This window comes from Amblyomma mixtum, chromosome 3, assembly GCF_055824585.1.
Source record: "Amblyomma mixtum isolate Tamu chromosome 3, ASM5582458v1, whole genome shotgun sequence".
NCBI lineage: Eukaryota > Metazoa > Arthropoda > Arachnida > Ixodida > Ixodidae > Amblyomma > Amblyomma mixtum.
Genome location: NC_143014.1, coordinates 191,763,390 through 191,835,131, shown reverse-complemented (window position 1 = coordinate 191,835,131; position 71,742 = coordinate 191,763,390). Strand labels below are relative to the sequence as shown.

The following is a 71,742-nucleotide window of genomic DNA, read 5'->3' as shown; positions in this document are numbered from 1 at the left end:
GCACCTAACTTTTTCTTCCTTTTATTTCCAGTACCGCCGCCACCTTCAAGAAGCTAACAGATGAAGCCTGGCGATTTGGGTTATTTAATTCATTAGGAATAGGCAGAACAGCGCAAAGAGCGTGGACGACAGAAAACAGTGACTGGTGCTGGCGACACATGCTACAGCTTCAAGAAGCTGCATAGCTGTATTTAGTACACTATGCCAGACATTTTTAAGCAATGACTGCTTAAAAGCAGCTTGTTAACTGATAAAACTAGCTTTCAATATTCCTCGATTAGAGATTGAAGTAGTTTTCCGCAATCTCTGGCGTATGACTAAGGCTGGTGACTTTGGTAGACAATGTGAATGAATCCGGCGCTGGTGGTAATGCTTTTTATCTTCGTCTTTTGGCAAGGATCAAACCTCAAGTGAAAATTGCGCATTAACCATTTAGAGCCAATTTGCATCCGCTATATCATTAGCGCCCTGAGGGCACAAAGTAACGCAGCGACCAATTCACCACGTAGCCGTCCTATCGAGCCATTTCATGGGGCTTTCAGTCCTGGCATGTTAAAAAGCTAGCGAACTGAACATAATAGGTGAAGGAAAGCATAAGATTCGTCAGTGATGACATTTCGAATCTGTGCGAGTTCACGACTGAATAACTACTGTATACTTTTCTTGAAGTAAATAAATGCGTTTTCACCACTCGAACGAGCTGACCCTTATTTTAACAGCTGTACGATACATTTACATCACTTAGGAGTAGAAGCATAGAAGCCCTGTCCAGGATGCTGCGGGCCATGGGCAGTTCGAAATACGTGGTCTAAATAAAAATTTCTAAGGATGCGCCTAAAGCGACTTCTGTCCACGTTCCTCTCAATGGCACCGCCATTACATTCCCTGTGCAATGAAAATTTTGTTGGCCGACGCGTTCGGAGAAGAACAAGACATCTTCACTCATGATGCAATCCAGTTACAACGGCATTGAAGGAAAGGAAGCTCTTTAATGCAGAAGAACAACTCTCAAGGTGCCTCGATGAGTGGCAGAAGGGGACCTCAGTCCTTCTTGGCCTTCTTGAAAGTGTTGCTCTGCTCCTCCGTGCCTGCCCGCCTCTTGCGATTGGGAGCTCCAGGGGTAGCACCAACGTCGGAGACCTCCATCATTTCCTGTAGTGGTACGCCAGCAGGGTACCCATGTCCCGTCGTGTAGGCGCCGTGAATGCCACTAACGCCCGTCCCAGCGCCGCTGGCCATCCCGACTATTCCGGCCGGTTGCAGACCACCAGGCACGTCCATGAAGTAGGGTTGGTTGGGTGGCGGCCCACCGTACTGGTCAATGTACTCGTACCGTATGGACGGCATGGTCATCAGGTAGTCGTCCAATTCACGTAGAAAGCCCATGTAGGTGCGTAGGCAGTAGGGGCACACGTTCTGGCTCGGCGTCGGATCCAGCTTGCCACGTAGTTCCTGACAACGTTTTCAGGTTCCTGAAGCAGCTCTGGATTTGGATTTGGATCTGTGGCCCGTTTTGGTGTGTAGCCGCTCGCGACGGCCGCTCGATAGTTTTCATCTTCTTCTCGCCCATTAGAGCTGGCAGCTTCATTCTATTTCTTTGCGCTGTGGTAGGATCGTACAGCTACTGAGCATGGCAAGCATAGATGCTTCCTGTAATACCGGGTGTATTTTTAGAAGGTCCAAAATTTAAAAAAAAGGTAAATTGCTTTAGATTTATTTTAGCACTCGGGCTATACTGGAGGCCACGGCGGGCGCCAGGCAAGAGGAAAACTGCTTTAATTAGTTCGCTGAATAACTAAATGTGTTAATTAACTTTTCTAATTTTTGTTTTAGGGGGTATGTTGTATTCGCAGAATTGGAGAACGTCCTCTAAACAGTCCAACCGAGAAAAAAAACAATTTTAATTAAAAATTTTTCCCGCACGTTACGAGGCGCGAAAAAGTCATCCTGGAAGGCATCTTCACACCGTAACTAAGCCGTGGGAGCGCCTCTGACGTAGTTCACTCCGCCCTGCGCATTGCGTCACGCGTCCCAGACTGGCGGCCAGCGCTATCGCTGCTTATCTCGCTTCGCTCCGCGGCCTCACGGAATGCCGCGTTGGAACAAAAACGCACTTCCACAAAGCGCAGGGCGGAGCGAACTACGTCACAGGCGCTCACAGACGCTGTGTGACAGTGTGAAGCTGCCTAGCAGGGTGACTTTTTCTCGCTTCGTAACGCGCGCAAAAAATTTCATGAAATTTTTTTTCTTGGCTGGACTGTTTGGAAGACAATCTCCAATCCTGCTAATACAACATATCCCCTAAAATAAAAATTATAAGAGTTAATTAACGTATTCAGTTAATCAGCGAACTAATTAAAGTAGTTTTCCTCTTACCTGGCGTCCGCCGTAGCCCTCAGTACAGCCCCAGGGTTAAAATAAACCTAAAGGAATTTACCTTTCTTTAAAAATTTTGGACCTTCTAAAGAAAACACCCGGTATAGCGAATGCTTGGAAAGAGACGTTCGCAACAATTTCTGCATCTGTGAAACGCCGTAGGTCTGCGATAATAGTAGTGATGTGCACCACATACCTGCCATATACTCTGATTGATCGCCACATGTTCCATGATTCATCAATACGACAGCGACATCACTTCACCTGCTCATCGTCGGCCCATAGAGACGCAGCCGCTCAACAGTGATGGCCCTGCCAGCAGACGCACAGTGCTTGGAAAATCATCGAGCGGGAAGGTTTCTTCTTACACATATCTACGCCTGCTACAGCCCTCTGAATGAAGACTAAGACTCGTCGCAACATCACTACACCTAATTTTAGACGAAGGATAACGCTCAGATGACGCGTTAAATTGCAGCCAAAGGACACCTTGCAATATTTGGAGACAGGCAGTCAGCACACTCGGATCAGCTGGGCCAAGCCGCCCAGCATGGATTTTTAAGAGTGCAACGCCTATAGAAAGCGTGACCTTAAAGCGTGAAGAAACATAGTCTACAGAATAAGCGTGTAATAAACCTAGAAATTCACGCTTCCTAAGCGTGACCGCTTTTAAAGTGTAACTACTAGGAAATGTGATAAGTCTAAAACCGCGATAGCACCTTTTCGCCCATGCAATTCTTTTCCTCTTGTGTTTGCACGCGTAAAGCAAAACGTAAATAGTGCATTTTCTTTTTCTCTCCACTTTCGTTCATTCCTTAATTTCATGCTTGTTTTTTTCCCTCTTACTACTCTATACCATCTACCTTTTTCCGCCGGCTGCAGATCAGGTTTTCGATAAGCCTGCTGTAGATTCCGAGGACGGCACCTAACTTTTTCTTCCTTTTATTTCCAGTACCGCCGCCACCTTCAAGAAGCTAACAGATGAAGCCTGGCGATTTGGGTTATTTAATTCATTAGGAATAGGCAGAACAGCGCAAAGAGCGTGGACGACAGAAAACAGTGACTGGTGCTGGCGACACATGCTACAGCTTCAAGAAGCTGCATAGCTGTATTTAGTACACTATGCCAGACATTTTTAAGCAATTACTGCTTAAAAGCAGCTTGTTAACTGATAAAACTAGCTTTCAATATTCCTCGATTAGAGATTGAAGTAGTTTTCCGCAATCTCTGGCGTATGACTAAGGCTGGTGACTTTGGTAGACAATGTGAATGAATCCGGCGCTGGTGGTAATGCTTTTTATCTTCGTCTTTTGGCAAGGATCAAACCTCAAGTGAAAATTGCGCATTAACCATTTAGAGCCAATTTGCATCCGCTATATCATTAGCGCCCTGAGGGCACAAAGTAACGCAGCGACCAATTCACCACGTAGCCGTCCTATCGAGCCATTTCATGGGGCTTTCAGTCCTGGCATGTTAAAAAGCTAGCGAACTGAACATAATAGGTGAAGGAAAGCATAAGATTCGTCAGTGATGACATTTCGAATCTGTGCGAGTTCACGACTGAATAACTACTGTATACTTTTCTTGAAGTAAATAAATGCGTTTTCACCACTCGAACGAGCTGACCCTTATTTTAACAGCTGTACGATACATTTACATCACTTAGGAGTAGAAGCATAGAAGCCCTGTCCAGGATGCTGCGGGCCATGGGCAGTTCGAAATACGTGGTCTAAATAAAAATTTCTAAGGATGCGCCTAAAGCGACTTCTGTCCACGTTCCTCTCAATGGCACCGCCATTACATTCCCTGTGCAATGAAAATTTTGTTGGCCGACGCGTTCGGAGAAGAACAAGACATCTTCACTCATGATGCAATCCAGTTACAACGGCATTGAAGGAAAGGAAGCTCTTTAATGCAGAAGAACAACTCTCAAGGTGCCTCGATGAGTGGCAGAAGGGGACCTCAGTCCTTCTTGGCCTTCTTGAAAGTGTTGCTCTGCTCCTCCGTGCCTGCCCGCCTCTTGCGATTGGGAGCTCCAGGGGTAGCACCAACGTCGGAGACCTCCATCATTTCCTGTAGTGGTACGCCAGCAGGGTACCCATGTCCCGTCGTGTAGGCGCCGTGAATGCCACTAACGCCCGTCCCAGCGCCGCTGGCCATCCCGACTATTCCGGCCGGTTGCAGACCACCAGGCACGTCCATGAAGTAGGGTTGGTTGGGTGGCGCCCCACCGTACTGGTCAATGTACTCGTACCGTATGGACGGCATGGTCATCAGGTAGTCGTCCAATTCACGTAGAAAGCCCATGTAGGTGCGTAGGCAGTAGGGGCACACGTTCTGGCTCGGCGTCGGATCCAGCTTGCCACGTAGTTCCTGACAACGTTTTCAGGTTCCTGAAGCAGCTCTGGATTTGGATTTGGATCTGTGGCCCGTTTTGGTGTGTAGCCGCTCGCGACGGCCGCTCGATAGTTTTCATCTTCTTCTGGCCCATTAGAGCTGGCAGCTTCATTCTATTTCTTTGCGCTGTGGTAGGATCGTACAGCTACTGAGCATGGCAAGCATAGATGCTTCCTGTAATACCGGGTGTATTTTTAGAAGGTCCAAAATTTAAAAAAAGGTAAATTGCTTTAGATTTATTTTAGCACTCGGGCTATACTGGAGGCCACGGCGGGCGCCAGGCAAGAGGAAAACTGCTTTAATTAGTTCGCTGAATAACTAAATGTGTTAATTAACTTTTCTAATTTTTGTTTTAGGGGGTATGTTGTATTCGCAGAATTGGAGAACGTCCTCTAAACAGTCCAACCGAGAAAAAAAAACAATTTTAATTAAAAATTTTTCCCGCACGTTACGAGGCGCGAAAAAGTCATCCTGGAAGGCATCTTCACACCGTAACTAAGCCGTGGGAGCGCCTCTGACGTAGTTCACTCCGCCCTGCGCATTGCGTCACGCGTCCCAGACTGGCGGCCAGCGCTATCGCTGCTTATCTCGCTTCGCTCCGCGGCCTCACGGAATGCCGCGTTGGAACAAAAACGCACTTCCACAAAGCGCAGGGCGGAGCGAACTACGTCACAGGCGCTCACAGACGCTGTGTGACAGTGTGAAGCTGCCTAGCAGGGTGACTTTTTCTCGCTTCGTAACGCGCGCAAAAAATTTCATGAAATTTTTTTTCTTGGCTGGACTGTTTGGAAGACAATCTCCAATCCTGCTAATACAACATATCCCCTAAAATAAAAATTATAAGAGTTAATTAACGTATTCAGTTAATCAGCGAACTAATTAAAGTAGTTTTCCTCTTACCTGGCGTCCGCCGTAGCCCTCAGTACAGCCCCAGGGTTAAAATAAACCTAAAGGAATTTACCTTTCTTTAAAAATTTTGGACCTTCTAAAGAAAACACCCGGTATAGCGAATGCTTGGAAAGAGACGTTCGCAACAATTTCTGCATCTGTGAAACGCCGTAGGTCTGCGATAATAGTAGTGATGTGCACCACATACCTGCCATATACTCTGATTGATCGCCACATGTTCCATGATTCATCAATACGACAGCGACATCACTTCACCTGCTCATCGTCGGCCCATAGAGACGCAGCCGCTCAACAGTGATGGCCCTGCCAGCAGACGCACAGTGCTTGGAAAATCATCGAGCGGGAAGGTTTCTTCTTACACATATCTATGCCTGCTACAGCCCTCTCAATGAAGACTAAGACTCGTCGCAACATCACTACACCTAATTTTAGACGAAGGATAACGCTCAGATGACGCGTTAAATTGCAGCCAAAGGACACCTTGCAATATTTGGAGACAGGCAGTCAGCACACTCGGATCAGCTGGGCCAAGCCGCCCAGCATGGATTTTTAAGAGTGCAACGCCTATAGAAAGCGTGACCTTAAAGCGTGAAGAAACATAGTCTACAGAATAAGCGTGTAATAAACCTAGAAATTCACGCTTCCTAAGCGTGACCGCTTTTAAAGTGTAACTACTAGGAAATGTGATAAGTCTAAAACCGCGATAGCACCTTTTCGCCCATGCAATTCTTTTCCTCTTGTGTTTGCACGCGTAAAGCAAAACGTAAATAGTGCATTTTCTTTTTCTCTCCACTTTCGTTCATTCCTTAATTTCATGCTTGTTTTTTTCCCTCTTACTACTCTATACCATCTACCTTTTTCCGCCGGCTGCAGATCAGGTTTTCGATAAGCCTGCTGTAGATTCCGAGGACGGCACCTAACTTTTTCTTCCTTTTATTTCCAGTACCGCCGCCACCTTCAAGAAGCTAACAGATGAAGCCTGGCGATTTGGGTTATTTAATTCATTAGGAATAGGCAGAACAGCGCAAAGAGCGTGGACGACAGAAAACAGTGACTGGTGCTGGCGACACATGCTACAGCTTCAAGAAGCTGCATAGCTGTATTTAGTACACTATGCCAGACATTTTTAAGCAATGACTGCTTAAAAGCAGCTTGTTAACTGATAAAACTAGCTTTCAATATTCCTCGATTAGAGATTGAAGTAGTTTTCCGCAATCTCTGGCGTATGACTAAGGCTGGTGACTTTGGTAGACAATGTGAATGAATCCGGCGCTGGTGGTAATGCTTTTTATCTTCGTCTTTTGGCAAGGATCAAACCTCAAGTGAAAATTGCGCATTAACCATTTAGAGCCAATTTGCATCCGCTATATCATTAGCGCCCTGAGGGCACAAAGTAACGCAGCGACCAATTCACCACGTAGCCGTCCTATCGAGCCATTTCATGGGGCTTTCAGTCCTGGCATGTTAAAAAGCTAGCGAACTGAACATAATAGGTGAAGGAAAGCATAAGATTCGTCAGTGATGACATTTCGAATCTGTGCGAGTTCACGACTGAATAACTACTGTATACTTTTCTTGAAGTAAATAAATGCGTTTTCACCACTCGAACGAGCTGACCCTTATTTTAACAGCTGTACGATACATTTACATCACTTAGGAGTAGAAGCATAGAAGCCCTGTCCAGGATGCTGCGGGCCATGGGCAGTTCGAAATACGTGGTCTAAATAAAAATTTCTAAGGATGCGCCTAAAGCGACTTCTGTCCACGTTCCTCTCAATGGCACCGCCATTACATTCCCTGTGCAATGAAAATTTTGTGGCCGACGCGTTCGGAGAAGAACAAGACATCTTCACTCATGATGCAATCCAGTTACAACGGCATTGAAGGAAAGGAAGCTCTTTAATGCAGAAGAACAACTCTCAAGGTGCCTCGATGAGTGGCAGAAGGGGACCTCAGTCCTTCTTGGCCTTCTTGAAAGTGTTGCTCTGCTCCTCCGTGCCTGCCCGCCTCTTGCGACTGGGAGCTCCAGGGGTAGCACCAACGTCGGAGACCTCCATCATTTCCTGTAGTGGTACGCCAGCAGGGTACCCATGTCCCGTCGTGTAGGCGCCGTGAATGCCACTAACGCCCGTCCCAGCGCCGCTGGCCATCCCGATTATTCCGGCCGGTTGCAGACCACCAGGCACGTCCATGAAGTAGGGTTGGTTGGGTGGCGCCCCACCGTACTGGTCAATGTACTCGTACCGTATGGACGGCATGGTCATCAGGTAGTCGTCCAATTCACGTAGAAAGCCCATGTAGGTGCGTAGGCAGTAGGGGCACACGTTCTGGCTCGGCGTCGGATCCAGCTTGCCACGTAGTTCCTGACAACGTTTTCAGGTTCCTGAAGCAGCTCTGGATTTGGATTTGGATCTGTGGCCCGTTTTGGTGTGTAGCCGCTCGCGACGGCCGCTCGATAGTTTTCATCTTCTTCTCGCCCATTAGAGCTGGCAGCTTCATTCTATTTCTTTGCGCTGTGGTAGGATCGTACAGCTACTGAGCATGGCAAGCATAGATGCTTCCTGTAATACCGGGTGTATTTTTAGAAGGTCCAAAATTTAAAAAAAAGGTAAATTGCTTTAGATTTATTTTAGCACTCGGGCTATACTGGAGGCCACGGCGGGCGCCAGGCAAGAGGAAAACTGCTTTAATTAGTTCGCTGAATAACTAAATGTGTTAATTAACTTTTCTAATTTTTGTTTTAGGGGGTATGTTGTATTCGCAGAATTGGAGAACGTCCTCTAAACAGTCCAACCGAGAAAAAAAACAATTTTAATTAAAAATTTTTCCCGCACGTTACGAGGCGCGAAAAAGTCATCCTGGAAGGCATCTTCACACCGTAACTAAGCCGTGGGAGCGCCTCTGACGTAGTTCACTCCGCCCTGCGCATTGCGTCACGCGTCCCAGACTGGCGGCCAGCGCTATCGCTGCTTATCTCGCTTCGCTCCGCGGCCTCACGGAATGCCGCGTTGGAACAAAAACGCACTTCCACAAAGCGCAGGGCGGAGCGAACTACGTCACAGGCGCTCACAGACGCTGTGTGACAGTGTGAAGCTGCCTAGCAGGGTGACTTTTTCTCGCTTCGTAACGCGCGCAAAAAATTTCATGAAATTTTTTTTCTTGGCTGGACTGTTTGGAAGACAATCTCCAATCCTGCTAATACAACATATCCCCTAAAATAAAAATTATAAGAGTTAATTAACGTATTCAGTTAATCAGCGAACTAATTAAAGTAGTTTTCCTCTTACCTGGCGTCCGCCGTAGCCCTCAGTACAGCCCCAGGGTTAAAATAAACCTACAGGAATTTACCTTTCTTTAAAAATTTTGGACCTTCTAAAGAAAACACCCGGTATAGCGAATGCTTCGAAAGAGACGTTCGCAACAATTTCTGCATCTGTGAAACGCCGTAGGTCTGCGATAATAGTAGTGATGTGCACCACATACCTGCCATATACTCTGATTGATCGCCACATGTTCCATGATTCATCAATACGACAGCGACATCACTTCACCTGCTCATCGTCGGCCCATAGAGACGCAGCCGCTCAACAGTGATGGCCCTGCCAGCAGACGCACAGTGCTTGGAAAATCATCGAGCGGGAAGGTTTCTTCTTACACATATCTACGCCTGCTACAGCCCTCTCAATGAAGACTAAGACTCGTCGCAACATCACTACACCTAATTTTAGACGAAGGATAACGCTCAGATGACGCGTTAAATTGCAGCCAAAGGACACCTTGCAATATTTGGAGACAGGCAGTCAGCACACTCGGATCAGCTGGGCCAAGCCGCCCAGCATGGATTTTTAAGAGTGCAACGCCTATAGAAAGCGTGACCTTAAAGCGTGAAGAAACATAGTCTACAGAATAAGCGTGTAATAAACCTAGAAATTCACGCTTCCTAAGCGTGACCGCTTTTAAAGTGTAACTACTAGGAAATGTGATAAGTCTAAAACCGCGATAGCACCTTTTCGCCCATGCAATTCTTTTCCTCTTGTGTTTGCACGCGTAAAGCAAAACGTAAATAGTGCATTTTCTTTTTCTCTCCACTTTCGTTCATTCCTTAATTTCATGCTTGTTTTTTTCCCTCTTACTACTCTATACCATCTACCTTTTTCCGCCGGCTGCAGATCAGGTTTTCGATAAGCCTGCTGTAGATTCCGAGGACGGCACCTAACTTTTTCTTCCTTTTATTTCCAGTACCGCCGCCACCTTCAAGAAGCTAACAGATGAAGCCTGGCGATTTGGGTTATTTAATTCATTAGGAATAGGCAGAACAGCGCAAAGAGCGTGGACGACAGAAAACAGTGACTGGTGCTGGCGACACATGCTACAGCTTCAAGAAGCTGCATAGCTGTATTTAGTACACTATGCCAGACATTTTTAAGCAATGACTGCTTAAAAGCAGCTTGTTAACTGATAAAACTAGCTTTCAATATTCCTCGATTAGAGATTGAAGTAGTTTTCCGCAATCTCTGGCGTATGACTAAGGCTGGCGACTTTGGTAGACAATGTGAATGAATCCGGCGCTGGTGGTAATGCTTTTTATCTTCGTCTTTTGGCAAGGATCAAACCTCAAGTGAAAATTGCGCATTAACCATTTAGAGCCAATTTGCATCCGCTATATCATTAGCGCCCTGAGGGCACAAAGTAACGCAGCGACCAATTCACCACGTAGCCGTCCTATCGAGCCATTTCATGGGGCTTTCAGTCCTGGCATGTTAAAAAGCTAGCGAACTGAACATAATAGGTGAAGGAAAGCATAAGATTCGTCAGTGATGACATTTCGAATCTGTGCGAGTTCACGACTGAATAACTACTGTATACTTTTCTTGAAGTAAATAAATGCGTTTTCACCACTCGAACGAGCTGACCCTTATTTTAACAGCTGTACGATACATTTACATCACTTAGGAGTAGAAGCATAGAAGCCCTGTCCAGGATGCTGCGGGCCATGGGCAGTTCGAAATACGTGGTCTAAATAAAAATTTCTAAGGATGCGCCTAAAGCGACTTCTGTCCACGTTCCTCTCAATGGCACCGCCATTACATTCCCTGTGCAATGAAAATTTTGTGGCCGACGCGTTCGGAGAAGAACAAGACATCTTCACTCATGATGCAATCCAGTTACAACGGCATTGAAGGAAAGGAAGCTCTTTAATGCAGAAGAACAACTCTCAAGGTGCCTCGATGAGTGGCAGAAGGGGACCTCAGTCCTTCTTGGCCTTCTTGAAAGTGTTGCTCTGCTCCTCCGTGCCTGCCCGCCTCTTGCGACTGGGAGCTCCAGGGGTAGCACCAACGTCGGAGACCTCCATCATTTCCTGTAGTGGTACGCCAGCAGGGTACCCATGTCCCGTCGTGTAGGCGCCGTGAATGCCACTAACGCCCGTCCCAGCGCCGCTGGCCATCCCGATTATTCCGGCCGGTTGCAGACCACCAGGCACGTCCATGAAGTAGGGTTGGTTGGGTGGCGCCCCACCGTACTGGTCAATGTACTCGTACCGTATGGACGGCATGGTCATCAGGTAGTCGTCCAATTCACGTAGAAAGCCCATGTAGGTGCGTAGGCAGTAGGGGCACACGTTCTGGCTCGGCGTCGGATCCAGCTTGCCACGTAGTTCCTGACAACGTTTTCAGGTTCCTGAAGCAGCTCTGGATTTGGATTTGGATCTGTGGCCCGTTTTGGTGTGTAGCCGCTCGCGACGGCCGCTCGATAGTTTTCATCTTCTTCTCGCCCATTAGAGCTGGCAGCTTCATTCTATTTCTTTGCGCTGTGGTAGGATCGTACAGCTACTGAGCATGGCAAGCATAGATGCTTCCTGTAATACCGGGTGTATTTTTAGAAGGTCCAAAATTTAAAAAAAAGGTAAATTGCTTTAGATTTATTTTAGCACTCGGGCTATACTGGAGGCCACGGCGGGCGCCAGGCAAGAGGAAAACTGCTTTAATTAGTTCGCTGAATAACTAAATGTGTTAATTAACTTTTCTAATTTTTGTTTTAGGGGGTATGTTGTATTCGCAGAATTGGAGAACGTCCTCTAAACAGTCCAACCGAGAAAAAAAACAATTTTAATTAAAAATTTTTCCCGCACGTTACGAGGCCCGAAAAAGTCATCCTGGTAGGCATCTTCACACCGTAACTAAGCGGTGGGAGCGCCTCTGACGTAGTTCACTCCGCCCTGCGCATTGCGTCACGCGTCCCAGACTGGCGGCCAGCGCTATCGCTGCTTATCTCGCTTCGCTCCGCGGCCTCACGGAATGCCGCGTTGGAACAAAAACGCACTTCCACAAAGCGCAGGGCGGAGCGAACTACGTCACAGGCGCTCACAGACGCTGTGTGACAGTGTGAAGCTGCCTAGCAGGGTGACTTTTTCTCGCTTCGTAACGCGCGCAAAAAATTTCATGAAATTTTTTTTCTTGGCTGGACTGTTTGGAAGACAATCTCCAATCCTGCTAATACAACATATCCCCTAAAATAAAAATTATAAGAGTTAATTAACGTATTCAGTTAATCAGCGAACTAATTAAAGTAGTTTTCCTCTTACCTGGCGTCCGCCGTAGCCCTCAGTACAGCCCCAGGGTTAAAATAAACCTAAAGGAATTTACCTTTCTTTAAAAATTTTGGACCTTCTAAAGAAAACACCCGGTATAGCGAATGCTTCGAAAGAGACGTTCGCAACAATTTCTGCATCTGTGAAACGCCGTAGGTCTGCGATAATAGTAGTGATGTGCACCACATACCTGCCATATACTCTGATTGATCGCCACATGTTCCATGATTCATCAATACGACAGCGACATCACTTCACCTGCTCATCGTCGGCCCATAGAGACGCAGCCGCTCAACAGTGATGGCCCTGCCAGCAGACGCACAGTGCTTGGAAAATCATCGAGCGGGAAGGTTTCTTCTTACACATATCTACGCCTCCTACAGCCCTCTCAATGAAGACTAAGACTCGTCGCAACATCACTACACCTAATTTTAGACGAAGGATAACGCTCAGATGACGCGTTAAATTGCAGCCAAAGGACACCTTGCAATATTTGGAGACAGGCAGTCAGCACACTCGGATCAGCTGGGCCAAGCCGCCCAGCATGGATTTTTAAGAGTGCAACGCCTATAGAAAGCATGACCTTAAAGCGTGAAGAAACATAGTCTACAGAATAAGCGTGTAATAAACCTAGAAATTCACGCTTCCTAAGCGTGACCGCTTTTAAAGTGTAACTACTAGGAAATGTGATAAGTCTAAAACCGCGATAGCGCCTTTTCGCCCATGCAATTCTTTTCCTCTTGTGTTTGCACGCGTAAAGCAAAACGTAAATAGTGCATTTTCTTTTTCTCTCCACTTTCGTTCATTCCTTAATTTCATGCTTGTTTTTTTCCCTCTTACTACTCAATACCATCTACCTTTTTCCGCCGGCTGCAGATCAGGTTTTCGATAAGCCTGCTGTAGATTCCGAGGACGGCACCTAACTTTTTCTTCCTTTTATTTCCAGTACCGCCGCCACCTTCAAGAAGCTAACAGATGAAGCCTGGCGATTTGGGTTATTTAATTCATTAGGAATAGGCAGAACAGCGCAAAGAGCGTGGACGACAGAAAACAGTGACTGGTGCTGGCGACACATGCTACAGCTTCAAGAAGCTGCATAGCTGTATTTAGTACACTATGCCAGACATTTTTAAGCAATGACTGCTTAAAAGCAGCTTGTTAACTGATAAAACTAGCTTTCAATATTCCTCGATTAGAGATTGAAGTAGTTTTCCGCAATCTCTGGCGTATGACTAAGGCTGGTGACTTTGGTAGACAATGTGAATGAATCCGGCGCTGGTGGTAATGCTTTTTATCTTCGTCTTTTGGCAAGGATCAAACCTCAAGTGAAAATTGCGCATTAACCATTTAGAGCCAATTTGCATCCGCTATATCATTAGCGCCCTGAGGGCACAAAGTAACGCAGCGACCAATTCACCACGTAGCCGTCCTATCGAGCCATTTCATGGGGCTTTCAGTCCTGGCATGTTAAAAAGCTAGCGAACTGAACATAATAGGTGAAGGAAAGCATAAGATTCGTCACTGATGACATTTCGAATCTGTGCGAGTTCACGACTGAATAACTACTGTATACTCTTCTTGAAGTAAATAAATGCGTTTTCACCACTCGAACGAGCTGACCCTTATTTTAACAGCTGTACGATACATTTACATCACTTAGGAGTAGAAGCATAGAAGCCCTGTCCAGGATGCTGCGGGCCATGGGCAGTTCGAAATACGTGGTCTAAATAAAAATTTCTAAGGATGCGCCTAAAGCGACTTCTGTCCACGTTCCTCTCAATGGCACCGCTATTACATTCCCTGTGCAATGAAAATTTTGTGGCCGACGCGTTCGGAGAAGAACAAGACATCTTCACTCATGATGCAATCCAGTTACAACGGCATTGAAGGAAAGGAAGCTCTTTAATGCAGAAGAACAACTCTCAAGGTGCCTCGATGAGTGGCAGAAGGGGACCTCAGTCCTTCTTGGCCTTCTTGAAAGTGTTGCTCTGCTCCTCCGTGCCTGCCCGCCTCTTGCGACTGGGAGCTCCAGGGGTAGCACCAACGTCGGAGACCTCCATCATTTCCTGTAGTGGTACGCCAGCAGGGTACCCATGTCCCGTCGTGTAGGCGCCGTGAATGCCACTAACGCCCGTCCCAGCGCCGCTGGCCATCCCGACTATTCCGGCCGGTTGCAGACCACCAGGCACGTCCATGAAGTAGGGTTGGTTGGGTGGCGCCCCACCGTACTGGTCAATGTACTCGTACCGTATGGACGGCATGGTCATCAGGTAGTCGTCCAATTCACGTAGAAAGCCCATGTAGGTGCGTAGGCAGTAGGGGCACACGTTCTGGCTCGGCGTCGGATCCAGCTTGCCACGTAGTTCCTGACAACGTTTTCAGGTTCCTGAAGCAGCTCTGGATTTGGATTTGGATCTGTGGCCCGTTTTGGTGTGTAGCCGCTCGCGACGGCCGCTCGATACTTTTCATCTTCTTCTGGCCCATTAGAGCTGGCAGCTTCATTCTATTTCTTTGCGCTGTGGTAGGATCGTACAGCTACTGAGCATGGCAAGCATAGATGCTTCCTGTAATACCGGGTGTATTTTTAGAAGGTCCAAAATTTAAAAAAAAAGGTAAATTGCTTTAGATTTATTTTAGCACTCGGGCTATACTGGAGGCCACGGCGGGCGCCAGGAAAGAGGAAAACTGCTTTAATTAGTTCGCTGAATAACTAAATGTGTTAATTAACTTTTCTAATTTTTGTTTTAGGGGGTATGTTGTATTCGCAGAATTGGAGAACGTCCTCTAAACAGTCCAACCGAGAAAAAACCAATTTTAATTAAAAATTTTTCCCGCACGTTACGAGGCGCGAAAAAGTCATCCTGGTAGGCATATTCACACCGTAACTAAGCGGTGGGAGCGCCTCTGACGTAGTTCACTCCGCCCTGCGCATTGCGTCACGCGTCCCAGACTGGCGGCCAGCGCTATCGCTGCTTATCTCGCTTCGCTCCGCGGCCTCACGGAATTCCGCGTTGGAACAAAAACGCACTTCCACAAAGCGCAGGGCGGAGCGAACTACGTCACAGGCGCTCACAGACGCTGTGTGACAGTGTGAAGCTGCCTAGCAGGGTGACTTTTTCTCGCTTCGTAACGCGCGCAAAAAATTTCATTAAATTTTTTTTCTTGGCTGGACTGTTTGGAAGACAATCTCCAATCCTGCTAATACAACATATCCCCTAAAATAAAAATTATAAGAGTTAATTAACGTATTCAGTTAATCAGCGAACTAAATAAAGTAGTTTTCCTCTTACCTGGCGTCCGCCGTAGCCCACAGTACAGCCCCAGGGTTAAAATAAACCTAAAGGAATTTACCTTTCTTCAAAAATTTTGGACCTTCTAAAAAAAACACCCGGTATAGCGAATGCTTCGAAAGAGACGTTCGCAACAATTTCTGCATCTGTGAAACGCCGTAGGTCTGCGATAATAGCAGTGATGTGCACCACATACCTGCCATATACTCTGATTGATCGCCACATGTTCCATGATTCATCAATACGACAGCGACATCACTTCACCTGCTCATCGTCGGCCCATAGAGACGCAGCCGCTCAACAGTGATGGCCCTGCCAGCAGACGCACAGTGCTTGGAAAATCATCGAGCGGGAAGGTTTCTTCTTACACATATCTACGCCTGCTACAGCCCTCTCAATGAAGACTAAGACTCGTCGCAACATCACTACACCTAATTTTAGACGAAGGATAGCGCTCAGATGACGCGTTAAATTGCAGCCAAAGGACACCTTGCAATATTTGGAGACAGGCAGTCAGCACACTCGGATCAGCTGGGCCAAGCCGCCAGCATCTCAAAAGAACGTTAATAGGAGTCTACTGTCCGATATCGAGCGCAGCAACCAGCGACGACTGACACGATTTTGGGTCCTCCAGTACAGCTCCGCAGATCACACGACTTCTGACTTCGTTCCCGTGCGCATCTGAGGCGTGTACGTAGTACGCGGACGAGCACGTTTCTGCGTGCGTGCGTGCGTGCGTGCGTGCGTGCGTGCGTGCGAGGCGGCAAGCTGCCCTACCAGCAGCAGACTTTGCAGACAGCGTAACGGCTCGAAGTGTCGAAGGAGTAGGCAGCTAAGAGAGCCGGAGAAGCCGTTCATGCAATGACAGCCCTGTCTCGGTCTTTACACTGAACTGAGCGGAGTGACTTGCACTGACGGCAGAACTACAGTGGCGTCACTTCTGCGGCGAATGCACTTGGCGACTCGTTTTCCCCAGAGCCGCTTCCTTTACAGCCCCGTGATGGCGACAACCGAGCGTTAACATTGATTAGGACGGTCCTTGCAGGACGACGTCGCGCTCCTGTATCTCTCTCCTATGTTTGCTCTCCATTCTTTCAAAGCTCGTATGGGGAGAGCACTCATCCCCTTGGAAGCGGCACAGCTTCCGAGAACACCAGACAGCGGCCACGCGATAGGGTCAGCCCACCCCACATCGTCCCTTATCGGCTCGTTTTGACGTCGCTATCGCGCTGGGACGGCTGATAAACCGATAACAGCCCAGACGGCCCGCGTCAGCATTCCGCGGCCTTCTCCGGGGGGGACCCGCGCTGACTGCTTGCCGAGGTCACGGTCGCGCAGTCCGGGACGCCGGTGCCACGCTGCTGCCTTGCGCGCAGTCCCACACTCAAGGCGAAAGTAGTGGCTGACTTATGCGCTTCCTGGACGTTGGCCGCAACGCGAAGCATGGCTTGCTATGGCCTGGAGCCTGGCGCTCGGACAGCTAAAAGCAACCGCGCTGATAAAAGCTACGCAGATTTTTGAAATGTTCACGTAATGGAGAAATGGAGAAATTGCGGCGCTAAGGTGAATGTTAATTGTGACTACTCCCCTTCGCAAGCCTATTCGCCCTTGGGCCACATTTGGACTAACAGAAGCTCGTTTGTGCAGGACGAAGCGATACGAAACAGAATACTTGATTAGTACGCAGTCAGCGGTTACTGAGTAAGAGGAGTAATTTTTTTTTTCAATTAGTTTTCCTTCCACGCATGATTCATTTCACGCACTTTCAAGAACAAAAAAATTGTTCTTTAATACTGCTAGCGACTGGTCAGGAGCCCCCGTCGTTTGCGCCGCCCTATCACCCTATCGACAAGCCTCTTGTCGGGAGCGTACAAACCCCACTCCGGACCAAATGCGCCACGGGAACGCGATGTCGGTTCCGACTGCACGCATCAGGCATTCCACAAGTGGTTTACTAGTGGGACTCTCGGCATAACCAGAAAATGCATTGTCTTACTTCCTCCAAAAGAAGCATGCCGGACGCCTACACGGAGTTTCGCGGTGCGCGGCAGCGCCAAGTTTGCGCTGGAAGCGAGTTGTATCCGCCCCAAGAGTGTCGAACCAAATATATTTTTGTGGGTTCTGTACAGCTCCGGCGAAATTTTCTGTTTCGGTTTGAGGCGGTGCGAACCAGTTCTTGCGTACCATTCGGATTCGAGAAAGAAAGCAGGAGCCGTTTGCTGGACCACTTTCTAAATTTATTTCAGTCGTTACAAAGATCATTAAGATATTACAAAACTCATTAAATTGTGATAAGGATAACACCTCCAAGCTGTTGTGGCTACGCCATTCCAATGTGCCCCATAAATCTGCCTGCGCAGGTGGTAGGTGATGGTAAAAACTATTATTGTTGCACAGAGGGGTACTCCTCTAAGCAGGACCTAATATAAACAAAGTCCTGGTACATTTTGGAACCTTCAGTGTTTTTGAAAATCTTGGCACGCAAGTAAAACTTAAATGAAACAGTTTTTCCGTTGCGTCACAATAGTTAGAACTGCGGATTGTTGTTTTTTATTTCTTGTATTCGCACTGCTTCGGTGCAAAATGACCCGTTCAATGAATTACTGCCCTTCGCGACTACCGACCTTGTCTTTCAGAAGAGAGAAGAGACGAACAGAGGACCAAAGCACTTCAGGGGCAGCCGAATTGGTCTCCAGCCCAAGGCTAAAGCCGTTTGTTAATTATTATAATTTGCAATGGCCGTAATATGTGGCTTTGTTTCAAGCTACATATTTCTTACTGTATACGTTGAGTAGCGTCCTCACGTTTTTACTTTTCGGCATAAAAAAAGCACAGCAGTTCCTTTTACTGCGTCTGTCTTGTAAGCTGTTTAGCTTTATTCAATGTTGTCTTCTGCCGCGACCGCTCAACGCCTAGCATGTTCTGCTGGTGAGCATGAGGTCCTGGAACGAACCTCGACCGGGGCGGTCGCATTTCTGTGGGGCAAGTAGGAAAACATCCGTTTTAATGCGCTTTAAAGAGCACCTGCAGGTAGTCGAAACTGACCTGGAGATCTCCAGCGCGTTTTCTTTCGTAGAAAAAATTTAAAAATTGTTTTTTTTTCTTTTAGGAAAGGAAATGGTTGCAGTATCTGTCTCATATATCTCGGTGGACACCTGAACCGCGCCGTAAGAGAAGGGAGGAAGGTGGAAGTGAAAGAAGAAAGAGAGATAGGGGGGCCGTAGTGGAGGGCTCCGGAATAATTTCGACCGCCTGGGGAACCTTAACGTATACTCTGGCAGCGCACAGCACACGGGCGCCTTTGCGTTTAGCCTCCATCGAAACGCGGCCGCCGCTGCGGGGTTCGAACCGGGGACCTACGGCTCAGTAGCCGAGCGCCCTAACCACTGAGCCACCACGGCAGATAATCTTTCGTAGCCCATTTGCAGCTTCGGGACGCTAAACCAACCATACGTTTTTTAACGCCATCAAGCGTTGACGAAACATTCCAAACCGTCGCGTTAGATCACACAAGAAATGTTATATTTTACTCCTGAGCGTAAAGTTTCTTTCTTGATTCAGGTCGCTGGCATGCATGGCAAGAGCGTTGGCGGCAAGAAAGTGCGACTATGAGTGCCGCGATTTTTTTTTTTTGTTAAAATATCGAGGTATTTCAATCTTTTCTTATCCTTAGCACTTTTTCATATGCTTTAAGAAAGCTTTTATATTCCCTCTACTCTCGGCGAAAGGTCACTGTAGATGCTTTTAAGCAGCTTTCTTTTCTCTCTTTCTTGAGGAAGGCTGGTATTTCGTCTTAGGTGCGTCAAGTTCAGCCAGAATATACTCCGCTGCTGCCGGTAGCTGCTCCAAACCGCCTCCAACACGCACACGAAAATTATTCCATGTCGTATTATAATGATGTTTGATTCGTCATCATTCATAGGTAAACGCGACGAGCAACCTTGGATCTAAAGTTTGTGTCCCGAATATATTAAGATTTATTTTAGAGAAACATGTATGTCGGAAAAAGGTTACGAACTTAAGTTGTACCCCTCCATGCATGATCCTTGATAACGCTCAGAAAGTGTCTATAACCCTTCCAGCACTCTTGGTAGTTTGCTGATATCTTCAACTGTGAGCCTTTGTCGCGGCTTTTTATACACTATACTCCGTTTCATACATAGCAGTCAACGCTGCCAAAGGTACGAAAGTAGTCCGCTGCAAAAACATGCGGAATGTGTCCGTCCGCCTCGCGTCGTGGATGAGTGGTACGAAGCGCGCGCCTGTCTGTTCATTTTAAAGGGGCCAAGGTTCGACTCCCGGCTTGGCTGGTTTTTATTTTTTTTTTATTTTTCTTAAAAGATTCATTAGGTAGAAACTCGAAACTGTCGAACTCTAATACGTACTTTGAAAAACACAGCGCTGTTTACTTGTTTCGAAGTGTACGGCATGCATACGATTGCATACGATGTAACTTGAGTCGGATGGCGCTGAGTGCAAAGCTGTCATATTAAACACTGCGAGAGCTAGATATTGTCACCTTGCTAGGTCGTTTTTGCGGTGATCTTATTCCAGTATAGAGATCTTCTTTCTTGAACCTCGCAACTGTCCGAGGGCTCACCCCGGTCATCTCGCCCACAGTTTCGAGAACTTCACGCACAGTCTTCTCCGGGAAGCGCTTCCTTACGCTAGAGTAAACGTTGACAATTACCTGCTTGCAGTCTTTAGAAATTTTCGGAGTCTTCAGCTTGGAGAATAGGTGAGCAGGAGATGTTTTTGAAGCCACAGTGGGCGAAGAAAACAAGCGAGTAGGAGATAGCGGTGCCATTTTCGCAGACTGAGAAACCGAAAGACGAAAGCAGACGACATCACCGGCCGGCCTAGCTGCGAAAACCTGATACAGGAGGAGCCGGAAAAAAACCAGAAAACTGGGGCAATTTGTTTTGAAGAACATTAAAAAAAAGCAATCTTTTTGCAAAATAAAACACTTTTATTATTATACTATAATATTGAGCAACATTTACTTCAATTTTAAGTTCATTACTCTTTTCACTTTTGACGCACTACATTACGATGCGGACGAGGAGCGCGAACAGGCGCCGCAGCCTTCGCTGCGTTGACTGCTATGTATGAAACGGAGTATAGATACTGTAGCTAAGTAGTGCCTCTTCGAATGGGACCTTAACTACCGGAAGAAAACAAAATTACAGAACCCAGTCTTGTCTCGTGGGAGGATGGGCAATTATCTGGATTGGTTTTTCAGTCGGAAATTTTCTGACAGCGAGTGAAGTGCGAATCGCTCTTTCCACGGCTGTAAAATAACATCAGAGAAGTCCGCATCCCTCAAATCATTACGAACCTCCAGGCAAAACTTTTTGCCTGCTGTTTAAAAGTATATGACACGAATCTCTCGTAAGTGATTTCTCGTGGGTCAAAACCGACAATAATTATTGATTTTATTCTCGATTTGCTCGCATGAATCTTTACGGGGCGAGGTGATGAGGCTGCGAGAGGTTTCAGCATTTTTTTTAAATCTCAGGATCATGCACAGATGTGCATGATTCGCCTCGAGCGAGGGACCACAGTACTGGTGGCCTCTGGCTCCCTTATAAAACTCCCGCAATTACTGTCACTCATTTTTCCTTTTTTTTTTTTTGTACTCACTGCGGCGCGCCTCTCAACACCCGCAGGCATCGGGCGCAACTTATGTTCCTTAAGCACCAGCCGAATCTCCTACTGGTCAAAAGCCCCAGGAAGCGCAGCAATCGTGTTTTCACTTTCCAGATACGCCTCCTCCGGTTTGCGCTGCGTCAGCTAGGGAACAGACGGAAACACATGTGAGGGGACATGTGTTTCCGTCTCAGATCCAAGCAATCTTGAAGTATGCCCAGAGCGGCTCGTTTCCGGGAAATATCCTCTCTTTGGCAAACAGGAATATTTCTCGCGATAGAGGTGATTTTTCAACATCTGTGCTCAGTCGCCTTCTATCAGTGGTTCTCGCTTTCCGGCCTTCGACTGTTGCTTTATCACCAGGGGCTAACGCGGCCACTATGTTTCATATACCCTGTCACTCATTATGCAGCAAGCAGCGCGAAATTTCGAAAGTCTGCGACTCATTTTAGCATATTATAAGTCCGCTTGTTGTTGTTTTTTTTAGGATAACCCAGAGCTGGCTTCTTCAACGTTACTTTTTAAACTCATGGTCGACAACGTCTGCTAATTGCCGATGCGAAACACCTTCTAATCATTTATCTTTCAGGCATTAATAGTTACACTATTAATTTCCAGTTAACCAACACCACACACAAAAAAAAAATAGAAGAAACATTCTCCTGCACTCTCTTCGGTTTCAGGGACTGTTGCCTTCCTTCACATGCATGTCGTAACGAGCCCATCATTTCGTTACCCTTTTCTGTTCAAAAGCGTCCTCGGTATTTGGGATGCTGGGCGCAGTGACGGGTATTTCCTTTGCGAATGAAAAGCAACTCGTAGAAACTTATGGCGAGCACTTTTACTGCTTCTTTTGTACCATTCAGTAGTACTCCTCTTTCAGTGCTGTCCTGGTATTCTTAAAAGGGTTTCGTTTCTGAAGAAACAAAAATGCCAGAAGAAGGCACCATATATCGGCCGGAGAGAGAGAGAGAGTACAGACATTATCCCCGCGCAAACAGACGTCGTCAACTAGAGGGTGGAGGAAGTGCAAATATTTTGCTGAAGTAACAACTTTCTCTCTCACAGGGGGAGTTTTGACTGTCGTCGAGTGAACGACCGCTCATTTTAATCGCCTGCAGCTGGGCAGTGTCAGAAGGCAGCGCCAATTGACGCTGTGTCTTCAACAATACTCCAGTTTAATTGAGGCCATCGGGTTGTATGGGCGAACTGAGATTACGGTTATCGGCGTAGCCGGATTGGCCAACTCGGCAGCGTTTTTCGCCTTTATTCCTCGCGTATGATATTTAATGAAATGGAACTAGTGGATGCCTGCTAATTCATATGTATTATATGCCGAGGCTACACCCGCGGGCGTGTCGCATGATCGAGGCACGCTGTTGCAGAGAACACTGGATTTTTATCTACCACCTGATGCCCTCGCACCGAAATCTCTGTATTTACGTAAGCTTCGCAGTGATTCGCCTCCACAGAAATGCAGCCGTCGCGATCTAACGTGCTACGCCCCCCTCAGCAGCAGCAGCACGCCACAGCCACTGAGCCATCACCGAAATATTTCCCCTCTTACACTGCAAAATATTACTATGCTCGTTAGTATAGAAGCAGACCTACAGCATTATTTAGACGAATGCGTCTAAATGAGCGAACAAGCGAAGTAGCATTAAAAAAAACGGCCCTTGGAGGCTGCAGGCGAAGACACAAGAAGGAAACAAACACACAGGGCAGCGCTGTCTTCATATGACCATGTCTTGGTTTTCGCTGCAGCCTTCAAAAAATGAAAGGGCACCAACTCAACCAGTTGGTGACCAGATGGTGTTGAAGCCAAATGTGTCTTGTACACGGCCTTCAGTCCCAACGCACAAAATACCATAATTTCGGGCGTACAGTCAGAGAACTATACGTTTAAAAGCTGAAATTTTGCGCTCTGAGGACTATCTATTGGTGCGGACTATAGAGTTCTTTTTTTTTTTTTCAATATAGCTGAATGCGCCATAAATTCCCACCGCATGTTCTACGACGAGGTTTTGTGATACTTGCGCTGTAGGTACACATATACATTTTTATGCGCTCCTTACACACTTTGCTCCTGGGGGCTATGCACCGGGTTCGGACAATCGAGTAAAGCAAGTGTTTTTTTTTTTCTTCGGCAAAAATTGATGCCCGGTGCGGACTGCGAACCAGAAATTACGGTATACATGTTGGAGAGCGGATACTGCACACTGGCTATCATTCAAAATACGAAAAGCGCATTTGGTTTTCAGAAACTTCAGATGAGACGATAAAGCATGTTTGTAAAACAGACTTTGTCAGATGATAAGACACGCATGTGTGCAAGCCTCACATGGCGTGACCACGTGATCGAGATATTAAACTTGGCGTCAGTGATCCGTGTACGCAGCCCACTGCTGCTCTGTTCAACGGCTGTTGAAAAGCTCGGCGCCAGCTGGGATTGCCCGCGTAGCGACGGAAGCCGTCTTTTGAAGCGTCGCCTACAGGCTATATCTGTCACCAGCACATCAGTCGGCACGGCCTTATTTTTATTTTTTGAGCACCAAGGTAACGGAAATCGAAATCAACGGCCTATGGCTGATGTTCGTGTCAAATGCCTTAAATGTCCGACGCCGAAGTAAGGTCGCCGCAACTCACGCAGGGGACACTCGAGAAGACAAAAGAACATTTCCCTCAATCTGAATAAGGCCTCCTTGCAAATATTTATTTTTTGCAATAAATTTCTCTTGAAGAACTACTTCTAGCCTCGCCGCGGTGGCTCAGTGGTTACGGCGCTCGGCTGCTGACCCGAAAGACGCGGTTTCGATCCTGGCCGCGACGGCTGAATTTCTTGAAGGCGAAATTCTAGAGGCCCGTCTGCTGTGCGATGTCAGTGCACGTTAAAGAACCCCAGGTGGTCGAAATTTCCGGAGCCCTTCACTACGGCGTCTCTCATAGCCTCAGTCGCTTTGGGACTTTAAACCCCAATAAACCAAACCAAACTACTTCTAGTTTTCTGAAGTTACGCATGAGCGAAAGCAACGTTAAAAATTGCCCTTATCTTAGCGAAGAAATTGAAGCGCCTTTAACTGTTATATTAAATTTTTCGTTATGCGGACGTTCAAAAAGAATTTTTTGTTTCTGATCACTTATACATAGTATACCTTCACGTATTTAAACACCGTCGTAAAATAAGTGCCCGCAGTGCCGTGGAGATGCGTTTCTTGGCAAATTCATACCATCATTTGATGGACTCGTTCGTTTCAGCAGCCGACCCGTCTGCATTTAAAACAGCTGAAGAAAGATATCGACATTTGAACACCAAGCTGTTTGCAGTTTTTATTTTTTTTGTCATTGTAGCTACCCAGCCATTCAGCAGGGCCTTTTATAGCCTTCAGAGCATTGTGGCTATTGAATGAGTTAACAGCCGTTGTCAACAGCATCAAAATTTTCATTTAAAATCTACAGACGCTAAACTTGTGGTGCGCCGAATTTAGCTTCATGACGACATTCTATGCTATTATCAGGGGTAAGAAGAAGAAGAAGATTTATTTGATCGTGAATACTGCGCATCGATGGATATTCAGAAGGAGGTCGCAGAGGTAAGTCGCATACATTTGATTCTGCTTTCGCGGTACACAGGTGCTGGCTACCTACTGTCATTAATTGCGGTTCGGGTTCAGCTCCAAGATGGCGAAAGGAACATCTGGTGGTCTCAGTCCCGGTTCCAGGCGAACATATGCGTTCGGCTGTATAGTTTATAGGTTATGTTTCTGGCAAATCCGATACTGACCCCGCACCAAGGCGGGACGGCGTACAAGGCGCCCTCCAGTTCACGTCCTGAAACAAGGTAGTGTATATGGGATTAAACTTTAACCCCTCCGCACACCTATTACAGAAGGCAGAGGAAGTTTATTTTATTTATTTATATAGCCTCACCATAGCATCATACCAAACCGATTAGAGAAGCAGAGTGCGCAGCCCTCTTCTCTCCTACCTTTATACAGAGTATTTTAGGCCGCAAGCATCCCTCAGTCTGAACTCTTAGTTTTGAACCTCGCAACAGTATGGCGGCTGGCGGGGTTACACTGGGTTGCCACGCAAGAGCCTTCTGCCCTGCCGCCTTCCTAATCTGAGAGTGAATAGGGTCTATACAGTCGAGAGCGTCGAGAACGTCGAGAGCTCACTTCATAACTACAGTAACATACGCCCCTCGCCGACTTTCTCCGAGCGTGTTCACGAGCGACTGATAGCCGGGAGATAGGACGAGTGACCACGGCTTACCCACACTTTTCCCGCGCACCCTTCAAGGGTTTCCGACTTCCTCATCTACATCGCTCCTCGTGCCCAGCTGCAGATAAGTGCAAATCAACAGACTCAAGCATTTTGTTGACGCAGCAGTGGACGCGCAAAGTGTAAACGAAAAGGGTGACGAAGACATGCCGGTGTGACGCCCTCGTTGCAGATGACGCCGGCGAGAGCCTCTTCGCGGGCGACACGTGCGCTCGAATAAACTGCATTTCGTGTAGCGGACGCCGCCAGTGCTTGAATATGCCCGATTGCAATAAGCGATAGTATAAGATCCTCATGTCGCCGCACCCACTGCCACTGCCGCACCCACTGCACCCACACTTTGCCACCCGCAAGGTGGATAGTGGCGCCTTGGCAGTTGGCAAGAGCCACCTGCCAAAGTTAAGTTTATGACTGGAAAGGCAGAGAGATCGGCCGGAAAGATGAATATCCGGCCTGCTACTTTGTACTGGAGAAGGGGAAAACGAGAAGAGGGTCGTGATGGATGACGACGTAGTGAGAAGAGACTAAACTATATACAGGCACATTTGTTCGTATCACAATCGCGAATCAAGGCCCGTGTCGTTCAAAAAAACGTTGTCATGCATGGCAGCTCACAACGAGACCCATATGGTGTCGCATTATCACAGCTAATGATAATTAGGTGCCATCCAAGTTCTTTTACAGTAATGTGCTTCTTTCAAACATTTCTTATGCTCGTCGTCAAGCCTCCAAAAACACAAACCCTGCACAGTTTTGTTGGGTGATTAATTCTATTATTAATAAGCCTTTGTTGGATGTTCATGGGCGAGAAAACGTGCTGCTAGGTTCACAGCAGCCCCATTTTGTGATATGCGAATTCGCTTTCTCACGCATAATACGTTCTCTCAACAGCGCTCATTGATTCATATCAGTGGTATAGTTATCAATTGTTCAGCCATTATCTGTCTATCAATGTAGCTATCAGCTTGCCTACGGACGTGTCATTTTTTTTGCCCAAAGGGGCAGGAATGCGAGATGTCGAAAAGGCCGAAAAGAAATTCGAGGCTCGTGTACTGTGCGATGTCAGTGCACGTTAAAGAACCCCAGGTGGTCGAAATTTTCGGAGCCCTCCACTACGGCGTCTCTCATAGCCTTAGTCGCTTTGGGACGTTAAACCCCATAAACCAAACCAAACCATCGGCATATGAATGGCCTAGCAGCCATCGTGTACTTCGCAAGACCTGTGACAGTTGCTTGAAGTTTACTTTCGAAAGGCGAACTTGGTGTGACAAATCGCAGTACAGGCAGCGCGAGCGCGTCCCCGGCTAATTCACGCTCGAGAGAGTGCAATTACTCGTTGACATCCGCGGAGGCAGCCCTTGGGGCCCTCGTTGATGCACAGCGCACTCCAGTATCGGAGGCAGTGCAATGTTCTCCGTGCGACCAAGACGGCTGCTGTAGCCATGGGGCACGTGCCGTGGGGTATCGGAGTCCCGACTGCGTCAGTGATGACGGGTCACACGGTGACAGATCGCCGCGTTTTTCGGCGTAGCACGTGTTAACTCCTTCGGGCACTTTGCAGGCGCTGGGTCTTATCCGCAGGCGCTTGTTGCGAAAGCGCGATAATACGTGTGTCTGCAACCGGAGAGGCTGCGGCGACGACTTTCACGGCCCACGCTGCGGGGAACAATGGCAGCTTGCACGTGATCCCGTGTGCTGGATAGTTGCAGCCCGGCGCATGATACCGCGAGCGAGCCGAGGGGGCGAAGCCCATCATCAAACGCCCGCCAGCGGATGTGGCGACGAGAACGCGCGCCTCGAACCTTATCCCCGGCAGCTCTCAGGTGCGCCCTCATCCTGTCGGCTAGCCGAGGATGTCGGCACGAAGAGCCGCCCCGATACAACGAGGCTCGTGCGGTGTATAGGCCGGCGGGAGGCAAACCGATCGACGCTAAATCTGGTTGATTTAATTATCGACTGGTTTATTTATTTATATATTTATATATTTTAAGTGCGAAAGTAATACTGTGTCCTGAAGCACGCAGTAGAGGAGAGTTCCCCGCTGAAGTTCGCCGCAAAATAACCACCATGAGATCCTTTAGCGTGCACTCAGACTGCAGTGGATGGGTGTTTAATTTTAATGCCGGTATTTCATACACAACGAAACCGTCATTTCAACTTAATACTTGCCTTCCTGCCTGCGACAAGCAAGTCATTGATATGTGGGGCTCAGCGTCCCGAATATGGGCGTAGCCCATTAATTACAAGTGGATGCCACCATCTTAATTTCGGCACCCCAGGGGTTATTTACCGTGCCCTGCCATCGCACAGCGCACGGGCGCTTCAGCATTTCCGATCCAGTGAAAAGCAGCCCCCGCGGCCGGCATTCGATCCCGCCGCCTTGGACTCGGAGGTTTTAGTCACTGACCCACCTATAGGCGGGTTGCCAGGGGAATGAGCCCAAAGCATCCACTTTGCCAGTGTGAGCACAGATTGCGTTAAAAATTCAGGCTTGCTGGCCTTCGCATGTAACTGGGTCATCCGGGAGTTGAGCTACTCGTATATCAGTCTTTTCTCGCCCCCCGTACTCCGAGTTTGCTATCTCTGCTCGCACTGATGGTTGGGAAACCTCGCCTCCCCGGACCTCCGCGACAATGCACTGCATGGAAGCGGATATAATTAAACATATTGTCGCACGCTGTAATTTATTCGAGCCTGACTGCGCTGCGCTCGCATGTGCGGTGCTGCTTTTTTTTCATTTCAAACGGCGCTAGTGCCGCATGCCGACAAAATGTGTTTTGATATCGACCTTCGTGGACTCCTTTTCGCTATCCTTCAATTCAATTTTATTTTCTTAACGCTGACGTGGTACCTTATTTTCCACTCTTTTGAAACGGGGAAAAAAGCAGGGCTGCGAACGCATAGTCGCCTCGATTACGTGGAAAGTTTCGACAGTTAGGTGAACGGAGAAGCCAGTGAAACACGCTCTTCCCACGAAGCAAAAGTGCAAGGTATGCAATTAGCGAAACTCGCATCTATTTGCTCGGAATGACCGTCAAATAAACATCACTAACTATAGTACTGGACCTCCCACGTGCGTTTTATTTTTCAAACGCGTCTACATTTCATAGCAAGGCAAATAGCTGTGCGGAATTCTTCCTGTCTTGGTCTCCGATATCGTAGCGCCACTCTTCCAAGGTGCCTGTCTCCCCGCACGTTCAGGTAAAATGATCATCGTCATCATCATCATCATCCTGACTATGGCCACTGTAGGGTAAAGGCCTCTCCCATGTCTCTCCAATTAACCCTCTCCTTTGCCAGTTGCGGCCACCGTATCCCCACAAACTTCTTAATCTCATCCGCCCACCTAACTTTCTTCCGCCCCTTGCTACGCTTGCCTTCTCTTGGAATCCACTCCGTTACCCTTAAGGACCAGCGGTTATCTTGCCTTCACATTAAATGCCCTGCCCAAGCCTATTTCTTCCTCTTGATTTCGACTAGGATGTCATTAACCCGCGTTTGTTCCCTCACCCACTCTGCCCGCTCCCGTTCTCTTAACGTTACACCTAAAATTTTTCTTTCCGCAGCTCGCTGCGTTGTCCTTAACTTAAGCTGAACCCTTTTGGTGAGCCTCCACATTTCTGCCTCATAGGTGAGCACCGGTAAGATACAGCTGTTATATACTTTGCTCTTGGGGGATAGTGGTAAACTGTCATTCATGATCTGAGAGAACCTGGCATATGTGTTCCACCCCATTCTTAATCTTCTAGTTCACTCTCGTGATCTGGATCTGCGGTCACTACCTGCCCTAAGAAGACGGATTCCCTTGCCACTTCCAGCACCTCGCTACCAACTGTGAACTGCTGTTCCCTTCCGAAACTGTTGAACATTACTTTGGTTTTCTGCATATTAATTTTTAGCATGCATAGCGCAGAAAAAATTAAAAATGTAGCGATCAACGGCTACACTTGTGAGCGATATGAAAGAGAAATTTCGAGCATTCATTTATTGATTGCTCCATAACTGTGAGTGACCAGCAGACCTTTGTGTTTCCTAACAGGTACTTGGCGTGTAATAGTCAAAAGACATTCTCAAATTTGGTGGAGAAATAACCGGAGAATTCTATAATTTGCGCAAAAAGCTTGCTCCCTCTCATATTGCCTACTACTGCACACCACAACCGAATTGCACGTTGAACGATGATGAGTCATTTCCTGACCTACTGATAGTCGAAAGCTTATGCTACTATCGGAGTGAATTTGCGTTTATTGATGGAATTCTGTGCCTTTAGGCTTTGCACGTAGCTGAATGCAAAATCGGTCAACGTGAAGCCAGTGCGCAACACGCTCGTCATGCCCTCTGTTGGCGTATTTATTTATTTATTTATTTATTTATTTATTTATCAATGCTGTAAGACACTCGAAAAGGAGAGTGCACAAAAGAATACATGGATAATTTTAGTAATAACTTTTCGCGGCGATGAACAATATGAACAAAACAAACGAAAAACGTGAATACGCCAAGTGTGCGAACACATGGGATTTGTCAGCCAAAATAAAGATAGAAAAGAATACTCAGGCCCGCGATGTCAAGGTTCTCATGTGTAGAACCAGCCACACCACTAAATGTCATTTGTCCGCCGCGGTGGCTCAGTGGTTATGGTGCTCGGCTGCTGACCCGAAAGACGCTGATCGATCCCGGCCGCGGCGGTCGAATTTCTATGGAGGCGAAATTCTAGAGGCCCTTGTGCTGTGCGATGTCAGTGCACGTTAAAGAACCGCAGGTGGTCGAAATTTCCGGAGCCCTTCACTACGGCGTCTCTCATAGCCTGAGTCGCTTTGGGACGTTAAACCCCATAAACTAAACCAAACCACTAAATGTCATTCGGGCAAAGACTGCAAATACACTTTCAAGCATGACAAAAACACCTCAGCAGATTGGGTCTCAACAGCAGACGTCACTTGTCAAACCATTACATTGTGCTACAGAAAAAGGAGTGCTTATGGGTACTGCTGCGGGATATAAACGATCTAGCACATTTACTGTGATTCATTCTACTGCAGAGTGGTGGTTGGGTAGTTATAAGTAGTCATTTTTGTTAATATTGGTAAGGTCATGATAAAACTGGAAAAGAAACTTCATACAAGCCAGCTTTCGCCGAGTAGCTAAGTAAACATTTACGAACGTGGTTATGTAGACGTAGCAGGCCCATCGCCCACGGGATTTTACACGGCCGCTGTCGTTCACCAGGAAATGCACGTTGATGGACTCTCTTTTCGAGCCCCGAATTCAATGCGAGCCGAGGAAGTAGCGATAGCGCTTGCTGCCGCCCACGCCAATTCGAGAATCATCATTACGGACTCCCGAAAAGCATGTGATCATTACTTGGCAGGGGAGATCTCCCCCTTAGCTGCTTGTATTCTAAGACGGACTGCCACTGATCCAACACCCAAAAGAATCATTTGGGCTCCTGGCCACCAGGGCTTACGAGGTAATGAGGCCGCTGACGCGGCTGCCCGAGCGCTTACTCACCGGGCTCCTCATCCCAGCTCTTCTGGCTCGGAGACTAACCAGCCGCTCCTGCGATTCAAGGAAATTATAACGCATTATAGCGACATTCACCGCCTTTTCCCGACCCCTGCAAAGGGGCTGAGTAAGACGGAGGAGCGAACTTTAAGGCGCCTGCAGACAGGTACTCTACTCTGTCCTGCAATCTTAAAGCATTACGATCCTAACACGGATGGGCGATGCCCACACTGTGGGGAGACCTATGATATCTTCCACATGGTGTGGGCATGTACTCAAAATCCCCACCTCCCTCCTTCCCCTACCCCTTCCAGAGAGGCATGGGAGACTGCCTTTCTCAATTGTTCCTCGCTTGAGTCCCAAAGGGCTCTGGTGAAACGGGCTAGAGACGGGGCATTGTCATGCGGTGTCCCGGGCTAGGGACGCCGACCATGTAGCGGGGCCACTCTGTGGCTCCCAAACTCTATTTCAGTAATTAAAAGTTTTCATCACCACCACCGCGCGAAGAACTTCAATTCTATATGCCAGCTGGTCATACCTCATCGCCTGGCGAGAGAATAAGTATTTGGACGCATATAGTGCCCCTCCACCCCCCCCCCCCCCCCAGAAAAAAAAATTAAAAAAAATCATGTTTTCTTCTCAGCATCCCTTACACGAAATATCCTTACTCGCCAGCGGTGTGAATTGTATTGTATGATGCTCACTGCCTACAATTATGACGGCGACTGCCGTATAACACAGAGAACTAGCTTCCTTTTTAAGCCGACATTAGGCCGTATACCTTTGGGTTAGTTGGTTCTGCATATTCTTCACACGCAGGAGCTCCAAAAGTCGGGATGAGACAGCGGCGTTCTTTGTGTCACTGCCTTGTATCAACATCTGCGCGTTTCTTTTCTTTTATTTTTACGATTGAAATTCTTTCCGTTTTGTCGCTTGTCAGCGGATACTTTATTTTGCTGCAAGATAGTACTTTATAACTGGCAGCTTGCAACCAGAAAAAAAAAGAAAAGAAGATTCTTATTTGTCGCTGCCCGCACATTTCATTTCACCCTTGGGCCAAGTCATTCGAAATAAATATACTCTACATAAACTCATCAACAAGATGAATGCTACTTCTCCCTATTCGAATGAATGCAAGCGTTCGAATTTTTCACGGTGTGCCCTCTTCTAGAAATAATTTCAGTGCTACCAATAACAGACCCTGAATCAGATTTATTAACCGACCTGCCGCGGTGGCTCAGTATCTTTGGCGTTCGGCTGCTGGTGCCAAGGTAGCGGGATTGATGCCGCCTGGGGCGGCCGTATCTCGATGAAGGCGAAATGAAAAGACGCCTGTTTGCTGTACGGTGTCTGCTTGCGTTAAAGAGCCCCAGGTGGTTTGAATTGATCCGGAGCCCTCGACTACGGCGTCTCTCATAGCCCATGTGCCGCTTGGGGACGTTTAACTCCGCAAACAACACACCGGAATTCGTTAGTCAGCCTATTCGCCAACCAAATCGTGCAGAACGATTAACCGGTTTAAGGTCGGGGCGCAGTCGGGAAGAAAAGCACATTTGAAAGCGAGGTTCTGTCTGCGTCTTTCAGATATTTATCGGATACTCCTTTTTTTTTTTTTTTTTTTTTACAAAGTAACCACGCATGCGGGCGAGGTATTGCGTTCTCGCTCATGCATTGCGAAGGCTTTGTCGGCCGCGTTTACGTGAACGCGAACAGCATGTTAATCAGGAGATCTCGTCCTCGCCAGAGCTAGGCGCACAGGCTAACGAGGCACTTGGATTTGTGTGACTAGTGCAGTCTGCGGCCTGCGCCACGAGTCACACACGTGCTGTGAACGGAGTGTCCAGCCGTATTGTCCAGACAGCGGAGCCCGTGCCAGAACGCTCGGGAGAGTGCTTTGTTCTTTTTTTCGGCCAGCAAGCCGCTGCAACGGACCTCATGGCAACACGAGGATAGCCCGAAGAAAACGGAGTATACAGATGGATGTGTTTACCATGCAGTGTGCGCTGTCCACGTGAGTCAACGGCACATGCACCTGGATTTCTCTCAGGTGATTTTACAAGTCAGTAACCGGGCCTTGTGACAAGCAGAGTAGTTGCTTGTAATCATATTAGCGTATCATGCTTTATGACCATTTGTCAACAGCGCCGATCATATGCAAACGCACGCGAGTGGAATAGAAAAAGAAAAGGGGAGGGGAGGGGAGGGTGCGGCGGGGAGCCGCTCTTAGCCCGTAACGATTGCGCTTTAGAAACGAAGCGCGCATCTCGGCCCCAGACTTTGCCCGCAGGGCGCTTACGAGGCGTTCACCGCCTAAGTCGGTTATCTTTTCTGTTAGCCCCTAGTGAAGAGTGCTGTGCTACAAATGGCCTGCAGAGGCTGCTGATGCGTTATGCTGCCCGCAGTGCAGCGAAAGAAGCTTTATCGCGGCCCGCGGGATACGAGCGCTCCTCGCAGCAGCTGTAGCAAGAGCAGCAGGGGAGGCACGCCTGCACCCTCTGCCGGCGAACGGCGCCCCTACTCCTCCGCGTCCTTAAATAGTTCGGGGAGCGCGGCTCGCGCGCACTTGTGACTCTCCGCCGCGGACGTCGGGCCTTCGGTGCTCTCGCTGCTGCCTGGTCGTAGCTTACGGGACCGCGTTGGGAAGCTCGTCCGTCTCCTATGCGCCAGTTGTGAGCTACTCGGGCACCTTGTCCCACGCCGAGTTTTGTTTTCCGTATCGACGGATCCCCCTTAGCTTTGCAAGGTAGCTGAATTTATAATTTTTGCACGAAAGAATGGCGTCGTCAGCACTGAAAAAATCGGGCCGCGCCGTTGCGGCTCTGCTCCGGACGCAGCAGCGCGCGGCTCTGCCCACTGCTTCTGTGTGCGGCTTCAAGACCAGCGTGCCGAGCATGTCAGGTAAGCGCAAACCGTTGCACGAGCTTTTTCTAGGACTCGTCCTGGCTAATTTGCCATTCAGAAGCGCCCGCGAAGCGGCGATCCGAAGATGACGCAGCCCTGCACATCGGAAAATTCGTCTGCTCGCGTCCGGCTTGACAGTAGTAACGACGGCGAGTATAATTTAGCCGAAAGAGGTGGGCGCGTTTGGATTCCCTTTTTAGTTTTAAGCCGAGATTTCTGTGTGACGAAAATAGGGATGGGATTCTGGATTGCAAGGGCCGAAATCGGCGCTGTTTTTTTTTTTTTTTCGTTCCCTTATTTTCGCTGCTTCCGCGGAAAGCTCTGTTAGGATGTCGTCGTGCGCGTTTTACTTTTGGATGCGGCAGTAAAAACGAGATCATGTCAAGTGTTCGGTTGCTACGGGGCTGTGGTTTTGCTCCGCTCGCGGGGCTGCATCTGCCATTCGTGCACTAGCAGAGATGCTCATTTCCCGGGGCCAAAGAAATTCGCGATGAACGTTGCGTAACCCATGCTTTTCCCGGTGAACCCAATGGCAGTCATGTGGAAGTGGCACCACTATTTGTGACTGCTCGATACCTGGATCGTTTAAGGTGACATCCATCAGACGTTACGATAGCTTGTGCTGCATATCCTTCACCAGGCGATTCCTGTGAATCTGCTCTCGGCGTCTGGCATTGCTGGGGGCGCGAACCGGCGCGCTCCAGGTTGTGACCTTGGAAATGCACCGAGCGTAATCTCTGCGCACGGGCGTAACACATCCTAGGAAGCTGGCAGCTTTAGCTCAAGTTCCCTTTAGAAGCTGAAAGCTGCCTCATTTTTATCCCGATATAATTCGCATGAAGGCGTTGGGCACCAACTTTAGTCATCTTTTTTTTTTTTTGTGCGTGTGTGTGTGTGAATACAGCTGTGCAGTGCCGTGTCCGAAATCTGTTTTGCCGATGATGTTTGCGATCGAGAACGCTGCTTGTTATGTATAGTTGGTTTGGTCCCTTTTGTCTCCTTCTGATGTGCGATTTTTCTTGAGAGTAGAATGTACGGCGGTATATTCTGCTACCCGCAACTCTTTCTGCACGTCTTGCGTTCACTGTCGAGGTCATAAATAAGAAAGGTTTGGTGCATGCGCGGTCATAAGTTGACAGTTTAATACTAGTCTTCCTGTTATTTTTCTTTTTTTACAATTCCTGATTAGCGAGGCCCCGCAATCAGTGTATTCCGTGTCCTGACTGGTAGCCGTTCAATAGCTTCGGTTGCAGTTGTCAGTCGTGACAGTCAAGTGTCATCAACGCTTCCAGTCCGTCGGGCATGTTCTGCCATACATCTTTGCCTCTGACCTGATTCACGGTGAAATGCAGGAAACTATTAGCATTCGCTTTCTAGTTTGCGCCTCGAGCAGATCGCTGCCTTGCTGCCCGTAGTCAGACGATGCTGGCCTAATAGCCAGACGGTGCTGGCCTAATCGACGGTTCGGCACGTGTACTGCTGTTGTCAACCGCTGCACTCTTCCTTTCCCCAGCACCTGTCGTTCCTTCCTGCGACCTGGGATCCACCGTGCTTGTGTGTTTCGTACTGTGTCCAGCCTATTTACACATTTAGCCCATGGGAGCCTGGCGGCACAACTGCCCGCACAGCCGGCGCGGTAATCTGCGGCTGTGATCTTGGTTGCCTAATTGCACTGCACATTCTGGCCTGCGACCAAGAGGGAGCGCCGCGTGTACCGCTCCGGTTCCGAGCCGAACGATCTTGTCCCCCCGAGGTGGCGAGTGGGTTTCCGCGTTATCGTAGCCGAGCGGGCGGCGAATCTGGCGCTCACCGGTAGGCAGCGAAAGTGGCCCGCGGGCGCACCACGTCCTGCCTTCCCCAGTCTGGGGGAAAATCGCGTCCTGGACGTCCGCCAAGCGGCCGGCTTCAAGGACGCACTGTGCACGTGAGTGGCACCGTTGTGCGCCTCGGCAGGCGTGCAGTGATGATCCCCGGCGGCACGGCCCCGCCGCTTCGGGGAATGCCGCGACAAGGGTTGGCTTGGTTCCTGCACCGCTGCCCCGAGTTGCTGGGCGCACGTGTATATCGCTTTTCATCTCTCCCAGACAGGCTTGCGTGGGTGGCGAGGGCTGCCGTTTGTCATAACAAAGCTTGCGCGTACTCGCGCGGCACCTGTGTACGACTTCGCCTTTACGGCATCCTCGTGCAGCTGGCGTCTCTCAGGGTGACGCGTTGCAGGCGCTTCCCTGTATCGCCGCGCGTGTGCGCACGGCTGCTACTTGACAACACGCTGCCTTGTGTAACGGGAGCCTCTCGGAATGCGCAAGGAGCGGCCCTGCTTCAGGAGCTGGCGGTTGAACAACCGGGTCACCTTGCGGCAACCCCTCGTCTCCAATTGGCAACCGCCGCTCAAGAATCCCCGATGCTGACGCCGCGCCAGCTGGTAGAGCCGGTTTGCGCACAAACCCATCGGCGCGTCGCTAATTGGCGCCTTTCTTTTCCAAACCCAGCTTTTGTTTCTTCTGTTCAGTTGTGCGTAGCCTCAAGCCTACCTCGGTCTGGCCGCCCGATAATCTGGAAGCTTGTCTTCTGCTGTTCCCCGACGTCTGCTCTCGCCTGCTACGCAATCTCTCCCTGGAGCGCTGAGACCGGGTCTTTTGTTTTCGAGATCCGGTGTTTCAGATTAGCTGTTTGCGGCCGCCGAAGCAGGGGGGCAATCTGACCACCGCTCTTGCACTTCGCGAGGGTCGTTCGCTCGCAACAGGTCTCTCTGCCCAGTAATTTCCCCGTCGTATATTTTTCTGCGCCCACCGTTCTTCTTGCTGCATTCGTCAAAACAAGTGATGTCATAATGTGCGAAGGAGGAATCAATCTGGGGAGGTAGGCAGAATAACCGGGGCGGCCTTTTTTTTTTTTATACTTAGTGGTACCTCATCAAAGTATATTCCCCGGGAGATATGTTGTAATGCAGGTAGGGCCGTGACAATGCAGGGAGAGGACTGTCCCCCCTGCATAGGCACGCTGGCAGGTTCACGAGGATCGGCCGACGCCATTGGCTGGAAGGGGAAAAAGCCGCTTCCTTCTTCAGCTGTATCCGACTGTAGTGCGTAGCTTGGAAGACCCGCGGGCTCCTGTCTTTTCTAGCTTGGACGACTAAAATTGACCCAGGTTCATTTTATCGTGGCTTAACGCGGACTAAATTATATCAAATGCATAAAATCGCGCGGAGGGCCAGAAAACAGCTGAAATGGCGAATGTATTCCTGTTTTTTTTAGACAACACTCCTGCGCACGTTGCCCGCGAAGCAGCGCACCTTCCTGCATGCGTTCGACGCTGCAGCAAGAGGTCAGTGTGTGACTCTGTTGGGGAGTGTGCATAGTTGCACACTCCCCAACTGTAGTCCTCCAAGCGTCTGCATTCCGGCTGTCTCTTAATCGTATGTATCGCTGATGGTGCGGCTTCGTAAAGCGAGCAGTCTCTCAGAAGAATGGCAATCCGGGGCTCGGCGGGTCGTCCGGACAAAAGCGAGCTTCCGAACGCTCCGGGCAGCATACTGACCCTGCGGACTCATTTAAGACCCAGAAGCAAGAGAATTAAACGTAATGCAACTGAGTGTGCGACCAGCGAGTGGCGCAAGCATCAGCGTTGGCGACCCCAACCTCGGATTCCTTTCAGTCCGTGCAAGTTTGTTGCGCACGTGCGTGACAATGGTGCAATGATCTCGCTTCGCTGCCTCCTCGGCGCTCAGAATCGGCATCTTGGCACTCCCTTCTGCGTGGCAGCTATGCCGCATTGTTTCCGGCTTCTGCGCTTCGCGTAACTTCCTCAAACAAGCGTCGCAACGATGGAGCTGATTCCTTTGGATCGCTTGCGTCACCATGCACTGGGCGGCGTTCGCGCGGGCCTAGTTCACTCATTGCCGCTGTGAGCTTTCCATGCGTGTCAGTGTACGCGTGTGACCGAAACGGCCGAGCCCTAGGCGACCCCTGTCGCGTGAAGGCATGTGCGCGCAACGCGTGTCGCCACCGCTCGTAATGGGTCGTTTCATTCGCGCTGTCTCCGTCGCCCCCGCACATGCTTGGCACGATGCCCGCGTCGGCCGGCGCGCCGCGATTTGCCTGCCTGCGGAGCTCTGTTTCCGGGTGCTCCGCGAGGAGCTGCAGCCACCCGGCGCCTGCTGACCGAGCTCCGCGAGGCAGCGGCCAACGGCACCTCCGCCGTATACCGCGGGGCAGCCGCTCCATTGTTTCGCACCCAGGTAGCGGTCGGCGCGCCGGCTCATCTCCAAGGGCGTGGGGGAAGCCCCTCTTGACGTCGACAGCCGGCTGTCCGCTGGCGTCACGAGGCCGTCCGCCGCCGACTCGCGCGCGTCGCGTGAACGCGGACCGGCTTTGCGCAGCCGTCTGCACCCGGCGGCTTTATTGCATCCGCGACAAGGCCAGAGGCTCGTCGCCCGTGTTAGGCTGCCATTAGCCCCCCCCCCCCCCCTCCCCCCCCTCTTTTTCCTATAGTGCTTGACTTCATTAGTACTCGGCGGTTAACGAGCCATACCGCAGTAGGTGGCTTCTTTTCAGCCCTATAGTATTCTAATATAACTCTAATTCTAATAAATAGTCCGTCTCGCCTTCCGACGCCATGACTGGCGGTAGAGAGCGAAGGAACATTCTCCACGGCGTTCGCCGCGTGTGCCTGTTGCGCGCAGCTCTCTGACCACAGCTGCGACGCCCCGGCCATTGCGGCGCACCCCGTGGTTCCGTCGAGCCAACTGCGCATGAACGCTCCCTTGGAGGGCGTCTCTGGCCATTCTGCCTCCGAGACATGTACCCCTCTTTGCAGCAGCTGAACGAGGCACGCGGTCACGAAGGCGGCCGGCCATTGTCCTTTCAATGGGCCAACGCGGCGCCCGTCGGCCTGCCGCCGGCGCTTAGCAGCTGCGGTTATTACGTCTCCAGTCGTTTTCGATGGATGCGGACCTGCCGTGTCTGGTTTTTTTTTTTTTTTTTCGTGCAGGCATGAGCGTCGTCAAAGGCCTTCCGGGTAGGATTGCAGCCTGGCCGCTGACTTTCGGGTTACTAGCACACGCAGTTATTCCCGCGCGCGAAAAAGAGATTCGCCAAATGTGCGCGGCGCACATTTGGCGAATGTGCGCGGCGCTCGCCGACCCACAATGCTGCGATGCGCGCCGTCTTTGCGCGACCGCTGTTCACTCTCCGCCGTCGTCCTGCTCGATTTTCAGTCTTTCCACCTTTCACACATTTCCTGCTCCAGGTGCAGTTAGTCGTTTGGCTCGATTGGTTTCACTCCGGGCTCTCCCGAGAGTGGGCAGCAGTCCATTCGCTCTGGTTCAGCGTTGCCAGGAAACGAGAGCGGGAGCACCACGTCAGATTTTTAAGCCTTCGAAAACGTTTTAGGGCTGCATGCAAACCGTGTTAGCGTAGAAACTTCGATCTTGTCGCTTGCCGCTCCATTTCGCGCTTGCTGACCCACGCAGCGTCAGTCAAGCGCAATAATTATCTGCTGAAGCGACGGGAACAGCTTCGAGTAAATGAAGGGAGAGGGGGTGATGCAAATGAATGCTATGCTGGCCGATGAAACTGTCCAACTTCCCAACATAAGCCACCGGCACCTGCTAGGGACTTAGCGAGGGGGTGAAGCTAACCATTTTTGAGGGCGGGCTAACCAGTTTCGTGACCTCAAGCATCCATATGCAAATATCGCGGCTCTACGCTTCCTTCTTTAAAGCCCCATTGCATGCTCATGAGGGTTGCGCACAGTGCGCTACCGAAGCGGCACTTTAGTACGTGGAGGCCAACAGAACGCATGCTTAGGCAGCACTCAGCAGTATGGCTGCCGCGAACGATGCGCCCGTAGTATCAAAATGCATATAACGAAAGCATCGCCACGTTTACTTGACTTCCCTGTCAAGAAACTTTATCGCTACCTCCGCGACGGCTGCGTCCGAATTACGCGATGCCAGCTGCGCGCTACCGACCCGTCAGCATATTTTTTGTCGCCGGCGCGTTACGCAAGCCCCTCCGTGCTCGACAGGCGCTGGGGAGCACCCGCGCTTGCCGTCCACAGCGCGGCCCTCTTTCGGCCGTCGGCGTCGAGATTGGACCTCTGCATTGCATTTGTGCGCGCGTTATGCTCGACGGCCGTCGCTTTTCGCGGCCCGGGATAACCGGGCTTTCTCCGTTCCTGCCATGCGTGTCGCGACAGCAGCACTGCGTGGCCCACTGATATCCTCGCGCTTCGCTGCGCTGCCGCTTCCGACCGACTGCGCGCGCTCCTTCTTCCTTGGATGCAAGAGTGTCGCTCCTTCGGTTCCGGCATTCGCGCCAAGTGAAGCGGTGAAGCTATGCCGTGTTCCCAGTGGGCGCTGCTTGTTCGCGGGAGACTCGAAACTTGCGCTGGTTCAAGGTGTACTGACCGAGAATCCTGTGCACGCTGCGGCGAGCGTGCCGTATGAATCGCGTTCGTCCGAGCAGTGAGACGGAACCGTTTCGCACGCGTCCCCGAGGAACCGGGCCACATTTGCGCGATCGCGTCCCGCTCATCTGCCGACCCTAGTTTCCTGCCCCCTCTGCACCGGCCCTGGCAGGGACGCGTCTGGCCCGCGTCACTGCCGGGACTGTCGTTGCCGCCTTCTAGTTAAGCACTGTTTGTTCACTATCATTACCTGCTTAAAACAGTTGGTCGGTTAAGTAGGTTAATCAACTGCATGTAGGACACTGACTCTAAACCGCGTATGGGCGTCACGAAAAGTGTTCTGGCTACCGCGACGGTAGAGCGGCAGTTTCATCAACACGCAGACCACGTGATGCCCCGTCCTCGCGCTCTACCAAGCACTGACATGTCAACCTAGTTCTTTGAAGTAAACTTCCACATCCGCCTTTGAATGTTGGCTATCTCGTTTAACTTGCTCTTTTAATGACGATAGCGATTTCTTCTACGAGCACAGCTCCAAGTACTGCATAAGCTTTGCTCGTTTATTATTTGTAAATAGATTATTCGGGGTGACAAAAACGCCGATATAGCATTTCTGCGTGTCAAATGTCGCTTGAAATCTATATTAAGTCACAGAAAAAAGCCAGTATTTCATTTGTCGAAAATAATATTCGCCGAAAACAAAAAACCGAAACGTGCGTTCAGAAATAAAAACCGAAAAGTCGAACACCTGCTTATAGGGTGCTTCACCTAAGTCTTTACACAATTTTTAAAAATGCGCTTTTTGAGTTCGAGTAGCGCTTTTTTTTTTTTGGTATAGCATTGTCAGCAGCGTAGTACACCAGAATACTGCTAAGACGTGCTAAATAGTTGGCTCGTTAACTAATATTGAGTAGTTAACTTTTAACTATTACTGTTAATCTCCTTGTTTATTGAAGGCGAGTAGCCCACCGTAAGTAATATCCATATCAGTTTTAATTTCGAAAACGCAGTTACCGTCGGCACTGTGGCCCAACAAATTCTGGCTACGTCACGGCAAAATACATGCAGTTTGGAGAAGCTTGCAGGCAAAGCAACCTCTCCAGTCCACGTAACTCGTCGAAATAGCCAAAATTTGTGGTTACACAGCGCAAAGGGTAGCTGCGTTTTCGAAATTTTTAAATCTGAAATGGGAATCACTTACCGTAGGCTACACGCCGCTATGAGGCTATCGGTAATAATTAAAAATTTCACTACACAGCATTAGTTAACCAGTCTACTAGTTCGCGTGTCTTAGCTGTATTCCGACTAGCTACACCGTTGAGGATGCTACGCTGGAAAAAGCGCCCTTGTATCTCAGAAAGCCTCATTTTAAAAATTTCTCAACACTTCAGGCGAAACACTCGGTATATCCACCGGCACCGCCGGCTCCGAGATCACGCGATGCAGTCGAATGCTAGGGGCGTCTCGTCGAGGTCCGCCACCGAGCGGAATAGAAAGCGCGGCTGGCGCCTCGCGGATGTCACTTGCGCGAATGGTACAACTGGCGCAAGACTGTTTCTCAAGAGCGGTCGCAATAAGGGCGCTGGACCGTTTCGACACAACGCTTCCGTCGTCAGTCTTGCCCGGGAGTTCTCTGCGGCGGCGAGGGGTCATCTTCCCACTGCCGCCCTTTCTTGTCCGTTCGCACGTAAATCGCCGTTGGCGGGGCCAGTCGTGCGTCACACGTTCCATTCCTCGCCGTCTCTCAATTCACCGAGAGGCCGCCAATGATGAGGCTCGAAGGCCAGCCTAGACGCCGCTGCGGGCGCGCTGCCAGCTCCGACATCACGTGTGGCACGCACAAGGCCCCTGCGAGCCAACCAGTTCCTCATCACGTCTCGTTGCCTGCCGGCCTAGAGCCTCGGTCTGCTGTTTAACAGTCGCGCGCTGATTGATGAGGGGCGGGAAGCGCCATGCCAATCGCCGCGCCATCGAACATCACATCGCCGGCGCACCTCTGTATATATTAAGTGTCGCGCGAGGCCGCTGGCTTGCGAAGTCTGCGTGAATGCCGTCGCCGATTACAGCTTCAACTTAACTTGACGCCATTGCTTTGCACAGAGCGGAGCTGTCTTCCGTAAAGCGGCAGAGTGGTACAGAGGGCACCTGAAGACGAGGAGGCTTGGCGCATGCGCAGCACGTTAGTTGGGGTCGTTATGGGGAAAGAAACGGGGGTAGGGGTTAAGGTGAGGTAGAAGTGTTCAGATGCCTCTAGGGGCCCGGTATATACGGCGGGAGGTGCGCATATAAATGGCTGCATTGACAAAGAAGCAATTGCTCCCTTGGCTCGCTGCTCTTGCGTCCTATTCCGCTAGTCTCTATCCTGCTAGAGTAAATGCTCGGCACGTGTCGCCTAGTCTTTTCTTCGCAGTTACTGATGGTAAGGCAGCGTTGCGATATGGCGCATGCGACTCAAGCTCTCGCATAGTCGTTGCACATCGTCGAGAGCTGCGGATATCGCGTGTGTCTGCACCGCCTTTTCCTCGAGCCTCGCTCGCATATTTGTCTTGCGACAAGTATTTGCGCGCAGACCAAGCGGGTAGACTATGTGCTAATGCAAAGTGGCACCGAGTGATTACTGCGCACCAAGTTTCGTTTGGCTGGCAGCGCGGAGCCCGTACGGCGGCGCCGCCGCTTCTCCGCTCTCACAACTCGAGTTGTGCTCCGCAGAGGAGCTGTCGACAGACCTCTTTGCGCAAATGCGGACTCTGTCACCTGTGTACAACCGCCGTGAGCGCAGCCTGGCTGACGCCCAGGGCAACTCTTTCCGGTCCCTTTCTTCTTACCGGGCTTTCAGTGTTTTTCCACTCGAGTCTAGAAAACAGCGCTCGGGCAATAAGACAATAAAGCAAAGAAAAAGAAGCGACGCCCGCGAGAGCGTCCTCCTCCTCGTCCTCTACCCTCTCTCCGGGTGGTTTCCGGCGCCTCGTCAGCTGTGCGCGCCGTCGATGACGCCAGCGGCGGAAGTTTTTTTTTTCTTCTCCTCCTCCCCGGTGGAAGCAGGGCGGGCCTCGTTCGTGACGTGGTCCCTTCCGCGAGGCACGTGACCGCATGAGCGCAGTGCCCTGAACACGTGCGCGATCAGTGGCGTGCCGATGCGCTCGGGCCGCGCGTGCACGTGATGCGCTGCTGCCTCCGCTGCGCCGCTGTTGCCGGCCGCGGAGCCCCGCTCACGGTCGGGCCCCGGGCCTGAGGGCGAGGTTAGCGTTCGGTTTCGCTGACCTCCTCCAGCGCAGCGCCGCTTCCTGCGTCGTGACTAGTTTCGCTTTGGGGCCAGGCGCGCGTCACCCCGTGATTCACTGCGCCGGTGCGCGCTCAGCTTTTGACAGCTTCCGAAAGCGGCTCTCCGGAACGAACGGCGCTGTTCCCGTCGGCGCTGTTTGCGTCGCGGCGGTAGCGTATGCTACAAGAGCGGATTAGCATGCCTCGAGGAGCGCATTTATTTTTCTGAAAGGCCGGCGAGGAGCAACGGTCGATTGTGGAACTATGGCAACCGATCAACCAAACAATTTGACCTACGTTGCTCGGAGGATTACTGACAAGCGAAACAATAGGCCGAGGCCTTGAATACCTTGTTTTCCTTTCGCAGCCTTGTGTGATTCGATGGATACGCTAGGCCCCAACACTGCATATTTCGCTTTCCGGCACCTCTTGACTGACAACTGGTTTCGGAGAGGCTACGTTGCACGATTCAGTGCGTCTGCATTCGACGAGTCGTGGCTGTTGTTTTTGGCGTGTCTGAGTCCCCAGCGGCCTTTTGGGCTCTTATTTTTTCGTTGTTGCCGTCTTCAGGCCCTCCGTACTTCGTTCCTCTTTCAATCTTTTGTATTTGTTCCAACATCTGGTTTAGCGCACTTAACGGCCGTGCGTTCGTACCGCGCACGCAGATCTGTTTAGCTCTGAAACGTGGCTGGGTGCCGGACCGGATGTGCTTTGCTTTGTCATTATGCAGCTGTTTACTGTCTCATCAACAGCTGCGCGAATGGCGACTTCTGTAGCGGCGCTCGGTGATGGCGGATTTTACAAGAGTCGTCACCGTGATCGTAATGGTTTGCTGTTTCAACACCCTGTAAAACTAGCGCGGTCTGTGCGTTGCCGCATGTTTCGCTCGGCTGCATAATTAACCGCAACCGCCAGAAGGACCCAGCTGATGGAGCACAACTGAAGTGCATTCTGCTCAAAAGGGGAGGGACGCTTACTTTGCGTTACTGGGTAGCATTTGCGTCTTCGTCTACAGAGAACGCTCTTTTCCTTATCTCTCGGACACATACCACGAGACTTCAACGGCTTATTCATTTCCGGCTATGTGCACGCGCGCTTCGCTTGCATCCGCTTCGACGACCGTGTCTGCAGTGAAGTCAGCTGACCGGTGCTGTTGTGCGTGACGCACGAGGTCGTGTTACTTGCGCCGAGTTCGCCTCTGCACCGGACGTCGGAGGCGTCTTTCGGGCGGTGTGAGGTTTCTCGCCACATTGCTTTGCTCAAACGGGACTCGCCTTTCGTACCCAACAGGCGGCCACTCACCTCCTGCACAGAAAATGCAGCCCCCCCACCTTGTTTGAATTCAGTCAATCCTTATTCCTTTTTTCTTCCCGCTCGGAATGCGCATTCTCTGAACGCCCGCCTTGTCATCACGCGGCGAAACCGCTTTGAGTTACTCTGAAGTCGTTCTGCGGGCGTGAGAGCACAGGATGTTCACGTGTCGACGGCGGCAGATCAGTGACCCATCGTCAAGGATTCAGGCTTTCGTCGTATTTAAATAATCCGCGGGAAGGCTTGGAACTTCCGATACGACTTGCTTTGCTTGCACTGACCGCCTGCTTGCGGACTAAGTCCTCGTATACCATACTTTGTTTCTGTCACTTTCCTTCCGAGGAGCTCTGGTCGCTACGCTCACGCACCGGCTGTTTGGCGTTCTTAGCCCGCGCCCACTTGCATCTTCGCGGTGGAGGCGTCGCCGCCATTCCTATAACGCTGGCCATGTCAGCGGAACCTCGCTTCGCTGTCACCGGAGCCCGGACCACGAGCACTGGTTAACCGATCATTCAGCGATTCTTGCGGTTGCCCTTGTAGTCCTCGATTTTTCGGTACCTGCGTTCGAGGGAGCACGCCCATCGACCTCGTTCCTGCTGTGCCTTTTTCCTTAACAAAACTGAGATAAAAACTTCAGCCTGGTACGATAGATGTGCGATCGCGCACGTACGAAATAATGACTGAACCATGAAACTCTAGCGTTTGTGTTCATTCTGCATTTCTCGCAATAAGTCTTCGCCCGCAAACGGGACGCCCCTCACTGCGCAGTGTGCGATGGCGGGGTCGAGGCAATATCTTGAAACACTTTTTTTTTTCCTGGTCTGTTCTTTAAAAAAAAAAAAAATGAAAGGCATCTGACTCGCCCCTGATTCCGTCCTCTATGCATTCTTATTTCTAAACCCCGTCCTTTTTCGTGCGGCGTTCTACGTGAAACCACCCGCTTTTCACGAGTTTTCCTCCTCCTAGCGCTGTCGCTTCGCTGCTGCTTTGCAGGGAATGTGGCAAAGCGAGCTTGCCGTTACAAGCAAACGCCAGCCCCCTCGCGTGGCGTTTGCTTAGCAAACAGTTCAATTGTGTTCCCACTAAAACTAAGTGTTATAACGTACTGTTTACTAGCGCCTAATTCAGAGTATATAGTTTGCGCGTCCTCGATGTGATCGGGTGAGGTTGCAGTAACCGGCAACATATCTTTCATTTCTGTCGCCGCAGAACGCATAGAAACTGACAGGATGAATTCAAGGGGAATTTAAATGTTTATATGCAAGTTCAGGCAACTCGAACGGCAACCACCTTTTGTCATAGTTCATAATTCAGAAACTTTGTGTAGTTCTGCGCTTGACATCATGCAATAATTACAAAAAAAATTTGTTTTCTACGCTCAAAAATGCATGCATGTAGTACTCTCGGAGTACGGGTTTAATTTGTTTTTGAATAATTTCGTTTCAGGTGAAGAAAGTCGGCTTGAGAAGACTGTGGGGAAGCCAACTATGTTCCACTACCTTGAACTGTCCATGCCTTCTGACAAGTCCCTGTGCACGTACATCTGGATTGATGGTACTGGAGAGCACCTGCGTTCGAAGACGCGCACTGTCAACTTTGTGCCGAAGTCCGCTGAAGGTAACTTGTGCCACCCCGTCCGCGCGCACATGTCAGAAGATGGCATGTTTACTTTTCCGATTCGTCTCTCCTATCAGAAAGTCACAAAACGCGGTCTTTTTTTTTTCTTTATCGCAGAACTGCCGATGTGGAACTATGATGGCTCCAGCACATACCAAGCTCAGGGGTCTAACTCTGATGTGTTCCTCAAGCCCGCGGCGGTGTTCCCGGACCCCTTCTTGAGGGGCAGCAACAGGCTGGTCATGTGCGAGACGTACAGGCCCAACAACCAGCCGACAGGTGAGCGAGAAGTCTGCCCCAGGTTATTGTTTGCTTTCTGCGTACACTGACGCTGTTCTCGCTGTCATTAACTCTCGGCACATGTCAGGTGACATACCTGCTTTGTTTATTTTTTTCGAAGGATGGTGTAGTCCGTGTTAGCAGTGTTCATAAACCTGTCTGAGTGATCTGCTGGCATCTAGGTTGTCTGTTGCTAGTGAAAACTACAGCTTTGTTCTTTTTTAAGCTCAAGATTGAGGGATGCGATAACGGCAGGCTGTTTTTCTTTTTGTCGCCCCTTCTTCAGAGACTAACCACCGGCATAAGTGTGCCGAATCCATGGAGAAAGTGAAGGACCAGGAGCCTTGGTTTGGCATCGAGCAGGAGTACACGTTCCTGGACACGACAGGCAAGCCCTTTGGTTGGCCCAAGGGAGGCTTCCCGGGGCCTCAGGGACCCTACTACTGCGGCGTGGGCACTGGACGTGTCATGGGCCGCGATGTGGTGGAGGCCCACTACCGTGCCTGCTTATACTCAAACATCAACATCTCGGGCACCAACGCCGAGGTCATGCCCGCCCAGGTACGAGAGGCCCTTCTAGCCAACACCCTTTTGCTATGCTAGCCCGACATCAGCACGTTCCATGCTCCAAAGAATTTCACTGGCCTTCTGTCCAGCCAGAACTCGGCAGGCTAGAAACTGAGCCTGTTCAAAGCTTTGCGAAGCTTCCTTACGGGCGTGTTCTGGCACACTTGCAAGCAGCAAGAGAAGTTTTTGCTAGTGCGGAATATGTGCAACAAATGATACAGTACATGTTTTATAAATCGTTAACTTTTAAACAAGACTGTCGGAATGCTGAATCTAGCTGTGTAAGTATATTGTTCATCTGCAGTGACATTCGTTTATGTGCTGGTTTATTTGCCTCTGCTAGTTTGTTTTACTTTGTAAGGGAAGCGTAGGTCAACACTGCAAACGTACCACTGAACTCTTTTACGGGTTTAAGTTTATAAGACAGTCGGTGAAACGTTATTTCACTGCAGTTTTTCAAGAGAGTTCATGTATTAACCATGAATGGACTGCTATCGCCTGGCTGTACTGACTTTCTTCACCTGAGCATCACACTGATGCCAGGGCTACCTCAGCGTGCCAGTGTGCCTGATAAACTATTTGCGTGCTGCGTGCATAGATGGCAGCTCGGTATGAAACACGATTAAGACAGCTTAAAGGAAGGTTGTGGGGTGCTTCCAATATACCACTATATGCCATAGATCTCAAATGGAACCAACTGCGGAGACCCGGGAAGCTGTGAGCTGCAGTAAACTAAATGTTTCAAGCTCGTTGTCATATGAGGTGTCCCGACAGTCGAGGGCTAGGCAATCTGCAGAAAAGGTAGATAGCATGAGGTTCTAAGATTCGTCGATGTGAATAAACAAAGTGGATGCTCAGAGTGAGAGAGAGGTATGACCACCTCAATTTGAGTGATTAATCGCAGATCGCATGATGTTCTAGCTGTGATGCGAATTCAGCCACCGTCATCTGCTTTCGGCATGGCGGCCCTGTTGTGCTTTTTTACCCGACCCCACTCGTGCAGGTGTTCTGCCACTGGCAACTGCAGTTTACTTGTCCACACCGTAAAACAGCGCGCTTACACGGGACGAAGAAAGAAGACACGCACACACACAGCGCTTGTGCTCCCTCTGTTCACCCACAGAATGTCGTAGTTCGGTTCTGCTGATTGGCGAAATCAGTGTTGCATGATCATGCCCTCTGCAGTACTCCATGCTCTCTATACCACCAACTTGCTACTTCTCAAACGGCTTCATTGAGGCTGCCTTCCCAACCTCCTTTTTGCGAGAGCGTTTTTTCGTGCAATTTGCAGATTCCAATTAAGACACTGTAGTCCTTTTTTTTTTTTTCTTAATGGATGGCTCTTCCCAGTCTGAGTTGTGACGAATAATCTTTTGATTTGGAATTTCAGGAGATTGAGCAGCAAATTTATAGTGCATCAAATCACCTTTGTCAAGTAGCACTTGCAAAGCAGCGACCATTTGATTTTGTGGCTCCGGCATTAAACTCGGAAGAATGGTTCTTGCTAGAGCCTTATATAATGATAGGAGTGCCTGCAGCTTGCTATTCACGGGACCACCTGAACAATGACAGCATGTGTTGGGGGTGTGTGCAGTGGGAATACCAGATCGGCCCCTGTGGTGGCGTGAGCGCTGCTGACGAGCTGTGGATGTCTCGCTACATCCTTCACCGTGTTGCTGAGGACTTTGGCATCGTGGTCACCTTCGATCCCAAGCCCATGACCGGCGATTGGAACGGAGCTGGCGCACACACAAACTTCAGCACCAAGGCCATGCGTGCTGAAGGCGGAATGAAGTGCGTCCCCATCTTCTTTTCTGCTCAGTTCAGAAACTCACGCTTGTTGTGCAGTATGTGCTTTGTTTCCCAGTTTGTTTCTGTTGATGCATATCGTGTTTGACCCATTCTATCGTAGAAGTAGTTTTTCATTAAACAGAAAACAAGCTCAAAGTTGTGGTGTAAACATTGTTTGCGTTTCTTCTTGGACAATTTAATCTCTCACATAGCATCTGTCACGTTTGTAGCGCCAAACTTTAATAATCAGACAGAAACGGACTTCCGGGAATGATGGCCACTTTGGGCACATGTTCATTTTGCAGTCACCTGAGACATAGTCTAGTGTTGATCTGCTTTTCGCGTACTGAAGTATCTTGACCGCACTAATTAGCACGACTATACACATTTTCACACAGCTTGAGGGCCTTTGCGATGTTCAACACGTGATTGAAGATGACACGCTCTCTTAGAACTGCCCAGTGTTCAAGCACAAGACCCCCGCATGTGCTTCCCACAGCCAGGTGTTCCTTATAGAATCATGCAAACATTGTCGGTATAAGGAAGTGCACGTAGCAGTACATTCTGCCAAGGTTAGTCGGGGGCTGAGGGACTCTGTCGTAGGTCTGCTTCCGCACTGCAGTGACCACATTTTGAATTTGAAAGCAGGTAACATAAAAATGACCGCATATACTGACACTGCAAAAAGTATTTGTGGTGCACTTCTAAGGTTGCGGAATGGTTGAAGTTCTCCTGGCTTTGTTTGCAGAGCTGTTTACAGGGCACCAATTCGGTTTATGCTGTCTTTGCACTCACAAATACAGCTTAGCAGAAGCTTTTTCTATGCATGGACGGTGGACAAGTAAAGAAATTGCAGAGGTTGTCGTTAGAACAGTTTGTCTAGGTGTAGCCGTGTATTTCATAGGATTGACAGACCTCTTTTCAAGGGAGCCTGAACACTTTCTGTGTCTTTGATCGCAGGGCCATCGAGGCTGCCATCGCCCGCCTGGCCAAGCAACACAAGCGCCACATTGAGGCCTACGACCCCAAGGAGGGCCGTGACAACGAACGCCGACTGACTGGCCACCACGAGACTTCAAGCATCCATGACTTTTCATCTGGGGTGGCCAACCGGGGTTGCAGTGTGCGGATCCCTCGTGCTGTTGCTGAGCAGAACAAGGGATACTTCGAAGACCGCCGGCCATCCTCTAACATGGACCCCTACAGGGTCACTGAAGTCCTTGTCCGTACCTGCCTCCTTGAAGAGTAGACCACCGACTGTTTTTAGTCGCATGCCAACTCGGGGCTGCCTGCATGAACTTTCGGAATTGTTTAGTATGCTGAGTAAGTGAAACATCTGGATTTTAAAGAATTCTGAAATAGGTTGCATGTTTTGACTCTGCTTGAATGAGCTCACAGAGACTGTTTGGCAGCCTGATTTTTTTTATCACACTGGATTTCTTTGAGAACTGCCACCTTCATTGACTCGACAATATCATGAATCTGAAGTTCATGTTTATAATGTGAAAGAAAAAAATCTTGTGAAACTATTGTTAGGAAAGTTGGTGTGCAGTCTAACTAGGTAATGTCATGGAAAGCTTTATAGATGTCTTCCAATATTATGTTCACCAAGTGTATCTATCTGAACAAATCATCAAGGCAACCAGCCTGTACTACATTGCAAGTTCTGTAACTTTTGGTGCACTGCATCTTTTCCAAATGTTTTGCCCAGACAGTGCTGGATGCCTCTTGGGCTCATTGGTGCTCTTGCTGTTGAACTCGAAACACACCACATTGAACCTCTATCTGGTCAAATGCTTTCTTCACATGCCGTCTTTTTGTCCAGACATGAACACATAAAATTGACTTTTGGGTAAGCACGGAATCTGCAAAATTGAACACAGGTGTTTTATTCAATGGATGTTTTCAGAATGTATAGCTATATGTTGCTGTTGGTGATATCGCGAAATGAAACCACTCAAGGTCGTGTACAAGGCAGCCTGTTCTTTAATATAATACTGTTCGATGTGCTTCCTTTTAAATTTTAAAGCATCTAAAGAAACTGCATCCTATTGTAATACCCCCCCCCCCCCCCGTCCTCCCACACACACTTTTCGTTTTCCTGCTCTAATGTTCCAAATTGTTTTTCTTGTGTTGCAAAGAAGTTGTTTGCATGCATCTTTTTATGCATGTATGTCAATGAGGTGGCACGTGCAACAATTTCAGAAGCATGCATCATGGCAAACTCTAATATAAGGGCATCCTTCATGGCCACAACATTCCACTCGTTTTGTACAGTTGCACATGCAGCTCGCATTTGTGATTTTTTTTTTGTCTGTAAATAAGGAAACGAAAGTGCCCACCGCTTCTGTGAGCATTTTTAAGTATCCGGCATGCTTTTATTTGAATGACATTTCTGAAGCTCTATACGTTGTTAATTAAAAAAGGAAACCAAACTGATGTTTTGTTTATTTTTATTTGGTGAACGTTTCTTCTATGGAGCTTTTGTCATCATGAAGGGGTATCGTGTGTACCTTATGGGGACCCAACTCTGAAACAGCCTCTCCAGCGACTGAGGGACAACTACGATAAGTTTACTTGTGACAGCTTAGCCACACCTGCTGGTATCTTCAAGATTTTTTATTGTGTTAGTACAGTAGTACATGTTCATTCCACGCAAAATGTCCCAGACCTCAAAACTCACCGCCACTGATTCTTTTGAGAAAATGGGCTAGTTGGTGATTGTGTGAATGAAGTTTGAACAAAGTATTCTTCTCAAATTTTTTTTCCTCACATTAGGGCTCTTTGAAGTTCCCGTGAAAAGCAAAAGCTGGATAATTTTTAAATCAAATGTGAAACAGGGTACTATGAGAAATCTTATTTTAGTATATTTCACTTGCGTTGTTCTTTCATCTGACTTCATTAATGATGCCATGCAAGAATTTTTCGTATTTTCTTGGTTCAGTAAACCACAGTAACTTTCTTTTTTTTTCTGTTTGTTTTGTTTTCACCTGTTACTGTGGTTTGTGCTAAAAATAATTTAAAATTGTGAAACAGTACCTTTCAAGAAAATTGCTTCGAAATTTTGCTAGGAGTGACCTATTGCTGCGGTTTAGACCCAAGTTAAGGATTGATGCCCTACAGATAAAAATACGCGAGATGGCTCATATGCATATCAACTTCGTTGCTTGGAACCTAAAATTTTTAATACATTTTTTTGAAGTCTGGAATCGGCCTCACGGGTAGGTACTGCCGGACTGTGTCTTCACTGCATAACACGTACTATCGGGGTCAATAGGACTGCAACGCACAAGATGTGATAGGAGCTGCAGTTATCGAAGCAGTACGAGCTCAGTGGTGCTAGAAATTGTTACTTAGCTGTCGAATGCAAACAGCAGAGTAGCACACTGGACATGTGTGCAAGTCGTGCAATATATTTGTGCAATTGCGCACAATCGCTAACTAGCCCATTTTTTTTTTTTTTTTTCAAAGCTATCACCGGTTGTCGCTGTTGGGGTCAAGGACGTTTTGCGTGGAATGGCCCTATACTGTTATCGGCTCTGCATATCGTTAACGCCGCCTGCGCTATACCGCTATGCGCATGCGCCGGTCGCGCCTTATGGGGGCTCTATACGGTAGTAACAGCAATGTGTAACGGTCCAATTACTCGGGCTGCATGAGTCCTTCAGGAAGACTAAAAAATGACGTCCTTGCAAGTTGCAATTGCAAACTGCAAGTTAGTGGCTCCCAGTAATACACTGCGAATGACCCGCTTGGAGATGATTTAGGGAGCGCCTCCCCTATTTTTTCGATGTCAGCCGCATCGCTCGCTTCACAGTGGGAGCCTTTCCGACGCCCTAAGTCATTCAGTAATTCATCCGTGATCCGTCGTCGGGTGCCACCAAGAGAGGCGCGAAGGCTAGCCGCCAGGGCAGAGCAGGAAAGGAGGGTAGGAGATCTTGTTCAGTCGGCTCTGTCGTATCTGGCTGCCGTAAAAAAAAAAAAATAGAGAAGATGCCTTTTCAATATCGCATTCACTCAGGGATGCACCCCTTAGTTCTAGAGAAATCTAAGTTGAATACTCTGTTACAGGAAGCGAATCCGGACGGTGCTATCGAGTTTGGCTAGAGAGAGCAGCGAATTTCCCTAACTGCCGCCATAAGTGGCCTCGTCCAACTAAGGGAGAAATGTGCAGCCCAGGGAACCTTTGTTTTCTTCCTCTTTCAGTATCAACGAGGCGAACAAATATCGCGGCTAGGACAGTTCTTGCCTAAAGTGGGTGAAAGCCGCGTGTAGACCCTTTTGACGGCAGATAGACACGTGGAGTGGCATGCCAAAGTACTTTCCCCAAGTCAGGCGGTTCGTGTTTATCGTTGCCGATAGCGGGTTTGCTCTACGCGCGCGCTTCACTTGTCTGCTGAGCCGGCCGGATTGAAGAGCTCTGCTGCCGCACGACAGCCACGGCCTTTTGCCGGCGGCGTAGCCGGGCGAGCGTGGACTTTGCACACTTCCGCTTTCATCCGTTGCTGTGCAGCGACGCATGGTACACCCTCGCTTCCCCTGCGCACTGTCCTCGCCGATCGGAGCTGTGATTAGTGGAGGGCTGCCGCAGAACAATGGCCGCAGGGTCGACACATGCCGTTTCCTGGGGAACAGTTCGGTCAGGCGCTGCTTTCTTTTTGGGTTCGGTGGCAACTATCCAAGTGGCATCTGCACCCGCTTACAAAATTTTCGGCATCGTGGTTTGAGCATCCGTCTCGTATGCGGAGGTGCGAGGTTGGATTCCAAGTGACGGCGTGTACCCACCGGTTTCCAATGGGTACAAGAATTCCGCTGGCCTGGTGATCGGCTTCTCTGGGGCGATATGCTTGGAAAATGGGTGTTAGATCCTACCTTGCGTAGACAAAAGCCACCTAGTGTCACGGTGCTCTTTAGCCAAAGCTGCCCTCGCGCCATTGAAACGAAGTCACAAAATTTTCTGTAGGTAGTCCCTATACTATCTGTAGACAGTTTATAGACCGCCGGTAAACGAATAAAAGAAATGTTTGCATGGTCCTATCCTAGCTCGGAGAACGATCATTGATGCGCGCGACTTCTGTTTATGCTAGGTTAGCATGCAATGACGCGGTTGGAGGGTGGCCTGTTCGGTGTGTCGGAGGCGTGTTCCAGCGATGCGTCGCGTGCACCCGTCAGGAAGTAGGTAAAGATACCTTCGGTCAACTGTTCGACGCAGCAGAAGCTTTTGTTTTGTTGTACTACAGCTGTTGTGTTGTCCTAAGGCTATTGGGTTCTGACCGCACGTGAACGCTTTCTATTAGTACCGCACTCCAGACTCGATGCAGCTCCTGGCCGTATCTATCTATATCTTCGTAGCCCTCGAGGTGTGAGGAAAACGAGCAAAACGCTGGAGGGAACCCAAAGTCGCAGTTGCTTGTGCATACAAGTAGCGCATATGCGTTGTCGTTTGTACTTTTTTTTCTCTATTTGCCTAATTATTAACTGTGCGGGTTGTCCGCCTTTCATAACGTTTAGGACATCAGGACCGCGGTAGGTTATACCTCCGAATTAAATCTGCGCTAATGCTTGCACTGGGAATTTCTTTCAAAACTGAAGTAAAAGGGACCTGCCTTCTTTGGAAGCTTAGTTTCTGATTCTATAGTGCGTGTCGTACATACCTTGAAAGCATGAAATAGTGCTTATCACAGATGCGCACGGCTTATGAGTTTCCATATCCGATGGTTGATCCCGCAAGCCCTTCGCGAAGAAAACAGAAAAATACGTGCTTGAGGGCGATGCGTAGAAGGGCAAGCTGAAGAAGTCGTGGAAAATAATCGGCGCTTCGAGGGCGAATGTTTCGAAAATTTCACCATACCGCACTTTTTGCATGGCTGAATAACAGTTCTTCAGAGCAACTTAAAAATTTTATGTGGGTAGGTAGGGCCATCAAAATCGTGCTTCTTTTAGCGAACCACTGGGGCATAGAATGACGCCCTTGCATTGTTTCAGGTGAATGCGCTACTATAAATGCCGGCGCGAGGCAGCATTGAGATATCTCGTTGTTTAGGCTCGGGCCTCCCTCTTCCAGCCCACCACCGACTGTCATGAAAAGCTGTTGACATTTTCTCTTTCCTTCCGTACTTTCTCCGCGCCAGCGGTGATACCGGAAATTAGTTGTTTCGTCTGTAGTTTTTCAGAGCACGTGCTAGCTGAATAGGCCACTTTCCGGAGAACTGGGCCAACGGTCAACTTCGTACGTCGCGCGGTCGCAGGAAGTGACGAAACTCGCAAAAGCGAGCCTTGTGCGAACATTTGCGCCGAACTTTCGCGTGTCTCGGAGCAAAGTCGTACCGCGATGTCACAAGGTGTGCGTTGGCACTTGGGCGAGTTACATTATGGATCGTGCCTTTTTCACACGAATAACGCTATTTACACAGAAACGAAGACAAACGCTGAGTCTTTCAGAAGGTTTTTCACTGTTTTACTATGCCTTTTCCTCGTTTCAGGGGTGCAGTAGCTCCTGAGCCGTTGAGAGCTTGTTGAAAGAAGTGTGGCGATAATCGCTGACTGCGGCGTGACCTCTTCCAAAGCGCTGACATGCACCGCGCGACGGCACGGTCTTTCACTCGTACGCCCGCTCGCCGAGATCAGTGCGTGCACGGCTGCCGGTTCTACAACAAAGAGCGCGCGTGTCGAGAGAGCGGGCTGCCTAGGGGCGCTCAGAGGGTTCCCTGCTGTTCAGATTTGTGCGGCCTGCCGCGCTGTTCGAGCGGCGACCGGGCTTCTCGACGCACGGTTAGATTTGGGCGATTCGTCGCTAGAAGCTCATTTAGAGGCCAAGGTTTCAGCCACTGCCTCCTCCCGTTCTCATTCGTGCGTCAAGTTTGAAAAAAAAAAAAGGGAAAGGCCCTGCGCCACCCGCACATGCTCACACCTGCAATTCGTCCCTTTTCGATGACAGATGAGCAACGTATACGACCGCCGACTCGCCAGTCATTTGCTCCTCTTAAAGCAATAGCGTTACGTGCTGGAGGAGACCATGTTCGTCGTGAGAGGTGGCGGCTTATATAATACGAATGACCGACGTTCCTTGTTACAGATGCATTCTTGCAAGAGTTAGATCGCGGTCGTTTGATACGCATGCAGTGTGTTTCTCCAGCACTGATGCCATAGAAACCGTACAAGGAAGTAGAACAGAGCTCCACTTCGACGCCGTGTTCTTTCATTCGATAGCTAGTCATAGCCAGAGCTAGTCTGCATACTTCGATGAAAAGCAGGCTTCCCAGACAGCCCCCCTTTGGCTCAGCTCCGTCGGCTCCACTAGATCTACTCATCTCGGACAGATCGCGACCCATGTTACGAACGCGACTTTCTAATGGGCCTCTCGTCTTCCGCTCTAGCTCCCCACCGGGACAAATTCGAGAAGCGCGCCTGGCGCGCAAAGCTCCCTCGTCTCTTGGCGACTGCTTTACTCGACGCAAAAGGGAGCACGCGCTTGGCACCAACCGCCCACAGTCGTCTGGCCCGCAGCTGCGATGACGTAGGAAGTCGCTGAGTCAACCTTTCTTGGCGAGCAAGCGCGAGTGCAGCTGCTCGTCGGGGAACGAGGCAGCAGCGCCTCTGTTCGCTAGCCACGATCGCGACGAGAAGCCGCGACGCTGGACTGGAGGTCGTTGGGCGGCGACTGCTATGTCTAGCTTGAATTCCTCTCGATCGCGCCTGCGTGTCATCCGATGCCGATACCTCTCCGCTTCCGCGTATTTACAGAAGCCATTTTTATTTCGTCTTCTCTTTTCGTGCTCCTTCCGCTCGAAAGATAGCTGAAATCCAATTCGTGTTGCCTTGACGCGCAACCTTTAGGACATATCAAAACTCACCTGAGCGTTAAGTTAGTCAGCGATCGCCTCACAGAAAACACCGGAATGACGATGTTTTTTGCGCGGGGCAGCCGAGAAAGAAGTCTGTGAACTCTGTTACACGTGATTTTTCTTCGTCCTGGTCGTTTGTGTTAACAAAATGTTTCCTCTTAATAGGGTATACTTTGTAAATAATAACAATGAACTATTTTTATGTATATATATATATATGTGTAATCTCGCGTAAAAAAAAAAAAAAGAAATGTCTTTCTCGCGGGGCTCGAACGTGTCGTGATGTTGTGTGTAAGTATATTTTCTGTGTTATCGCTAGGAATAAAAAAATATATGACAACGTTTCAAAGTGACGTGTCTGTTTTCCAGCTGCACTCGAATAATAGACTATCGCCGAAGTAAAGAGAGCGTCGGTGTGCTAGCGTGACGTCAAGAGAAAACCCCCGCGTTTCATCCTCGTCGCTTCTTTGCACCGGAGAAGGGAGTATCGGAGCTTTTTGCTTTGTTTTGTTTTTTTTTTTCCCGCAGACGGCCGGTACGTGCTTTGAGTGCGCTGGGATCGTGCACGTGTATACGTCATGCAACGCGGGGCCGAAGCATTTCGCAACGGGAGTTAATGCAGGGGTTATGCGATGCGGTCTCGGTGAAAGCGGTTACGTTCCACCACCGCTCTACGTGGCGTTGACGTGATGACGGCTGCCCTTGTATGGTAGAAGGGCGTTATTTGAAAGAGATAGGATTGCTGCCAGCAGCTGTAACGGTAGAGAACACGAGACACTGCGCGCAGAATCAGTTGTTTCCATGTCTGCAGGCGCCGCACGTCCATCGAAACAAAAGGACTGGTCGCTGGTTATCTCCGTTGACCCTCTCGCCCCATGTCCTCCCGTGCAAGTCAGACGCTCGATGTTGCTCGCTTAGAGGCAAAAACACTGCGGCGAAATTGCATCAGAACATTTTCGAAGGCTACTTTGTGGACTGTTAACTAGATAACAGACGAAAAAAAACTGATGACGCCCTGCGCCTTGTGCAGTCTATACTAATGTTTCCTTTTGTTTATAGTCTACTTGTCGCCCTGCTTCATACCCTTGGATTCTTTGGAGGTGGCCAAGCATGGAGTAAGGACCTCCGCCCCAGAAAAAAAAAAGAGCGGCTTTCTCAAGAGCTGTCATTTTGAGGTGACCATCCTGCAAACTATATACTGCGGAACACTATACTTGAGCGAACGTCACTTGAACGAGCTTTTCGGTGAACCATGCCGAGATTCCCCATCGTAGCCCCAGTGTATCAAGTGGAAGTGTGTTTCAGTCGAACAAATTTCAGAGAGAATTGTTTTTTCTTGCGCTATAGTTGGTATTCCATTTTTGCTGGTTCTGGCAACGCACAAGCACAAGGACTGACAGCAAGGTAGACGGACGGACTTACAGCTCAGCGAACATTTTCGGAAGTCTTAGAACGGCATCATTTCGGAAGACGTATGCAGAAATTTCAGTCCGCGAAGCTTTTTCGCATTCTGCAGCTGTCCTGAACTTCACAGCCCCATAATTTTATTTGGAAAACTTCGGGACTCAGTGCCTGCCTTAGTTCGGTGTGGCTGCGCAGCTCGCTGTGTAGTTTGAGCAGTAGCCTCTCAGACTCGGGAAGAAGTCGAGGAAGAACCTGTTTTCAAAGAAAATGACGGGAGAATTTCAGCAAGAGAGGTATAGAAGTTTTAGTCACCCGGCTAGGATTTGTACTAAAGAACGGTGCATGGCAGCACAGACGAACTCGCCGAGTTTATCAAGTTGGCAACGGTGAATAATTTGGTTTATGTTTTCTGGGGGTTTAACGTTCCAAAGCGATTCAGGCTATGAGGGACGCCATAATGGAGGGCTCCATATAATTTCGACCACCTGGGGTTCTTTAACGTGCACTGACATCGCACAGTACACGGGCTTCTAGAATTTCGCCTCCATGAAAATTTGATCGCTGCGGCTGGGATCGAACCCGCGTCTTTCGGGTCAGCAGCCGAGCGCCATAACCACCGAGCCACCGCGACGGCTCAATGGCGAATGAAAAAGTTCGGCAGAAAATTACTGCATTTTATCACAAGTCCATGTATATGCAATACATGCGTAGAACATATTAGTATTTGTGCATGCCTTTATGATCCACTGAATGCCTGAAATTTACTTCGGTTCATCGAAATGAGCGGTTGAGTGCTCATTAAAATTCGGCCAATTTTAGTTGAGCGAACATTTCCTTAAGTCCCATGAAATTCGTTCAAGTTGTATTGTACTTCACATTTGACATTCGTTTATTCTAAGAGCGCAGAAGAATGGACAGAGAAGCCCAGGCCGCGAGCGTTGACGACCAACTTACCAGCTTTATTCCGGCAGTGCAAAATAGGCGAAATATAGCCTTAAAGATTAAAAGGCAAAACATGCGAAGAAGAAAAGCATGGAAATGCTAACCGAATATATGGGCAAAATTATCAGACTGATCCCCCACGTGATAAGAGTGAGCTAGGTCTTCAAGATACTGCAGCTGTTTCCTGTTAACCGGGGCTGCACACCTGCCGGTGCAGCTTTGGTCATGTTCTCGAGTTAACAGCTCTATTTAACGCACTTCCAAAAAAGTACAACGTTTTCAAGGACTAAAGCAGCCGCGGCACGGTAAGGTGCATTCCTCCTCTTGCTAGAATCTGAAGTGGCCGAGCTGTGCTCACACAATGCGCTGGTGCTAAAAACAAGGTATTATCGCATTTATAACTCCCACTCTCCGGTTCTTTATACGCTATAGAGGGCGACTGGAAAGCGGTCGCATTGAAGGCACTAACGGAATCTTTTTGAAGCGTTAGCGAATAGAGAGCTGCGTATGCAAGGAGCGCCGTGGTTGGGCCTCTGGCGTACTGCATGTCACGGGTCGTACAGCAATGAAACAAGTTATAGCTTATAAATAGGGTTGCTCGTTTTCGGGTAAAACCCGATTTCACCCGATTTTTGCACCCCGAACGTGATCCTAAAATATCGGGTAAAACCCGATTTTTCCCGATTTCTGAAACAATTGTGCCCACGGAATTGATGTGCCTCCATTTGGCGCGCAGTTAATGCTTCGAACAGCTACATAGTGGCCCGGGTATTCGGCAAGGCTCTCCTTACTGTGGGCAAGACGTGAAAGGATGTTGTAGCCGTAGCCACAGATTCCGCGGAGTACATGCGAAAAATGGTACGTGAGATCTGTGAAGCTGAAGCGATCCACATCTTGCATGTAAATGACATAGCCCATTTGATTCATGTGAGCGTTGACCATGCGATTTCCACACCTTGCGTGCCTGATGTTCGATACGCAGTGATCAAGTTTGGAGCATTCTTTAAGCACGCTAACAAGCTGCACAAAATGTACATCGAAATATGTGCCTCTAATAGCCTGCTTGGCACTGATGCAAAGAAGCCTCCTTCTGTAGTTCCGAACAGGTGGAAAAGCTTCTACAAAGCGCTTGGTTTCGTCATAGAAATGTGGAGCTCATTAACAGAACTTGTTGAAAGCTCGCATGATAGCACCAAAGCGGAAGCTATTCGAGTGATACTTTCTGAAAAAGAGGTTCTTTATGCAAAGGCGGTCTTAATGAGAGATGCACACGAGCCTCTTTTAGATGTCCAGAAAATGCTTGAAAGCGGAAAACTCCTCATGCCAAGCTTCGATCACCTCGTAAATGTCAAGCTACAGCAGACTGTCAACGAGCTTTCCACGATGATCGGTAAAAGTGATCGGGCGAAAGGTGCTTTGTCTATGTTACCTAGGAGCAGTGCCATATTAGTAAAAACTTGTGAAGAGTTTTGCGCCAAAATCTCCACAAAATGGGACTGCACTTTGAAACGGAACGTCTCAGACAAAGAAGAAAACCAGTTGACATTGTAGAAACTGGGAGCCGTACTCGATCCGTTCCAGAAGCGGCTGCTGAGTCAGTCGTTTGATGACTATCAACCTTTCTTTACTTCCGTGATGGACGATGTAGACTCGCTTCGCGAGGAGTTTAAGCAGTACTTGCTGGAAGCAAGCTCCACAAATGAAGGTGTTGAAGTGATGGACTATTGGAACCACGCAAATGTGCGTTACACAGGGCTAGCAAATGCAGCGTTGTCATTGTTGTGCCTAGCTAATGGCAGAGCTGTGACGTTGAGCGCACGTTCTCTCAGCCAATGTACCTGCAGAGACCAGACAGGTCTCGGATGGAAACCGAGATGTTGCGCATGCAGATAATTATGTATGTTAATAAGGACGTGTAGAACGTCGATGACCAGCCCTCGAGAATAAAATGTTTCTTTTCTCAAAACTGACCGCTGCCTCTCACTGCGAGTAATAATTAATTACCAAAGAAACGACAAATTTTGCAATACTTTCTTGAAAGCAGCCCAAAATATAGCCCTAATTGTTACCCACCGGTAAGAGCAAACGGAATAAATTATTAGTTTGCAAATTTAACCCGATAAAACCCGAATTTCGGAGTTTTTCCATGAAAAACCCGATTTCTCCCCTATTATCAAGCCGAAAAATAACGCCCGATTTTTACCCCCCGAATTTGAAAAAATGTAAAACCCGAAAACGAATAACCCTGCTTATAAACAGTGGAGTCTTGCAGCGCGCCTTCGCAGTGCGCTGATGGCGCCGTCAAATAGACAGAACCACGGTGTAGCGGCTTTGCAAACCGATGCACACTGTTCTGTGGGAAATCGAGGGTGGTCGAAGCAACGCTTGCATACCAGCTCTGCGGGCCTGTGGCAGTCTCTCATCCACAGTTGGTAGGCAGAAAACGGAGCAGTGCCGAATCAAGACCATGGACGAGGAGCCGAGCGAACGCGTCTCGTGCGGCTACCGTATAGGCTCGACAAGACGCGTCAGACGCACAGCGAGAGGACAACCGCTTTCAGTGCAAAGGCGAAGCCGAGCAGCTTGGCGAAAACAGAAAAAAAAAAAGAAAATATGTCCCGAGGACGCGAGAAGGACCACAGTCCTTGTCCCAAATGCTGAACGCACCGGGCACTCTCTACAGCGGCCGCCTGAAAAAGTCCCCAGTGCTTTTCGAAAATTCTGACTGCTATCAGGTCGGGCGTCTCGAATCTGCACGCTGCCCTCAGCATTTAATATCAGGTTTCTGATCCTGCTCGGGAAGTTCAAGAACAGGGAAAGACTACCAGTCCTAGACCAGAAACACAACATCGGTCAATTTTCATTTTCCTTGTGTTTCTCACATCAAGACAGTTGCAAGCAGACATGGTATCTGGGTTGTTTTCTTGGCAACCTGTAAGTTAGTGCCTTAAGTTAGTGAGTAGTTCAGTACTGAAAGTAAACCGGACACGTGTGGAAAGAATTACAGCACAAAGTTTACTCAATATGTTTTGAGGGGTAACCTACGAAACTCCTCTCTCTTGCAGGCATACGTGTGTCTAAATCGGCCAAACGGGTCAGTGTTTTAATCACAGCTAGGGCTCACGAGCACAACCTATCCCTCCGCAATGTTTCAAGTGCTCATCTGCCTCTGCAGTGTGAATTATGCGCAAATAGTCCCAATCTCCACCATTGAAGCTCTTTTCGAGAGCATAAGCTCAGACAGAAAGAGAAGTCATTGAAGCCTCCCCTCCCCCCCTCTTTCTTTTTCCCAAGAGGGGTGACAGATGCGTCACCATCATTACCAGGAATTCGGGACCGCGGTTTAGGTCACTAGCCTTACCATCACGTGGCGCACAAAAGAAACTAGCTACTCTACTTTTTCTGAAAAAAAAAGAAGAAATACACGGCGGTGGCAAAGCGTTAAACCACTCGGCTGCAGCGCTTTTCTGTCCTCTTTGTCACCCCCTTGGTCACACACAACACTTGACAAGTATGCAATGGTCCTCATGCCCAACAATTCTGGACAAATGCATTTTTGAGAGGGAAACCATTTATGAACGTAATTTTTTCATATAACGGGAGATTCTATTATCGTTTTTGCTATCGTCAAAAGCGTTCCTGGTTGGTTTTCTACGGGAGTCTGAACTGTTCGATGCGATCGATGGAAACGCCTTAAAAGAAAGATTTTGCTACATATCAAAATAATGGACCCTTCAACACTTTCGTGACAGCGTCTTACAATTTTCCAATTTTCGAAGCCAAAGAATGCTGGACATGATTACTGTGAGGCGCACATTTTGCTTCTTTGGGGCCTTAATCACATCTCGTAGATAAGACACGCTGTATAAAAAATACTCTGATGTGGAGATCAGTCTCGTCTGGATGCCTGAATGCCATTCAATTTTACCATATACTGTTTAGGCTGATAAGCTTAAACATGTCGCATTGCACATAGTCTGCGCTATCTATTGGTAGAAATCGTATGGCGTAGGGCAATACCTCAAGCGATTTTTTGACAGTTCATTGCAAATTATCCTAGCGAAATACAGAATCTGTGTAGTGAAGCATATGTGATCTACTTTGACAGGTTTTCTGCACTTTACGGCCCACGGGACAGGTATTCTTCCTCTCGAAGCTATGGCTTCACTGGCCGAGTACCACTATGCAGCTGAATGAAACATGTTCTCACCGACGGATACACCTTCATTTTTTTACCTCTCTTGAGAACATTCTTTTTCTGGGGCGACACAGTATATATATGGATCGGCACATAGGCGCCGGCAACATAATGTCAGTGAGGTCTTTCTAAAAGTGTTTCATTGTAACAATATATGTATAGCAGCAAGATACTGCGCAGAAAAGCAAATCTGCAACAATTGAAAATCGTGGACAACCTACCGCAGAAAGCCCCGCCCGCACCCTCGTGTGTTTCACAGGGCTGGATGATCCAACATATTCCTTCAGCGCACTTTGAGCCGTATCTGCATCACCGTACGCAAGAACGGGATGTTTCGGTTTCGGAGGAACATAAACCTTGCCACAATTTAGATACAAATGAGACAAACCCAGGCCGCCCTTTACCAAAGACGGGAAAATATTTTTTGACCTCTTTCCCAACCCGACCCTCAAGTAAACTCCGCGGACACTTGGTGCAATCTTTGGACGCCGGTCCATGACATGCACTGTGTTTGAAGCACAAATTCAACTTTGGCCACAAGAAAGAGGTTGCATATTGTGGCAACCCTTTTTATGCGTACTTTCTCGAGCGATATCATCCGTGCCGGAACGAATTTAAACTTCAGTGGACAACATCATGAAGCCGTGCACTCTTTTGTGTGACATGATTTTCGGGGAAAAGGGTTCAAGATAGAGGGCAAACAATAATGGAGACAACGGGCACCCTTGCCCCACTGACTAATGATCAGTGACACTTTCACTTACTTGCTTATTAACAATAATGCTTGCGTATCCCATCTTTACACCTTCGAAGAGCACTCTTCCAGCATTCACTTGTTCAAATACCGAAAACAGGATATGGAGGTTAACGCAGTCAAAGGCCTTTTCCACGTCCAGTTGCAACATGGCTGCACGTTTCTCAAACGCATCGCAGCTTTCTAGATGATTCGTGCTACATGAATGTTCGTATCTATGGCGCGGCCTTTTATTCCAGCCGCTGCAGTATGGCTCAGTGGTTATGGTGCTCGGCTGCTGACCCGAAAGACGCGGACTCAATCCTGGCCGCGGCGGTCGCATATCGATGGAGGCGAAATGCTAGAGGCCCGAGTATTGTGCGATGCCAGTGCACGTTAAAGAACACCAGGTGGTCGAAATTTCCGGAGGCCTTCATTACGGCGCCCCTCATAGCTTGAGTTGCTTTGGGATGTCAAACCCCCATAAACCAACCATTATTTTATTCCGCACATCTGGAGCGGGCCTACGATAGATTTTATGACATTCTGTAGCCCTCTGCCCAGGACTCTCATGAAGTCAGCATTTGGGATACTTATGGGCTGATAAGCACTGACTGACAGACACCTCACCAGGTCACAACTCTTAGGCATCAAGACAGTGTGACACTTCAACGCTACGCAGAAAGCTGCGCCCAGCCCGTCCGGTCCAGGCGTTTTGCGAGAGCTTAACTGGTCGATTGCATGCTCTATTATAGCTACACCAATCGGTGCCTCGATACTAGGCTTGACTTCATCATCTAAGATAGCCTACAGTGCCATAAACTCCGCCACGAAGCCCTCTTGCACTTTTGCCTCGTACCCACCAGCCCTTCATAGTAATCAGCAAACACACGTTGACTATAGTCTTGAAATCGCGAGCTATTTCGCCCTCGTACCCTATCTTGTTTGTCTCGTTCTTGACTGCATATCGGTTTTCGTCGCAAAGGGACCGTTTTGTCGGCGTCTCGCCCAATCGCAATCGTTCTGTGCGTGTGCGTATGATCGTTCATCTGTATTTCTCCTTGTCCATCAGTTCCAATTTGTTTCTTGTTTCTCTTATTTCTTTTGCAAACTGGCCTAGCTGCACGCTTTCCAACATCAGAATCAAATTCAAGCAGCTTTGAAATTCTTTTTCTTCTGCTTTCTTGACATGGCGTAGCTCGCTTGTTCTTTCGAACACCTCTGGGGTGGACCATTGGCGCATCGAATGCAATGCCCAACCCTTGCATGCGCCTCAAACGCCGCTGAGAGACGGCCGCAGCCATCTCGCGCCTACTCGCGCCATGTTGATTTCAGTGGCATCACTGAAATTTATCCCAGGAGATCCCTCATAAAATGCAATAGATACAGCCAATACAGCTCACGGTGTAGAAACGCGACTTCTTCCATTGAAGTGCTGTGGGCCGCAAGGCTTAGCGGTGCCATCTAGGAGCTGTTCCGAATTCCTGATAATGGTCTTTATTTTCTTTCCCAGACAGAGATCTGCTTTGTACGCGAACATGCATGCGTAGGCCCTCAGTCAGGTTTGAGGTCAGTGTGCATATATGCGCATGATGCTGTTCCGCTTGAGGCATTTGTTACCACGCTATAGTTTGGTGTTACGCTTTTCCTTTCTCCACTGTTGTTGGGCTGTATATGTCTCTTCGTTTTCTGGCATAAAACAGTTGGAAGTCGGCGCCCTGTTCGTGTCCTACGTGTCTTCTTTCGGTCTCGTTTTCGTAGCACAGTTTTTACTTGCGCATAGATTCTGTGCGCTGACATCTCGATAACGTCACTTCCAAATGCGTCTGAAAGCGCGTAAGCTTTATGATAAAGGGAGGCTCGTCGCGAGGCGAAAAATGGACACCCGACGCAATGAACGCCGATGACAGAAGACGTGGCGTGGTCCCCTCGTGCTTGCCGAGTTTCTGTGGACCGCTTTGTTAACTTATTCCGAACGAACGCCTTCCGCTGTTGCTTCAGCTCGCTCAAGAGAAAATTTAGTAGCCATCGCGCGCGTAATAAACGACTTCTTAGCACGACTTCCTTATTCAACGTGAGCCAATGTGCTTTCGCGCACTTAAGCGTCCCTCATTCAGTCTTCTCAGAGTTTTTATGCCCTGAACACTGTCGAAGGGGTGTCTCCAGTGATTCGAGCACAAGTGGAGAGGGAGATAAAGAGGGAGAAAAAGAAAGCGGCTGGCGGCCTGTTTTACTCATCGTTTTATATAAAGGGGGTGGTTGTTTGCTGCATTCATGACACAGACCCGCAACAAGCAATCCCCATGCTTTGCCAGTGTGCTCTCGACATGTTGTGTAGCCTTATTGGAGCTGAGAGGCCAGCTCTGACCTGACTCGTGGTGTGTGGGCATGGGCTTTCCTTTTTCTTCCAGCCTTTGTGCAGAGCTGCAGACTTAATTTTTCTCCGTCTATGGAATACCAGTTGCTAAGCACAGACACTTTGCTCTTTCTGAAAACAAAGCTCTTGTAAGGTAGAAAAGAGCAAGAACTAAAATACAGGCATCGCCGCCACAGGTCAATCTCGCAAGCACAAGCGTGATGATGAAATAGGAGGAAAGACACTACAGATCTCTGAGGTTGACAAACGTGCATGAAGGTTACGTGTTTGATCGATATTGAAGTAGTAAGTTTTGTTTTGAAACTGCTAGTTCGCTTTTATTACACGATAATGACGCAAAAAATGACCCGAATGTTGGAAGCCAAAGAAAACCTGCTATTGGCGGTGCAATAGGCGGCCAGCTGAGTTTAGGTATGTTTTGGTCGTTCTGGTGGTTTTGGTGCTTTTCGGCTGGGTGCCTTACGTGCCCACGTGGTTTTGTTTTTGACGCGCCGCGATTTACAAGTGCGGAGCAGCAAAGGAACTCCAGGTGCCCTCCTCCTACGAAGTTCATGCCGCCGCATGCACCTGCGACGAGGAAAACACCGAAGGCTAGCTAATGTCGCACGAGCCTCCATGTTAGCAAACGAACGTGTTCGCTTCGTCAGCGTGCCCAGACGCTGGGCTGCATAACCAGCGCTACGGGGACTACAATTATAGAATTCAGAATATATCCGTACGTACCATACTATACTCATCAGTCGTGACGGTGGCTCGGCGGTTGATCAGCAGCTTGATTAATCAGCAGCTTGATTTACTACCGACGCTGCTGACTCCTCGGCGCTAAGATTCTGCCAGACCCGCTGCCTCCGCCCTCAGAAGCATCGCACGCTGTGTGGGGCTGAGGTTGCTGAAGTGTGGGCCGCAGTTATTTGCGATAACTTCGTTGTCGGGATCGGGAACGGGATCCATCGTAACGCTGCTGAAAACGTACGTAAACGAAGCGACGACGGCTGATAGAGGCCTTGAACGTCCGGCCGGCGGTAGTTTTCATTTCAGCTGCTACTATAGGCTGCATCATCCGCTTGCTGCAATCACGGAGTCCACGCTTACGTCAGTTTACATCACTTTTCGGGTATTACCTCATCAGAGAGCCCTGACTTTGAGTCAGAGTGGCGGGGAAAAGTTGGAAGGAAACTCCGAATGCAACTATCTTAGCAATAAGTGCATCTTTCGCCACCGGACAAGAGACAACAAAGCCACGAAATGCCGAACTATCAGAGTTTGCTAACAAAAAAAAGAGTTGATAGTGTTGTCCTCAGTGTCCCATTAAGAGAGGTCAGCCTGCGCCATCGTCGTGTTCTTCCTTCTACAGTCCAATCGGGGACAAGGGGGAGAGCGGAGAAAAAAGAGCCGATAAGGACAGAACGGAAAGATGCGAATACCGTGGTATTAGAGCTTCGATTCTATTCGTATATAGCTGTGTCACGCAGGGAGCTTATGGCCAGGCCTGCTCGTTGCGAGTTAGTATAAGGGACCGAGATGACATTTTTGAGCTAGTCGGTAGCGAAAGCGCGACAGAGAACATATGACACTGTTCACTTTGAAGCGGTAACCGCATGAGGCGATGTTCCCTCGCGACGCGACGTACGGAGGCGACAGCCGTCGCCTAGACCGCTGGTGCACCTGGACGAAGCGACAAAACTTGGAGACAAAGCGACAGAGCGGCGTGTTTTCAGTGTTGCTCGGTTGCCGCCGCTTCAACGTGAAGCCACCTCGCGTTATCAGGGAAGTATAACTGCGCTAGTACCGCGTTTTTAAGACCGAACAGCGTAAAGTACAATATGCAATGATGAAAATCCCTATCTGGTAATACACAGCATTTCTAAGGGACACTGCACAGCGGCGCCAAACGACATTTCGGGGATTCCGAGACGTGTAAGAAGTGAGAGACATATGGGGACACGAAAGAACAGTACATGACAAAACAGAATGCGTCAAAACAGCCCACAGAAGCACCACAGCGATAAAACAGCACAAGGAAAAAACAGCATGGCGACAAAACAGCACAGGGAAAAAACAGCATGGCGACAAAACAGCACGCTGGACAAAACGGCACGGAGACAAAACAGCACAGAGAAAAAACAGCACGACGACAGAAGAGCGCAGGGAAAAACAACACAGCGGAGTACGATGCAGCGCTGCTGGAGGGGTGAACTATCATAGCCATAACCGCGAACGGCAAATCACAACACATACGGCAGCGATGTTTCGAGTTAGCGAGAGCTCATTTCGCTGATTCAGTAGGAAGCAGGGCAGGCTCATTCACTGACGAACAGCGTTGTTTGAACGGTGCATATGGCAAAACTAGTGGTTACGCAGTCCTTGCTTGTTTGGCTAAAATGATCTAGTTTATTTCTGTATTGTGTAAGCAGAATCTGGGCAACTGAGAGATAAAATTGTCTCGGGCATACCGTCTGCGGTCAGATGTACTCCGTAGTTTGTGTTGTCTTATTTGCTAACTATGTTCGTTTTTCTTGGCTGCTTTTGATGCGTTGCGTGCCACCGCACTTAACGTGCTGTGTTGTTTTGTCGCTGTGCCGTTTTTTGTGCGCTGTTTCTGACGCAATCGGTTTTGTCGTGTGCGATTCTTTCATTGCGCCATTCAGGGAAGAGGTATAGAATGCGCACTCAGTCGAGTGTCTTTGGTAAATAGTAGCGGTATACTGATGTACGAGGGCTGCTGCGAAAGGTTGGAGACAGACGATTGTTAATTGGATCTCCAATAAATGGGATAGGCATTTATAGTGCAGTGAAAGCATAAGTGATGATGATTATTATGATATTACGTTTGCCTGTTTCACTTGCAACGAACACATTCGAGAGCGATTTCCTTTCTAATTCTGCCAAGCAGGTCTCAAGTTGTTCGGCTTATCGCTGTTCATAATGGTGGAGAACAGCGCGAACTAGACGCGACTCAAAAGAGAAATGCACCGCACGCTCTGACTCACAACTGGTGGTTTAATGGAAAGGCGCAGGTATACATACAAGGAAATCCACTGAAAACTGTGCACGTCACAGCCACGTGGCAAAAAGGTCCAACCACGAGGCACGAAAGGTTAAATAAAGAAGTTGCAGATCAGAAGCAAAGGGAGCAGGTTTTTCAAGTAAGTACAACCGGTTGCCCTTTGCTCCTAATTTGTAACTTTTTTTGCGTGGAAAAGGGTGGCCGGTTTTCCGATTAACTTAGACAACCGGCTACCATTTGCTCCTGATTTGTAGCTTTTCTTTGTAACCTTTCGAGCCACGCGGTTGTGAAGGGCACAGTTTCCGGTGGGTTTCCCTGTACGAGTATACCTACGTCTTTCCATTAACCCTTCAGTTGCGAGTCGGCGCGTGTGGTGTCTTCCTCCTTCCTTTGTGTCGCGACCAGTTCACGCTGTTTTCCACCATTATGAATCTGCATCAGCTAGCCCAAACTTCTGCTTTGTTAACGCTGTTCCTGGCAGCCGAGCACTCAGTCCCCAACAGCAATGGTGCTGGAAAAAGAGCACTTTAGCGCGATAATTCTGCATGAGATTAAATGTGGTTTGAACGAGTCTGGAAGCGGTGGACGATTGCAGTTGGCTTTCGAAGACCTTGCGCCTTCCCGCGTGCCAATGTTTCAGCTCATTGAAGAATTTAATGGAAGCGGAGCTTCCCGGAATTGATAAGGAGAGGGCTGGGTGCCCTACGACCGCATTGGGTGAAAAAAGCATCGCCGCTGCGGGATAAGAAATGTACGCGAAAACAATGTGGTGACATTTCAAAACTGCATTAGTATTTGGATCGCCTGCAGTGAAAAAGATCATTCATGGGCATCTTCGAGTCAAGGAAGCTTGATCCCATTGTGTGCTTCACGCTCTGACAAATAACAAGCGCAAACCGCCACCGCGGTGGCTCAGTGGTTGTGGTGTTCGGCTGCTGATCCGTCAGACGCGGGTTCGATTCCGACTGCGGCGGTCGCGTTTCGATGGAGGCGAAAAGCTATAGAGGCCTGTGTACTGTATGATGGCGCAAGTTAAAGAACCTCTGCTGGTCAAAATTATCCGCACCGCTCCAATACGGCGTCTATCATAGTCTGAGTCGCTTTGGGACGTTAAATCCGTTAACCAAACCAAAGCCAGACCAAACCAAATGGTTAGCGCGTGCGTATGACGATCACATTGGACAGATAAACCATTTACACTGTTTCTAACACATTGTAACAAGTGACGAGAGCTGGAATTACGAATTTTCTCCGGAAAATATGCTCCAGCCGAGAGTATGAACTTTGAGTATGATCCATCAACAAACAGTGAAGCGACCTCGCGATGTTGGGAATTGGAAATGGTGGCTAATTTCTGTGGTAAATGTGGTAATTTCGCAACTGTTTCTAGAAAAGAACGCTATTACTGCTCTGTGGTGCACAACAGTATATATGCCTGCCAAAAAGTCTTACAGCTTGCAAGAGCGGCGACCAAGTACGGGACTGTAAGGAATCACCTCGCACCATGACAATGCGCATACAGCCGACATCACCATTCCATTCCTGAACATTGCAGATAATGTAAATGCCGCCCCCTTTTTGAAGAGACTGTAGTACTTGGAAAAGCACATAATCAGCGTACGAGAGAGATTATGGAAGTGTTCCATATCGCGAAAGGAGGGGAAAAGTGTGTTAGTGACGCATCCATCGCCTTGACAAAAAGTGAGATTGTGTACCTTGAATCGGTTGTTAAGTAACACTGCACGTGTTTTCTGTTGATACACGAGGTCTGTTAGAAAAGTATCCGACTTTATTTTTTTTTTTTTTTTGCGAACACCTGATGGATATGAAACAAGCGCGCTTGCACCAGCCGACCTTGAACCTTCGTGCGCATGTACGAATATTTTCCGGCCTGCCGATAGCGTCAGTCGCTGGGACGCAGTGTTTGAGTGAGGCAGTGCGCAGTGCTCTCGTCGGTTTTTTTATTACAAGGAAAATGGCGGAGCGACAGGAGCAGCGCTACTGCATCAAATTTTGCCAGAAACGGGATGACAACCAAGCGGTAACTGTTCGGAATATTTAGTGCGGCTTTCGGTGAAGATGCTATGAGCAGCACACAAATTATAC

General features: G+C 49.0%; 1 protein-coding gene across 1 annotated transcript; it reads left to right on the top strand.

Moving 5' to 3' along the window:
- The first annotated feature begins 33,550 nt into the window (after nt 1-33,550).
- On the top strand, nt 33,551-51,570 carry LOC149353070 (glutamine synthetase-like). The gene is made up of 6 exons (XM_089582278.1): nt 33,551-33,894; nt 46,324-46,494; nt 46,612-46,773; nt 47,060-47,334; nt 48,935-49,134; nt 50,092-51,570. The coding sequence occupies exons 1-6, from the start codon at nt 33,771-33,773 to the stop codon at nt 50,378-50,380; spliced, it is 1,221 nt and encodes a 406-aa protein (XP_089438404.1). The 5' UTR covers nt 33,551-33,770; the 3' UTR covers nt 50,381-51,570.
- The last annotated feature ends 20,172 nt before the right edge of the window (nt 51,571-71,742 follow it).

Coding starts and splice junctions, on each gene's coding strand:
- LOC149353070 (XM_089582278.1), top strand. CDS start 33,771: ATGGCGTCGTCAGCACTGAAAAAATCGGGCCGCGCCGTTGCGGCTCTG. Junction 33,895..46,323: donor CAGCGTGCCGAGCATGTCAG/GTAAGCGCAAAC, acceptor ATTTCGTTTCAG/GTGAAGAAAGTCGGCTTGAG. Junction 49,135..50,091: donor CGTGCTGAAGGCGGAATGAA/GTGCGTCCCCAT, acceptor CTTTGATCGCAG/GGCCATCGAGGCTGCCATCG.